Below are 71419 nucleotides of genomic sequence, written 5' to 3'. Positions count from 1 at the left end.
ACCGTTCTTTTTTTGTGTTTTTCTACTTGCTTATCTTTCATGGAGAAGTGTGAAAGTCAATTCAGTGGTGAGGATAGGTTTAAAAATCCCTACAATAAAACCACATAGTTTGAAAACAAAAAACCATCCTGCAGTTTCCAAATCGCTCCTTATAGTTACTGCTTTAATTTTGTTGTTCCCTCGCCAGCGACAGAACAGGAAGGGGCTGTAGAGCTGTAGCTGTTGTTTGTAGGAAGCCTGCATGTGTTGTGTTGTTTAGAACGCCTTGCATCAGAGCTGCTGATCTCAGAGCTGAAAGACTGAATCAGTCAGCAGCCTTCCCTCTGGAGCTCCTCCCTTCACTGGAGCCAGGGAGGCAGCCCCAGCTGCCTGCTCTCCCAGCCAGGGCTCCCCAGCCAGGGCTAACACAGCCAGGCCTCCCCTCAGCCAGGCCCCACGGCACTGCTCCACACCCCTCCTGGAGCTGGGGACAGGTTCTGGGCCTGGAACTCTTCCTCACATCGCAGCCAGGACAGCAGCCCGCCAGCCCCCTCAGCCAGGCCCCATTGTGGTGCTCCACTGCCCAGTAATTGATGCCTTGGACTTGGGATATATTTAATCACCATAACAAGGAGTTGGTAGGAATAAATGTCCTTGTAAAGGCTCGTTCTCTGTGAAGCTCTCTGAATGAGCTGGATCACAGCTTATGGGCTGGGGTGGAGTAGGGTGGAGTTGTGTATGTGCAGTCCACCTACCTCCCCTGCTCCCCTTGCCCAGCCACCCCCACCCCTCCTTCCTGCCTCCCTCCATCCACACCCCTAGCACTACCTCCCCTGCCCAGCCACTCCTCCCTCCCTCCTTCCACCCCTCTCACCCCCATCCCCACCCTTAACACATCCGACTGCAGGCCAACAAATTTCATTACAACAGCCTTAAACTGCCCAGTTTTAGAGGCTTCTAATTATTCCTCTCTTAGATGTGGTTGTGTCGAGAAAGGCTGTAAATCAACAGAAGTGGGAGACGCCAGGCCTGGAGCTGTGAGAAAACTGGAAACAAATGATCTACCCCTCCTCTCCTCCCTCCCTTCCTCCATGCTATTGCTCCCTCCATCCATCCATCTATCCTTCAGCCTACCCCCTCATCTTCCAGCGACATGCAGGAACTAGAGGACAGAGCGATGGGGGGAAAGTGAGGGGGGTGGCTGTTGTCCAACTGAACACCTCAAAGCGTTATATGAGACCAGCAGCCAGAGACACCGGAGTACAGTGACCCTGGCCAACACTATATATACACACTCCATTGTCGCATTCCAAATGGCACCCTATTGCCTATTTAGTGCACTACATAGAGCTCTGTTCAAAAGTAGTGCACTGTGTAGGTAATGGGGAGCCATTTGGGATACATCCTATATCACATAACTAGGTCACTCAGGACATGGAACGATAGCAGATTGGGCAGATTTGTATGAAATGATAGCATGTTTATTAAGAGGAAATAAAACCAACGTGATATGTATGACTGTGGACAGATGGGACCGGACGGTAGCCTGGATATATGAGCTGGTCTTAGGAAACACAGTCAGTCGTATTGAAAAGACTTTGTCCTCTGACTCCTCGTATCCTCTGCTGTAGTGTCTAGTACTGAACAGACAAGATAGAGCCCCATTGACCACAGAGCTGAGCCCCACTGGTACAGGTGTAATAGGAGTTGTGCCTTTCGGCCTGTAGGTGTGATGGGTTGTCTGTGGCCTCATTAGGGTCCCATAGTGTGAGCGTCCGCTGGTCAGGTGTTGCGCTGAGGGCCGAGTTAGGGGAGTGACACGCCCAGCAGACAGAAGTGCTAGCTGTGGTACCTGGAATCTGCCTGTCCTGTCTCTGTCTGCTGCTCCCTCCACAGACTGGCCTGCCTGTAATCAGCCTCTTTAATGGTTCCAGCCAGTAATTGCTCTGTATAGCCCCAAGATAGCAATCAAAGGGCTCAGAGATGCTGAATTCCACGCTCTCTCTCTCTTTTTGTTTTTTTTCCGCTGATTTGTGTTTGGGGCACTGTAACAAAAGCATCTTGGCATCTGTTTCTTAGTGTTTGAGAGGGGGGAGATCAATTCAAATTGAACTAATGGCAAAATTGATATCTCTTTGAAGAGTGGGCCCAGTCCCCGCTTCCCCCGCCTCTGTCTTGTGTGCAGTTTTCCCTGTCCTCTGCTCTCTTATCTTTCAACAATTACAAGACCTAGTCTAATGGCCCTTTTAAGTTGCCTGCCAGCTGTATTTGCAAAAAAAATGTCTTCATCTTCCTAAGACAAATAAAGCTGAGGTGAGCGAGGATCATTCTAATGCTGTGTCATGAAGTCATGGCTGCATAGGACATCACGCTGTCAAGTAGTGAGATGAGCTATGGCTGTGCCCTCCAGTCAGTTTGGGCCTACAGGTACACGTACACTATGTGTCATTTGTTATGCTCCAGGGACGTGTGTGTCACAGTCACTTGTTTAGTGGAGAGGGAGGGCGGCTACGAACGAAGGGGGGCTATGATCAGTACAGCGATGTAGCAGGGTGAGATCATCAGTTAACACAGTGACAAGAGAAGGAGGAATGAGGAGACACCTGCAGCTCAGCAGATGTTCAATCCATTATCACTAGCTTGCTCCTCTCCCCCAGCCCCATCCTCCACCCCTCATCCCCAGCCCCCACCAGTCCCAGTACCCATGTAGGCCTAGCCTGTCAGGTGGGTGGGGGTAACTGATGCACATTGCCTGAAGGAGGCATCAGCCACCAAAATACACCTGCTTCTTATCTCCCACCTATCCTGTATCTAAGTACTGACAATGACCCTACAACTCAACACAGAGTACATTACCAGTCCTTACCTGTTAATGACATCAGATGCCTTCTACGGTGTCCAGGTCAAAGAGGGAGAGAGTAAACATGGTGTCCTTTCCAACTGTGAAAGGGTGAGAGCCTAACCTGCTTAGAGATCTACCTTGCATGATCCAATGCAAGGAGGTCAAATCTCATCGTTGGTTAGCACGCACAGCGATGGATACTAATATGTATGAGAAACTGAGAAAGAGAGAGGGAGAGAGAGGGGGAGAGAGGGGGAGATAAAGAGAGATAAGACAGGCAGCAGATACCAGAGAAAATAATGAAGAAGTCAAGGGGAAGAGGGTATCAGTACCACAGCTCAGCTGAGAGAGAGAGAACGAGAGAGAGAAGGGAAAGAGAGAGAGAGTGTTGGAGCGGGTGAAAGAAAGTAGCGCTGGCCAAGTGTTTGAAGTGTATCACTGTAGGCCAAACATCTGAAGAAGACAAGATTGCAAACATGTCACAGTATCGCCTGCTTGCACTTAACAGCAGATGTTAGGTCTCTCTAGGCTGGGTAATGGCTCCATACTCAGGTTGGCCTGACCTGATGAATGAATAATGTACTGCACAAAAAACTGAAACTGTAACAAGCTCATAACGCCGATCACAAATCCTTCACTCTTTTCCTCTTTCACCTTCCCTCCCTTCTCACCCCCACTCCTCCTCTTCTCCGCCACTTCCCTGGTTGCAGAATGCCCAGCCACGCTTCCCGTTTAGTGTGTAATTACTTTGAAGGCGACGGATGCCCATACATTCTCCACACGTAACAGCACCGGGGCGATTTAACTCCTAATTTATGGGCAAGGGGTTCAAAGTTTTAATAATATTTGGCTAGTATCATGGTAGGCCCTGTCTGCTCTGCCGTGATGGATGGAGGAAGGATCAAGCCATTGTGATTCTGAGCATGACGAGGTATTGGCACCAAACAAGTTTATACCCCCACAACACAGTCCTTTATAGGGCTGGCCGTGGCTGTTCCGAGGCTGGACAGGGCGTGGGAGAGGAGCCGGAGTGGGGGTTCATGAATTATATATATGACTCTCTGAGTGATTGGGCCTGGGCCTGGCCATACAGACAGAGACAAGAGACAAGGGAGAGAAAGGCTAGCTAGCTGACACGCTGCTGTCCTCTCCTGCTCCACTTTCATGCTCATGTTTATGTACATTAATGATGCTCATGTTTATGTACCCACAGCTGGGTCAAGTTGGCTAGATGTCCTTTGGGTGGTGAACCATTCTTGATACACACTGGAAGCTGTTGAAGCTGTTGTGTCTGTTGTGAACTGCTGTTGCAGTTCTTGACACAAACCTGTGCACCTGGCACCTACTACCATACCCCATAGAAAGGCAATTCAATATTTTGTCTTGCCTATTCAACCTCTGAATTGCACAAACACAATCCATGTCTCAATTGTCTCAAGGCTTAAAAATCCTTCTTTAACCTTTCTCCTCCCTTTCATTGATTTAACAGGTGACATCAATAAGGGATCATAGCTTTCACCTGGATTCATCTGGTCAGTCTTTGTCATGGAAATAGCAGGTATTCTTAATGTTTCCTACGCTCAGTGTATATGATATATTGCCAACACTTTTTTAGATTGATCATATTTGTTTCGTTACAATATAGTAATTGGAGGAATCTCCCTGCTTGTGCTTTGATTTCTGTCTTGTTTTTAATTCCTCTAGTCTATAGCACCACTGGCAGGTCTGGAATGAGTGCCAGTACATTTTTGTAATACACAGAATTAAACATTGCCATTCTGTTTTAATGAACCACTTGTTGGAAGGGCATTGATTCTGAGGACATTAAGCCAGTGGAGCCACACATAAGATAACAGAACATTCTTTAATCTAGCTCTGTCCCAGTTCACACTTGACCAGATGGAGATGTTGTTTTTTATCTTTGTAAAGAGAAAAAAAATCTCTTTAAAAATTAATACATTATTTACACCCACCCTGACTTACTGGCCTGGCATGTTAAATCAAGTCCACAGCAGGCTCTTTGCTGAGTCCGTCTTAATGACTTCTAAAGCATATGCTTTTTAAATCTTTTTTTTTTGCCTGCTTCTGCTGGTGCAGCTCTGGGCTTTTTCCCTTTATTAAACCATACACACATGCACACACACATGGAACAGCCTGAATGACTGTATTACACTGTGTCATTTCCACAGAGGCCAGTGATTAGAGGGGAGCAGGTCCTCCACTGGCCTGATTAGATCTGGGAAAGGAGACCGAGTGACCCCCCCGGGAATGAGAGGAGAGGTGGAAGGAGGTAGCAGAAGAGGGAAGAGAGGGGGCCTGACCCAAGGTAGTCTACAGAGCAGCTGCTTTCATTGTCAACATCCCCCAGATAACATCAGCAGGAGAGGCCGGCAGGTAACTGTTTTACATGGTGTCATCTGGGGTGGGCCACACTGGGCTGGCCGGTTACCACCTGAGATTTATGAAAATGGGGAGTGATAAAAGAACAATGGTCCCTGGGCCAGGCAGGGAATAGGTGTCTAATTCAATGAGCTGTCTTTATCCATGGCTCCATACCAACAAATAGATGGATCTCTAAGATGAATGCTCCTGCCACTTTGCCATCAATTAGCAAACAAGCCCAATTGTTTGATTGTCTCTGAGGGAAGAAAAATAAAATGCATTTGATACGGGACAATCAGAGGAGCAGGTGAGCAGAGAGATAAGTTTCCAGGTCATTGTTCAGGCGACAAGAGGGAGGAAGGGACAGGTCGGACTCTGGGTGAATTCAATCAATTGATGCTGTTTCAAATGATGCTGTTGTGCGATTATGCTGTCCCCTGTGTCATAGGAGATAGTCAGTGTTCAAATGGATGTTCCTTGCCAACATGCTCAGTGTATGTGATTGTTTAATAAAAAGTCTGATTTCTGCTGTTTATACAATATAATAAATTCATGTACATATTTGTACATTATATTTACATTTAGAATTAATCAAAATTCTATATCAAATCTGTACATTTCTACTGCAAATGGAGAAAACTAAAGCCAATGGCATATTGTGTGGATACATTTTCTCCACTCAATAACAGCAGTGATCCTTACAGATGTTCCATCAGTCAGACATGCATGGCAAGCGTATGTTTTCGTGTTAAGAGGATATGTTTAATTCAACCAGAGAATAATTATTGAAAATACTTGGCTGCAATCCTAATCTGTGGGTCCAATCTGAGCATGAGCCTTAGTGAGATTAAATCTATCCCCACATTTTCCATCCATCCATCTGCTTCAAGACATCACCCAAGAAATACACATTTTCTTTAGTAGGGAGAAAACAACAGAATTAGGGCCCTGGCCGCGGTATTAGCACGAGTGTTTACCAAATCAGCGTGGATCAGAAAGAAAGCCCCCACCCTGGCACAGGAGCATGGTTACACAAAAGGACAGAACAACACTACATTCCTAAAGTTCCTTGACCCAGACGCCTCCTCCCTTCACCTTCCCACCCCCGCCACCCCCATTTCCATTACCCGAGCCTATGACTTTATATGCAATCAGCTTGTATATTGCTTGGATGCATTCTAAAAACCACAGCAACAAATTTGGGTCTCAAATTGACAGAGGAATTAATCAAAGGGATGATAAAAGGGGTGACATCATCAGACGTAGCCTTGATCCAGCTGGAAAGCCTTCCTTCGTTCGTCGGTCGGGGACATAGGAGATGGATCCCCTCCTTGCCTGGGTTTTTTCGTACCGTTGTTAGTTTTTTTACGAGGCAGGAATGGAATGGCAGGTGCCCCTCTGGACCCCTTTGTCTCTTGGCATCTTGTGGCAGTGGTCCTCATCAGGGGAAAGAGATGTTTTGAGAGCTTACATTAGAGGCTTCCGACACCATGCCTGGGTTCAAATAGTATTTGTTTTGTTTCAAATACTTAAAATGTTTGATTCATTCTGTCTGGAGTGCCAAGTAGTCAGGGTTTGCATCTTTGTGGCTATTCCATTGGTCTCATTGCTCAGATAATGTATTCTACATTTCAAATAGAATTTGAATCCAGCTCTAGTGGCAGACAGCTGCATTAAAGACATCTTGTGGATGAGGTTGGTCACGTCAGGAGATTCATTAAATTCTGTGCGTCTGGCCCGTTTCCAGCCTCCAGCCTGCCACCACTTAGCCTCTGACTGAAGATGCAGGTCACCTGTAATAAACACTAAAGATGGGACTGGGAGGAGTGTGGGGGCAGTCGGGGAGAGTGGTCTACTCTAGGGCCAAGGCGGAGGTTGGAGGGAGGGAGAGTCACGAGAGACTTTGAGAAGTCCATTTAGAAGGGCATCAGTGGAGTGATACTTCTTTGTTTGGTGTTTATTTATTCATGGTAAAACCGTTGTTTTTTATTTGCTGTTAGATGCCACAAATCATATTTCTCAGTTTCCTCAAAGTGTATTTCTAACTTCCCTAAAATAGTATTTCTTATTTTCCACAAAGTATATGTATATCTTAGTTTCCTAAAATCATATTTATTTGTTTCATCAAAGTATGTTTCAAAATGTGTTATGAATAATTAAGATTACATATTTATATAATAACTCTTTTAGCTTTTTTCATATTTTAGACACCACCATTGTCCATCCTATAGTACACTTCAGTAGGAAGTACAGTATCTCTCAAGCCAGTCAGTTCATATGAGCCTGTCTTCTCCCCAGACATGTTCATGTATTCTGTTCTGATAGGTCCTGACAGGAGGCTACTCTTACATCACCCAGACACAGCCTGCATGGCGGGGAACATGTCCGCCCATGGCATTTGGGGATTTGATGATTTAGTTACACATGTTCACATATGTCTGGGGGAATTAAGACACTTTACTGCCATTTGGGCCGATGTCTTATTTAACCTCATGGTATTTACGACTTAACTCTGTCTGTCTGCAGCTCAGTGTTGCTGCTTCACACTTTGGCTTATTTCATTTCTCACTTTGCGTTTCGCAGCAGCACATCCCAATAAATCACCAAATGGCTCCTCTCTCTGCCCAACAACTCACTTTCAGTCCTGCTTGTTTTAGCCCTCTCGCTTTTAATGAGCATGACCAATTGGATATGTGCTATTGGAAACTGCATAGCTCCTCCAGTACAGCGAGCCATTGTGCATTAGAGTAGCAGGGGACCAGGAAAGGGATGGCTGCATGGGCTGTCTCCGGATTTCTAGTTTTTAGTACGTGTGACGTTCTGTAAATATGGTTCATGTGGCTCCCTATCAGCATGTGGCGTTATATCTAGCCCTATGTCATGTGTACTCTATGTTCTTTACTGTGTATGTGATTATATGTGCATAAGGTGTCAGTGTGTATGTGTGCTTACACAGCCAAGTGAATGTAGAATACGTTTTATGTTACAGTTCACCAGGGAGGAAGTATCCTATACAGTCTCGTTACATCACCCATGAAGGTTATTGCAATCAGACACACCACCAGCAGGAAATGGCATAAGAACTGTCATTCATTTCAGTGGAATATTATGTTTGTTATTCTCTCTGGTTTTTGAAATGTTGAGGATGAACATGTAATATTGATGTGAAATGTGTTGGGGCTACCCTCTGGCTTAATAGTGAACTTGCCAAGCTATTTCTGTTAGTGCCGAAGAGCATTTTCAGTATCTGAGATAGGCATCAGGAATAGAAAGCTACTGTATTTTTGAGGTGACAAAAATGTCACTGAGTAAAGAAATGTTTTCCTTTGTTTGAGACAGTTGTGTTTGACCTGTATTAAGGTTTGTGGTGAAATGTGAAAATGAAGCAGGGGTTTAGCTCTACGTTTAGACAAAGACTTTTCAAGAATGTTTAAAATTTCATGCATGAAGTGTTGCATTTTATTTGATGTGAGCATAATTCAAGCTTGCTCCAGATGCATATTTTTGTCTCTTTGAAGATGAAAGAAGAGCTGTAAATCTGAGGACAATAACACAACAGATAAAATGCTGCTATCACTATCAATATGTTCAGTCAACAATACCCAAGCCCTTATAGATAACCACATTATCCACATCTCAAGAAGATCTTTAAGTGATTCTTTATTAAGGAGTCTTTAGTAACTTGAAGTACTACTGCTGTGTTTCTCTACAGCTTCTCTAACTTGGTCTGTGACTCTACTGAGGGGATGTTTCTGGTGACCTGGCCTAGTTCAACTGTTTCTATATTCATCCAGAGACCATTTTATCCATCAGCTCCTTTAAACACTCCCTCTCTGTGGGAGATTGTGGCCCAATTATCCGGCTGAATCTCACTGCAGGTATCCAAATGTCAGCCATCCCCTGTGTTATTTCTTTGTGCTACTGTATCTGCATTGTGGATGCAGTAATTAGTACCTGTGGGACGTTGTCTGTGTGATCAGAGGGCTCAGGGTAAGCATGGCCTCCATTACGGCTCTGCAGTTGCAGCGTTCAGGCTTGGATCTTCTGTGCGACTGTGAGAGAGGCCTTGCATTCACCTCGCATGGATCAAACATGGAGGTGTCATCGGTGCACAGGTATGGAGGCAGGGGCAGGTGATGCATTAGGGAGGGTCTCAGTGTTCTCACAACCTGGAAATAGAGACTGCTCTAAATGTACATTCACACGCCTTGGTACAGAATAGAGAATTAGCTGATAGTTTTAAAACTTTTTTAATGAAATTACTGTGATGCCACTTGTAAATAATTTGACTATGTTAGTGTAGGATGTATAGAGGAAGGTTTTACTTAATTTTAGTCTTTTTTAATTTTTGTAAATTAGCACATTCAGTTCAGTATCTTTTTCATCACCAGTCTCACAATGCATGATTTTGATAGATCCCATGCCACACAGCGTGTCTTATGCTCATCTTGGTTCTGTAAATTATGTAGGGAAGACTAATAAACCACAAAAAAGGGAATCGACTGATGAGGCCTCTCAGTTCAATGTCCCCTGTTTAATATAAGAGCTGTTCTATGCTAAAGCACTCTCTGCTCGTTTTTCCTCTCTCCTCTTTGTCACTTAAAGAATGCTTGGCGTCTGTGGATTAATTAAGGCCCAAACATTAAATATTGATTGATGCATTATCAGTGGCTCGCAGTCGGCTCCTCTCAGATTGATTTCCGACGTGATTTATTGTCATATTTGCAGAGTCATTTCACTTGATAACAAAGAGAAATTGCCTTGCAACCTCAGTTACCCCCCTCCGCCTCCACCACCCCCCACTACCATTAGCCTCCACATTCACAGTCTCTGGCTCCCTAACACATTCTCTGGTCTCTCTCTGTATAGCTCTTTCTCTCTCTCCCCTGACTGTCTTTTGCTCTTTCTCTTTATTTCCCTTTCTCTCCCTCTTTCTCTCACTTTCGCTCCATCTTTTTTGTCAACCTTTTGTCAATCTCCTACCACTTCGCGGCTGAGCCGTTGTTGCTCCTAGATGCTTCCACTTCCCCATATCAGCACTTACAGTTGATCGGGGCAGCTCTAGCAGGGCAGAAATTTGACGAACTGACTTCTTGTAAAGTTGGCATCCTATGACCATGCCACATTGAATGACACTGAGTTCTTCAGTAAGGCCATTTTACTGCCAATGTTTGTCTATGGAGATTGCATGGCTGTGTGCTGGATTATACACCTGTCAGCAGCGGGTGTGGCTGAAATAACCAAATCAACTAATTTGAAGGTGCATCCACATACTTTTTATTATATAGTGTATGTCCGCACACTAGCCCTTCTGATAGCATTATCTACTGAGCAATGATTGACAAGTGTTAACCATGATACAATACAATGTAGCAGCCAAACCATTTAACGCTTTCTCTCCCCAGAGAGCTGGAAGTCCGGGATCTGGCTCCAGGGACCATAGTTTCAGCGTGAGTATGTTATAACACAATCCTCTTGACTTTTGATGTAATATTAATATGCCACACAGTATTTATGATTTGTGCCTTCCCCATGTCAGCTGTGAACTACATTATTTTGCAGAGGAGGAGTCTGATTTATGAGCTTATGAGCCCCATGTATTCACATGATCATTTATACGGCTGATATTTACTGCCAGCTCTCTAGCTGAGGGCCTGATTTCTCTTTACACAGATTTCATTTGATACAGAACTGTGCTTCCCCGACGTTTACACGTGTCAACTTTTGATCCTTCTTTATTTTTCCCAAATTGACAAATCTGAGGTGATCCTCTGATCTTGTTAAGTATGTACTACTATACTACATGTATGTCATTTCAGAATAATTGATTGGATTTATATAGCACTATTCTATCAACTGAGGTACTCAAAGAGCTTTACAGTAGTAGGGGGAAACGTACCTCATTCACCACTGTATGTTCACATATTGTGTTTGTGTTTACGCCTTTCATCATTCAATTAAAGAATGAATCTTCTCAACACAATTTGACAAATAAACAGAATGCTCCCACGATAACGGTTAAGCACATTACTGTATGTAGGCACATTTCACCATGAGAGGTTTTCAAATAAAAAAATGGGTTTACTTCATGTGAAGTTAGAAACCATTCACTGTCAATCCAATTATCCTGTCTGTTATGTTGGTATAATCCAAATGCTATTTCTGTACCTGCATTATGTAAGGCATTAGGATGCCTTCCTTAATTTGCTAATTCATTGTTATTCGGTTGATTTGTACCTTGTCCTAAACAGAAAAATGCATTGTTTACATAAGTTTAGGCCTACCATTGATATTTTTAGAGAGTCTACTCTAATCAACTTATTATTTGGGGTGGAGGGTTGGACAAATTGAATTTTCCTGATGGCAATTGAAGGGTGTGAGTAACACCAGTGTTGAGGTGTGGGAGTATGAAGTGTAACAAGCTCCTAGTCTCCAACCTAGTACACCCTAACAAACCCTGGTCCCAACGGTCCCAACCTAGTACACCCTAACAAACCCTGGTCCCAACCTAGTACACCCTAACAAACCCTGGTCCCAACCTAGTACACCCTAACAAACCCTGGTCCCAACCTAGTACACCCTAACAAACCCTGGTCCCAACCTAGTACACCATAACAAACCCTGGTCCCAACCTAGTACACCCTAACAAACCCTGGTCCCAACCTAGTACACCCTAACAAACCCTGGTCCCAACCTAGTACACCCTAACAAACCCTGGTCCCAACCTAGTACACCCTAACAAACCCTGGTCCCAACCTAGTACACCCTAACAAACCCTGGTCCCAACCTAGTACACCCTAACAAACCCTGGTCCCAACCTAGTACACCATAACAAACCCTGGTCCCAACCTAGTACACCCTAACAAACCCTGGTCCCAACCTAGTACACCCTAACAAACCCTGGTCCCAACCTAGTACACCATAACAAACCCTGGTCCCAACCTAGTACACCCTAACAAACCCTGGTCCCAACCTAGTACACCCTAACAAACCCTGGTCCCAACCTAGTACACCCTAACAAACCCTGGTCCCAAACTGTTTCCTGTACTCCTTCTGTATCTCCTTCTATTTCAGTCTATTTTGAATAGATCAACCAATTGAGGCCAGATTTTGTTTTCACCAAGTGATGCAGCATCTATTTGGTACGCTTGGTGATTAATTCATTAAGAATTAATTAAGATACGTGTAGCTTTTCCTTTCGTATTTGACGTCCATGATCAGTGATAACTGGAAGGAAATTATACAATTAACCCTAATTAAGTCACAGTAATATTCATGTAACTACCTAAAGATTAGACATGAGACATGTTCATGTACATTATTGTACAAGCTCTTTGTAATGTCTGGAAACAGCTAATTAAGACGACATTTGCTAATTGTTCATTTGTATTATTCAGATCGGCCTGTCGTGATACATCAAAGTGCTATAATTCATCATGCAGTCCTCCGTTCATCTCTGTCAGAAGAGCAGCGTGTCTCACTGTGGATGAAAATTAAATGTGCGTATTTCACATCAATCACCCTGTAGGGGGATAGTGATGACACAGGGGATAGTCATGTTCACTTGGTTTACAGCAGAAGTAGAGCTGTTTGGTGCCAGTGGCTCAGTCTGCACTGTGGCCTTTATTAGCACTGGGCTGAATGTCAGACTCAGGAGTGTAAAGCTCTGTATAAAACCCTCTGATTCAACGGGTGGATCTCAGTACACTTTCATGGATTCTGGCATCATCTCTTTTCCCTCCTCTCCTACAAATAGGTGAAGGTTTTGGATAAAGTTGGATAAGCTTTCAAGATATTTATTTCAGACCGTCTGCCATATAGAAACGGTCCTCTACTACTTCCCCTGTTATCTAGTCCCGGGCTATTCTCTCCTCTATACCTCAGTAAAGAGGGTTCGATACACTTCCAGTCCAGTCTGTTCCCTGGCCCTGCCTGTATTGGATTCTGCCCCTACCTATTGTCTTATTGATCACAAATGAAACAGTGAACTGATCAATACAGTCTTAATGCGAGTTTGTTGTTCAATCACTTGCCATTTAAATCACCCGCATCACCCCCAATGAGCCATCTGTTTTCTGTCATACATTGCACATGTTCCAACAATTTGCTTTGTAATTTTGGGGAGGAGGCTGCTAGTCCCAGCTATCATCATAAATACCTAACCTCACTATGACTGTTGTTCAGTGCCATGTGTTATCTACACCTATAAGAATTCACTGTTTTGTCCCTTTACTACCTTTTACACAATGTTGAAGAATAGTATTTTTATTTCGCCACCAATACTTATGGAGGCTATTCTTACACCTTAAATGAGGTTTCATGAATGTCACAAATGAAGCCAAAGTGCAGCCCCATTGATTGTGCAGGTAATTAAGATGTAAATGTGACTGTGGGCTGGATGGTGGCTGGTGAGGGAGACAGTGTGGAGCTAGCCATCACACCTGCGATAATAGCAGTGTGCTGTTAACATCACCAGGGGTCTGACTGCCACACGGTCTGCTGCATTATCAATGTTTGGAGTGGAGTGATGCGCTTGACTCTTAAATATAGGGCCTGTACTTAATACATGGTGTGTGTTTTTTACCGTGGTGGGATGGAGGGAGTGTAAGGCTGCAAGGTTAAGATAGTACCTTGATAGTCAGTCGGTTCTCAGCTGAGCCACCTGGTTGAATTAAAGGCTACATTATAAAATCGAATTAAATACAATTGTAGTGTTATGTTGCTTTCCATGTTAGCTATGCTTAGTTAAATGATCATTTGAAATGGTACTATTTATTATTTAACATTCTTAAATTATTCTATGAAATATGAATTTGCTTATGATAATTAGCATAAATGTACGCATCCACCCCCAATTTTCGACTGCAGAAAGCAAACTTGAGAGTGTGACTAGTCAGGAGATGGAGGCCTGTGTGCGTGCGTGCGTGCGTGTGTGTGTGTGTCCGCGCATGTGCCCTCTACCCTCTGGCAGTGATGTCTAGTAGGTACTCTCACGTTCCCGGTTTAGCTCCAGTGCCAGGCTGGATGCTGTGAATGACGGGGCCAGGGGGATCCGAGGGGGGCCAGGGGGATCCGAGGGGATGCCAGGCTGGCACGTCCTGGGAGATGTTTGTCAGGAGATGTCCCTCCCTCCAGCATGTTTACACTCACAGGGCTGTTACTGGGCTGGCTGGGGGGAAGCTAAACTGTGAGAGCAGCCGTCTTGTGAAAGCCAGGGCTCTTTCTGTGAATATTAACGAGAGAGTAGAGTAGAGAAAAGCAGAACTATCTGGACAAAACAAAGCTGGGTTTTGAGTTTTAGTGGGATAATAGCCCAGACTCTTTCACAGCAGAACCCAGGGCACTCTGGGAGAGAGGGGAGAGACACTGAATGGGAGAGGAAGTCATAAAAAAAAGCAAACTTCTTTGAAAAGAGACCTGTGTGAGTGTACTTGTGTGCATGTGCGTATGTCGTTGTTGTTGTAAGAGAACGTTTTCGGTTTTCAGACATTAGAGTGAGACAGAATTAACGGAGCTAGCTATGACATCATAAAAGGGGAGGGTGAATCACCCTGGTCATGAAAAGGTAAGGAGATCCACGCTATGCTCTTTGCCAGACACTGAGGGGAATCGAAAGCAACACAGACAGACAAGACAGCCAGGCCAAAAAGCTGGGAGGTGACTCAGATTAGAGGGCAGAGAGAGAGAGTCTGCAGACTGCAGCTCTGCTCTGTCTGACACACTGCCTGAGTAGGGCTGAGGAGAGAGAGAGAGAGAGAACGAGAGAGGCAGAAAAAGTTGGGGGAGAGAGAGAGACACTGGGAGAGAGTGAGGAAGAGAGATGGAGAGAGAGAGAGTGGGTGAGAGAGATGGCACTGCTGTAGCGTCACTGAATAAACTCACACATCCCTCTAGGTAGTGAGTGTGGTAGTCATTGGGAAAGAGAGGGAGCTCTCTGAAGTCCCACATCCGACTGTGCTTCAGCTAGTGGGCTAAATGAGTAGGACACATTAACCCCTGGCCATCGTCTCCTTCTCTCACAGTGCCAAATACAGTAATACTGTAGACACGATGAGGAATGAAATGCTCAATTCTAATCATAACACATTTTCCTGAATGCGCTTGTCAGAGATGATCTGCCAGCAAGGTTGGGGTCAGTTCCATTTCAGTTGTAATTTTTTGTTTATTTAATGAATTGACTGAATTGAAATGGAATTGACCCCAACCTTGTCTGCTAGTTGTTATTGCTCTGCAGACATTTCCTTAGTGTAGTCTACACTCAGTGCTTTACGGTGTGGTCCCTATGAAATAAAATAACAGACAGCTTTACAAAGAAGGACCTCTACTACTCCTCACTTTACTTTTCCAGACAGTGACACATTTCAACCACCATAACCTCAGTTCAGTATAATGTGTGTTTGTGCTTGTTTTAAAGAACAATTAAAATGGAAAGGCGTTCAAAATAAGGCATTATTTTCTTTATGGGGCAGAGGGAGAAACATGAATGATGTAGAGAACATCTTGAAATACTCATCTGATATATCTCACGCCACTTTGGCCCAGCATGGAGATAGCATGGCAACTGTTGTCCACCCAAGTAAATTGGAATCATTATGCCAACCACGAGGAAGAACACTCTGAACCTGAAATACTGTAATACTTTAATACTGTTAAACGTTATTACAATGGCCAACAAATTACAGTGCAGCTATAAGATGACACCATTTGAACTAGAATAAGAACACAATTGAAGACAGGGCAAAATTATGTGACGGGAGATTTGCAGATCTCTTTGTTGCTATTGTTTTGTGATGTACTTACGGTAATGTTAAAGCCTCATACCTCATAGGACCCTCAAACCTCATAACTCCTCAAGGTGTCTAGAGTAAATATACTGAAGGCAGCTATCTGTCACAGATATACGGTAGTCCCCGGGTATACCACTACACCAGCTCTACTTCCCCAGGAGTGCCAGGCGGGGAGGGGGGGGGGGGGGGGGGGGGGGGGGTCTGGTACACCCGACCTCCCCTCCCATCCCTCTCCTTTGGCTCCAGGCAAGTCAGGGACAAGCGTGAGATCAATAGCCCCTGTTTGCCCGCAGCAACTCCATTTCTCAGCCGGGACACTGATGCTAACTATCAATAGCAATAAGGGTCTGTCTGAGACAGAGTTAAAGCGCTGGCCAACCAGCATGGCTGTCTGACGGTGGCTGATAAACATCTTGTGACCAGGACTGCTACAAATAAACCACTTGATATGTTTGAACTTTTCAGGGTTATTTATTGCGAGGACGTATGGTTTTTGTGGTGTTCACTGACTTGCTTGCTCTCCCTCCATTTTGTTACCTGCATGCATGGCCTTTTGTGGGGTAGTAAATTACACTGCCTGTTTGGTTGGTTCACCCGAAGAAACGTCATGTTTAATGTTTGCGAGTGTATGTGGTGTTGTAGGGATCATTTCAAGTGTAATTTAGATTTTTTCTTCCAGGGTCTTAAAAATACATAAACACTCAGCTTTTTTGGTGATGTCTGTGATTTCTTCAAGATGTTTAAAGTGTTTTGTGCTCCTCTAACTCCCATGTCTGAAGGGATGTGTGTCAGTGTAATTCTGACTCCAGTGAAACATTTAACAAACTAAGCATCTCTGTTTCCAAATATAATTTGTCAAAGTCATATGAAAGCAGAATCTGTTTTAAAAGAATATGAAGGATTCCAGAATTAGAATCTTGGTGGTATTCAGAGTGCCAAGGTGTTTATCATTATTCCAACTCAAGCGAGTGGGTTTCATCAAATACAATCAAGTGAATTTGTATCATAACTATGGAGAGTATTTGATGATTGCATCTCTGGGAATGACTGTTTATCTATTGAGAAAACACTCTGGGTCTCTTGGGGTTTGGTTGAACTAATGAGAAACAGACATTGAGGTCCAGTGTATGGATTTTACACAAATACTTTTAAAAATCAAATATCTACTATCCTAAATGTATTTATCACATAAGATTGTTAAATAGAGCAAAACCCACTTATCAAGTGTTGAGCACACAAATACCACTTCCTGCAAAATAACACACAACACCCTGTGTGTGCAATAATACTCTAAATCTTACTTCAATCAAAAGAGGTAAATAATTCCATTCAAATAGCCTTATACATATGTGTTATTAAACCTGACCTGGGATTTGAGCATGTATGAACAATTTTACAAACCCCAACCCACAGTGTCCTGTTTGTTGGTGCTGAAAGGAGCTCTCACTCCCCCACTAACATCCTGAAGCCTGTATGTATACTCTAGCTAAGTGTCTTATGGCCGTAAATACAAGATCACCTGTTGGCTCTCTGCTCTCACACCTCACTCCTTCTGATTGGTAGTAAGCCTTTAGGTCAGATACTTATTAATCTACCCACAGCTCTCAGCACTAGTACCTGGACAACAGCTAACCTGACAACACACACACACAAAATGGAGAAACAGAGTGCTGGAGAGTGATGACCTCTGGCACCACTGTGATACTTGTGAATGTTTGCTTGTTTTTCTAAAACAAGCCAGACCTGAAAGGAGAGGCTGTAACTCCAACTAAGATCATGTAAATACAAACAAGTTCCTATTGATATGGAGTAATGCCCCAGGAAGTTGTGGAGGGCAACAATGGGGAGACACAATCTGTGGGACAAGTGTAGCAGGGCTGCTAGAGGACAATAGAAGAGGTCTGATCTCTTAATTAATGGACATCATTCTCTGCAGCATGAGGCAGGTACTGAATTTTAATGCAGACAATTTTTCAAAGGTTTCCTTGCAAAATGGCACATTGTGTTGTGTTATTTAGAGTTTTAAACACGGGAGAATTCGACAGAAAATATGATTGTATTTTTATTTTTAAGTGGGTTGTCAGTTCTCTTGCTGTTATTGCTGATGGAAACTTGATACATCACAAAAAGAAAGATGATTGACAGGATGTTAACTTACTTATGAATAAATGTTGTCAGATTATTATTTTGTCAAAATAATTTTAACAGCTAAGGACATAATATAATATGTAATATCCACAGTTATGTTATCTTGGGGTTTTTGTATCGAATAGTTATAGTTGTATAATACTCTAAACCTTTAGAAGTAACATAGGCCTACTTTTAATTCTAGCAAGTTAGCACATGGAAAATAAATGACTATGGCTTTGTGTAGCAGGCTGGTCTCTGCATGAAATCCCTTTAATCAAGACTTTAATCCGCATTAAGGACGGCAGTGTCATGAATGAGGCCATGCTCTACTTGTCCAGTATTCATCTTGATCATGATTATTGTGAAATGCTTGCGTTTGAAATTAAAACACTGACTAATTGATTATATCGTGTTTAGAAGTAGGCCTACCATGGCGTGCATGTCATGTAAAGCACAGAAACTCAACTGAAATGTAAACATTATAGTAAAGCAATATTCATGCTTTCAGCTGAGTATTGTCTTGTCCCATGTCAGTTGATGATGTGTTATTTGCTCGTTTATCTCCTATTGAAAGCCTCTTTATCCTCATGAGGCGCACAAGTACCTCCGAATAAATACCGGATCTTAAAATGGTCCGGTGTTCTTCAACTGTTCGCATGTAAATTAGGCCGATACAACGTAGGCCTACTGGGTAAGTAAATGCCTTGAGGAGTGTAATGGGCGGTAGCCTATACCCGGAAGACGACAGAGCGTTATCCGTTTTTTACAGATTGAAAACCCTCATAAATGTATCCGTGAAACAACTTGTCTAGTTTCTTTACATTAATTAAATAATTTCGAGCTGTTTAGAGCTTCTATTATTCTGTCTTAGCCTCCAGCCCACTAATGCATCTGACCTAGTTCAAAGTGTGATCCAACTAGTTGTAATTCTTTGGGCATCGTGTTTAGAAACCGACAGAACTGTGTGTGAATACTACATGTTGAATGCGCTGAATGTGGTGTTACACAAAAGCCCTCTATTACAGAGAGCGCGCGCGGGGGGGGGGGGATATTCGCAAGAGACTGATCTATGGGATCCACCAGCAACACAGGTCTCGGGGTGCGGTGGAAATGCCCATTTTGCTTATGATATTCAATTATGCGGTCAAACGCTCTGTGTTTTCTGAGCAATGATCAATTATCGGATGTCAGTGATAATAGTGAATGATGGTCCCACGCACCCCCCACTCTTATATGCTGCGTATCGATTGCGCGTGACAGAGAGAGTGAGCGCGCACTGAGTATGTGTGCGCAAAATACAGCGTCAGTCACTTTTCCTGCATTGCAAAAATATTCTCCCAAACTCAAGAGAATACATACTTTTTTCTTGAGTCAAACAACTAACATTTTATTTTTAATTGTCTCAATCTTAATGTATAGGTTATGTCTTACTCTAGTAGTACCCGCTTTATGAATATGATATAATTGTTAATAATTTTGTCATATTTTCATTATAAGCGAGAGATGTCCACCTAAACATTTGTTTCCGGTGCTGCCAATTAATTGCCCCTCTCAATGTGGGTGGGAGTGAGTTTCGGACTGCTTTTATTTAACCCATACCCCCATCCCTCGCTTTCATTCTTCCACTTATTTCAATTCAGACCCCAAAATTCTTGTTGATTGTGTCATTCACCCCGTGATTGTTAACACAGTATAGTCCGACCGTCTGGGGTGAATCTCATTTAAAATGTCTCTCGCTCGGCTGGGCTGCAAATCACCCTGTTTACAATCTCACACCAACACTCACATCAATTAACTGCCCATTGATTTTTCAGCCCGGGACATTACAATATTGCAGACCTATTTTCTTGCGCCTCTTAGTTTTATCGCCGATATAATTTTCAGCAAAGTTTCTTGCCCATTGGTATCAATACGAGTAGGTCTATTATTACCCTGTATGACATATAGGTATGTAATTGTATTCCAGTTTCCTTATCATCTCTGTATGAATAGGCTTTATTTTTGTTGCATTATTTTATTCCTTGTTGTCTTATTTCTACCTTTTGAGATATTGAGGGATTGTAAACATAAAACTTTATTCTATAGACTATACTGTAAATGGCACTTCCAATATGAAAATATATAAAACAATATTTCAATTTTATAAAAATGTGAAAAATATATATTACTTATTGATATCCTGTATTGATATTCTGTATTGTCCGCCAAACAAAAGTAGCTATCACCAATATTTTTTCCCTGTCCCTTCCTCGGCCATTAATAAGTAAATAGGACTCGTCCTAAAAGATAGCTGAAACAAGAGAGGACTAGATCCATCTAGCCTGCAGCAGCTCTTTAAATATTCAGTGAAAAATAATGGCATCCAAGACATCACCTATAGTAACATTATTATCTTCATTTCTCAAAATCAGCCCGACTGATAGCTTCGTTTTATCTTTTCCACACAATAAATCTACTAGACACAGAGCCGCTCCTATGGGAACTCCTGCTCTCTTCAAACATTCCCAGGGATGACTCCAGGAGTCATCACGAATAGTGTATCATTTTAGAACTATGATTCTTAGAATTTTTATATTATTATTTGTATTATTATTATAATACAATTACTAACGTACATACAGTAGGTTATACAATGGAGTTAACTTTTGGCTTCACATATTCAAAACAATGTGTTACAATTAAATTATATTAATCAACACTTATTAGTTCTCTATGTTGAAAAAGTATACAATTATCGTTGTGTTTGGAGCAAAGATCAACGTCTATTCAGTGTAATTCCTCTATAGTTTTACATTTCTACTATTCTACTATTATTATTCTCTTTAAATCCACTTATTGAATAGCAACTGCTTTTGTCTTGCATTACAACTGCACAATAAGGCTCTCATTTTTGTTACAGAACTGATGAAAATATAAACTTGACGTACAGTAAAAGAAACATACATAGGCTACCGGTGACATGCTGGGCTACTGTAGGCTACAATTTGGACACGACGCTGATTGTAGCGAGTTTCGCTAAACAATCCAATCAACGTATGAAATGAAAACAACTCAATGCTTCAATGACGCGCAAGTTTGTGAAATGTATGCATGATGTGCTGAAGTAGCCTATGTATAGTAAACATCTATAAACAACACAAACATGTTCATGCCTTCGAAACAGAATCATACACTATTTACTGTTCCCTCTACTGGTCAGTCACTCGCTCACGCTCTCACACACACACACACACTCGCTCGCGAACCATGCGTATGAGAGAGAGCGAGAGAGAGGAGAGAGAGAGATTGCACCTCCAACGGCTTATGATAGAGTAGCCCAGTGACCAATCACATCATAGATGGGCTGGGCTCCACATTTCTCAGTCCTACATGGGCCCTTAAAGTTTGTTTGTTCGCGGAATGCGGTGTGTGATGAAAACGTGTTACTAACCCCGTTCGGCGATAATCAAATGAATCTGATTGGGATATTCGATACATATCTTTGACTTCCAAGACACCTACAGTGCCATTACGCACGAGACTCCTATAGTCGATCTACATTTTTCTTGATGCCTTGAGGCACCACTAACCAACGATTAGGTATCGGTGTTTCAACATACAAGATCTGAATTACAGCGACCTCAATGCAAATCTGAAAGGAGGATATGCACAGCAACAGCGACCAGAGTTGTGGAAAGTATTTGTATGTGAGATCACGGAGGTTTCGCCGTGAGCGTCTCGTCAGTTCAAATCGACCTAACTCTGCTGGGTTTGATCGCTGCTTGGTCAATAGGAAAGATACCGTTCCGCGCATGGACTGAAAACTGACATTCCACTAGTAGCCAAGATAAGCTTTACGTAGCTACCAGCTGGTTGCTAAGAAGGGTTAAACTGTATCTAAAGGGAGTTGGAAAACCCAGCCTTTTCTTCCACACGGATCAACTCATTGGGTGGGAGCTGAGAGAGAGACAAGAGTCCCCAGCAAATCAGGACCTAATTGATTAAAGAGACTTAATTTGAATAGGGGGCTGGCGAGGTGCCAATAGCCTTTCAAGGAACCCCCGAATGATTAATCGCAAAGCATTATTGATAATCATAACAGTACACATGCGCGGTGGATGGACTCGATTTTCGTAATTTTGAGCAGATTTTTTAGTAATTTTTTATTCTTTCTTGGCTGATGTGTGAGCCAGCATGTCGCGGAGGAAACAAGCAAAGCCGCAACATTTCCAATCGGACCCTCAGCTGGCTTTATCCGAACACAATGGTAAGTTCTGGCAATGGATCGCTCTTATCCACGCTACTATCTTTTAGTATCCGCTTTTCAGATGTTTTTGTCTTTTTAGGATTGTTTCTTTTTGGATAGGAACTCTTCCCCCTTTTCTAAGTTAGACAATTTTTTTATGAATCCATGCAATTTACTGTCTCAAAATCATTTTATCATAACTAGACACATTTGCTATGTGTATAGGCTGTCTACTTTATGATCAAACTATGGCCCGTGCCTTTTCTATATATCGCTCTAAGACACAGTCAAATACTTTTATTCTTGAAAATATCATATTATTGCGTTTTGTTGTTCATTAAACTTTGTTACAATATATAACGTATATAACGTTTAAAAGTGCATGCGTTATAGTCTTGTTATTAGGCTGCTTAGCCTACTTTTATCTCGACATAGGCTTCTATGTAGCATACACTTTTAGAATTCACTTTTTAGAACACTTTGTGTGGTAGGCTACAAAGATTGATTTTTAATCAACATTTTTGTCTTACACACTTTGAAGCAACTTTCCTATATTGCTGCTGCAACCAAAGTTGCTGCAGCGAAAGGCTCGTTTAAGTTTCTGCTTTTGTAGTCGACTTAGTTTCACTCCAATCGTTGCCTAACTGTACTCTATGCACGGACAAGTACTTGTGCTTCAAAATAACCAGCATTTTCTTAAATGTTTTCCCTCTATTTTGGGTTTAGGCCTATATAGAATATAAATAATAATTTGCGTACTCGCCTAAAGTTTCTACTGTTTCTCACTGTCCCGTACATAGGCTAGTCTACAAAGTCGGTATTTCTCTGCCAAGCCTTGGCTGGATTCAAATCAAATGATAAGAAAATATAAACATTATTTGCTTTACAATGAATAGCTTATCGATTTTCCGTTTGTGGACATGTTGTGGTCTTAATGGCGGATGGTAATCATTCGTTTACAAATGATATGACTTTTAAACCACTATCTCAATGTGGTGCACGATGCAACAGAACACTGAAGCTATAATGGCCTTATAGTTATTATGTATATCATTATTTAATGTTAATACATTATAATAGTTTTAGGCTTAGCCGCATGCACACTTTTTGTTTACTTCCCACATTTCCCTTGTGTATATTCCTTATTCCTTAACCATAATTTTCAAGATATTTCAAAGGTGAAATGTTAGTATAGATGACATACTGCTTCCGATTCTCTCTCTTTCGCACCCCCTCCCCCTTCTCTCTCTCGCTCTCTCACAAACACACAAACACACACACACACAGAGAGAGAAAGAGAGAGAAATAAATAGTGAGGGACAGAGGCCTGTTCTTTTACGAGATAAACAAGTTAACGTATCCCTAAAATTTTCTAAAATATGTAAAGGATTTATGTTAATTTACTTTAACAAAAGCTCAGCACCAAATTACCTCATATCATGAAAATTAGCTAGTATTAAGAAATATGTCAAGTTGTGGTTGAGACCATCAGAAAGATGGCGACAGTGGTTGAATTCATTTTATTATGCAACTACCTTGGTTGCTTTTGGAACGCTTTGTCACCCTTGCGAGTTTCCACGGAGTGACCAACTGACCATCTCTTTTAAGTCCACCCAACAGTTACGTTTCCTCTTATGATGATAAATTTGATAAAATTATGTTTTCCAAAGAGACTTACAACAAGCTGGGCTTTAATTTTCTATTGCTAAAGATGTGCTTTAGACCTGCTGTGAAAACCAGGTTATGGAAGTATTTTTTATAGGCCTACAACACCCATAGCCATAACTTTCACCCTATAGTGTTTGTAAGGTAGTTTGATGCGGCAAAGTTTAAGTTTCACTATCTTAAAAATATCAAGCAATTTCAAGATTATTAAAGTTTGTATATTCTATATTGCCTCAAACGTACAATTTACTGAAATAATTATTTTCAAAATGGTTGAACGGTCATAGTGAAACGACGGTAGTTTCGATCTAACATTTTAGAATTGTGGATGTATTTTAAAAGTCTCACATGTTTAATGTTGCGTTTTCTCTATTCATTAGTTTAACTGAAAGTTAGATTAGGCTCTGTCTTTTTGCAGACTATATTGTCATTGCACTGGTATTTTCAAAGGAAACTATAAACTCCTGTCTCTGATACAGATTACATTTCACATTTACGTTTTAGTCATTTAGCAGACTCTCTTATCCAGAGCGACTTACAGTAGTGAATGCATACATTTCATACATATTTTCTCTGTACTGGTCCCCCGTGGGAATCGAACCCACAACCCTGGCGTTGCAAACACCATGCTCTACCAACTGAGCCACACGGGACTTGTTTGTAGTTACTGCTCTATCGTAACCCATATTACACTAGTATTACTATTATTAGTATTAATATCTGTTTATTAGAAGTGTTTGCCATGACATAGCCTACAGAAAGGAAACTCTAGAGGCTCTTTAATTGACCCTATATGGCTGTTTTTACCATACATATTGTCTATGCATTTTCCTTCTGAGGAGTAGTATGGAAATATATTTTTCTCGAGACAGTCAATTTAGTTTGACTTATTTTTCCTATATAACTAATCATGCTTTAAGCTCTTTCTGTGTGTGTACAGCTATGTTGTTTGCAGTATACTTTACAAAATGCTTCCTGGAAATAAAGCTCTGTTTCACCCAACTAAAACCTTGCATAAGAAGCATTTGCTGCTACCTAAGGTTGCATGATTTGGTTGGAACTAAGGATCAATGCAAAACATAGTCTATACCTAGAATCATACTTGTTTTTCCTTGGCTGCTGCATTTTCCCTAAAATGTAATAAAGTAGTGAATAGTAACTTTAGTCATTCTCTGTCAGCAGACTGCTGCCTACTGAGTTTCACAATACATAACCCAAATGCATCATGCATTAAACAAGCTGAAAATGCAATACCTGTAATTATGGGTTAGGGACATGGAATACTTGCATTTCTGGTAATGGGTTGATAATTCTAGAATGAGTGCTCATGACTGAGAGATCTCCTGTTTGTGTGGAACTGGAAAGTCCTCATGAGTCTCTGTATGCAAAATAAAAAGAGGGAGGCTAACATTCCCAATTTTAAGGAGACGCTGAGGGCATTTTTCAGCTGGATAGTTAGTGTATGAGGCTGAGAGTCAAGGCTGTCTGTCTGTCTGTCTCTCATCTCGTCTCTCCAAGAGAGAGAGTTCTCGGGTGGGATGTTCAGCTGTTTTAACCTTTGCCAGCATCCCCCTGTGTCTCCCTGTGTGAAGTTGATGAGAGTTCAGGTCGCAGTGTGTTCTCTGTACCTCGTCATTGACCCCGCTGATCAGAGCCACAGGGGCCTAGCAGGGACTCTGTCCTCTATTTGTGATGGGGGGGGTCTTATCAATGTGACCGCCATCCACTTCCACTCCTGCAAGTGTAGCCCCCCCAGAGGGAGATCGGCAGGGCGGTCCCTGGCCCTTCGCACTGTTGTACCCCGCAAACAACAGGGATTCAGTTACTTGTCATTTTGCCAATGTTTATATAGTGGAAGGCTGAGATGTATCCCGGCTGAAGGACTTGCTTGCTTTTCTCCCTTCTCCTCCCCTTTAAGCTTTAATCATGTCACCAGGGCAGAGCTGCTAAGGCTGGGGCTTGTCCATCCGGGAAACGGCAGCTATAGTGGAACCCCATCTAGTGTTCACTGGGATGTTTCCAGTGAGGCCAGCAGTGTGAGGGCTGGAGAAGAGGTGGGTTAGCTCAGGCAGGCATCAGACATCAGGCATCAGACATCCTACTGAATTCACAAGTGTCAAGAGGTTTGAAGCCAGCGTCCCTACAAAGTAACGTAGGAACTCTCAAAAAGCTACTCTGTCATATTTTCTACTAATCCACATTTCTATATCACTTATTATTTACTCTCTTCTGTCCTTTGTATCAGAGGCTCTCTGTTTTGGCATGTGTCTCTTCTGCCTCCCTGAAGGCCTGTGCTCTGGTGACTCCTTGTAGCATGGTGATGATGTTGAGATTTAGCTGTTTTAGGACAACGTTTTTATACAGAGTAACGCATTATTTCGATTCAGAGATAATCGTCAAGCTATTTTTTAAACATTGACTAATTTATGCACTGTTGCTGAAGACATTTGGGTGTTGTGTGTATTGTGGCTGTTCTCATTTAGGCTGCGCATTTGTTGGCGTTATTTTCATAGTATTTGTTTTTTTTTATTCATAAAGACATTAGATTAACAAAATATTCAATACCATCTCTTTTTAAGTGCACGTCTACTTATGTAAACAGACATGATTACATGTCAGTACATGATTATAGATTTACTTTCAAATACTCCATGCTTCTGAGATGTTTTACCTTTTTAATAGTCAAGGTGGTGGTATGTAAATAGCTTCTTGTGAAAGAGCACATTTGAGATGGAATAATTTGATTGTTTTAATTGGACCACTATTTGCTTTACAATCACTGAGTATTTACGAAGGAATGGGGTGGGGTGGGGTGGGGTGAGGTGTGCTGGGTGTTGAGAGTAACACACTTTGAGATTTAGAAAGTGAATTTACCCCTTGGTTGGTCAAATCCTAGCCTGTTACAAGTACGTTATTATTAGGGACATATATATATTTTGTGGTTTCAGTGAATGTTATGAGAAGTTGATAACAGAGTTACATTTGGGCAGATGCTCTTTGTTTTATTTTTCTCTGTGGTTTTGGATATAGTTATTTTGGTCGCTAACATGATAATGTTTAGATAGAATCCACAATGTGATACAATCCACAATGTCCAGTTTCCATTCACTCAAGGAATGAGAGATTGTTACATTGAAAGATAGTTATTACTGACTGCCTAACTAAATAAGTTATCCACAGGTCTCTGAAGAAACTTGAGCTAGTCACTTGTTCTTAGTGTTTTCCTACAGATTACATTGGACAGTTTAAACAAACCTTTGGATGTATGGAATCTTAGATCCTTTTTACATTTTTTATTAATGATATGTGGAAATAGTAGCTTGCGGCTTCAACATGTGTGTCATCACTACACTCCAGTGCACTTTAATCTAGTAAGAGAATAAGAATTACCACTATGAACTTGTTTACATTTTTGCTTTGATAGTGCACTTTTGTACGTTTGTAAAAGTTTGTTCCTGTAACCTCTAGGTAACTTTTTTAAGTTCTTGAAGGGCGGTTCAAGCGCTTTCATTTTTTTGTTGACTTTGGATAGTTTTCTCACATTTTTGTTTAGCTACATTAGTGTTTTCTACAGCAGTGTATTCAGGACATTGTGTAAGTTGATGTATTTCCTCTTACATAAAATCCACTTTCATTTGTTCACATGGTCAACCAATACCAAACAAAGCTACTCTTCCTTCCCACGAGGTAAATCAAACACATTTTTCATTACTGACGCTTTCAGGGGAGGCTGCATGGTTGATATTAAAAAGTTACCATTAATGTTGGAGCGAGTCTTCTCTGTTTGCATGGTTAGAGTGGTGTGAGTCTGGGTTTTACTGTCATGGCAACTTTGCGTTATCTGATGTCCCAGAGCAGAGAAACATTGAGGGAGATAATCCCTGAATTAAACAGGATCTGCTTTGAGTTGGCCAAGATGAGCAGGCCAGGCCAGGCCAGGCCGTGCCGACGAGCCCGCCGCTCCCATGCTGTGTGAACAATGGGAAGCCATCCTGTCTCAGTGGGGCAGGGCCGCACTCATCTCTCTCTCTCTCTCTCTCTCTCTCTCTCTCTCTCTCTCTCTTTCTTGCTCTCTCTCTGCGTTTCATTTTCAAATTAACCCTCCTCCCTTTCCACCCGTGATGAAAATGTAGATCGCCGGGGCCCACAATGAAAGGGATTCATAGAGAATTGCAATTTGTAAATCAACTTGTATGTTAAACAGTGAGATTTGGGTTTGACAAAAAGAAGATAGAACGAGGAAAGTCTGGAGCACAGCAGTGGCACAGGGGTGTTGTCTCGCCTTTTGTTCTTTTCACACTGACCCCTGTGTTTGTTGAATGGAAATTGCATAACCAAGACCAGTTTCTATGCACATTTAAAAGACAATTATTCATTTTGCGTATTCTTATTGGCTGGTATTGAATTGCCTGTTGCTTAAACTGGTGTGGCCAGTTGCTTGGTTTTGGGCAGCAAGCCGTTCATTCTAATGACAGCAACTCCACTCATAGTTCTTGACTCATTTTCTTGAGCCATTTGTTGTTATGTTTTTATTTTATTTTTCCATAAAAAGTATATATATATATAGCGCTGTGATACTTACACATTTACATCACTACAAATTAACAGTTTTTTATACAAAGTTTTATACGTTATGTTTTACTCTTCATTTTATATTAGGTACTATAATGTGTTTTATTTATTTTATGTTATGTAATTTATTAAATATACATAACATATTTATAAAAAGATGTGTTATGTAAACATTACAGATATTTTAGTAATAACAAAATGTATTATTCTTAGTGATATCAGTACAATAATGGCATATATCATTTTGCACTGTCTTTGTTGAGTGTCCAAGTGGCTAGAGAGAACAATCTGGAATCCAAAGGCTCTGTTTTTTGTGGCTGTCAGATTCCGATTGCAGCCTGACTGGATACAAATTAGCTTAGTGACAGGGATAACCTGTCCAAGATGCCTGTAGTCGAGTTGAAAATGAGCAAAGTTGACAGCAAATTGAAAGTCTAATAAGTCCTTCAAATGGTTGATTTGCGCTCAGTGGACATGTAGACATTGAGGAGTATGAAATATTGGAAATCAATGCTTTTCTATGAAATGTCATTAAGCCCCAATGTCCTCACTTCATAGTATTTTATATGTTGATGGATTATCAATAGAAATGATTACTTAAAAGATGGTTGGATTGATGAAACCAGATGTACATCTTCAAAGATCACTTATTATTGATTTCCATTCTTTTCTTATCCTGTTTCTCAGAGCCACCACATTAAAAGGGGTCTTTTTCACTCTTTTTTTTGTTTATTGTTGCTTTTTTGATGTTTGTTTTTTGTGAACGTATCAAGCGGATAAGTGTAAAACTGATTCATTTAAGATGATGAACAACAAAATAATTTGAATAGATAAAGATGCTTCTTCAGCTGCAAAACATTTCTAATCACTAATCCTCTGTTTCCCCCTCCTGTGTTTTTCAGGGGACACAGAAGAGCCCTGCTCGGAGGAAGACCCCCCCTGCAAGGGGTCAGACGCCCATGTCTGTAGCAGATGTTGTGCTGAGTTCTTTGAACTATCAGATCTTGAACAACACCAGAAGAATTGCACTAAGAATCAATTAGTTCTGATAGTGAATGAGAATCCTGCCTCCCCTTCCGGAACCTTCTCGCCTGGCTCCCCTCCACATAATCCTGATGAGCAGATGAATGACACGGTTAATAACACTGATCAAGCGGAGTGCAGTGACCTTTTGGAGCATAACGCTCTCGACAAAGAAGAATCCATGGACGTCGACGTTTCTGGAATCAACGTTCATCCTGGTCACGACAATGATGGAGGCAGCAGCCACATGGAGGGAGGCAGTAACATCAACACGAACACAGGCGAGGGAAATGGCCACAGCTCCAGCAGGAACAGCTCCGGACCAGCACCGGGCACCTCGACCGTCTCTGCCCCTCAGCTACCTCCGCTTGGCAACCTGACTGACCTGGGGAGCATCTCTATGATCAACAGCAACGTCATCATTGAAAACCTGCAGAGCACCAAAGTGGCTGTGGCCCAGTTCACCCAGGAGACGCAGCGCTCCTCTGGGTCCGGGTCCGGGGGCCCCAGGGTGGCAGTGCCGGCCCTGATGGAGCAACTCCTGGGCCTGCAGCAGCAACAGATCCACCAGCTGCAACTCATTGAACAGATCCGTCACCAGATCCTGCTACTGGCCTCCCAGTCCCCTGAAATGCAGGTGCCCCCCAGCATCTCCACACCAGGAGGCTCGTTGGGGCCGTCAGCCAACCCACTGACCACGCTCAGCTCACATCTCTCACAGCAGCTGGCTGCAGCTGCGGGCTTAGCACAGAGCCTGGCCAGCCAGTCTGCCAGCATCAGCAGCCTGAAGCAGCTGGCTGAAAGGGTGCAGCTACCTCAGAGCAACAACCCCAGCAGCGGTGAATCATCTCAGAGCATCAGCTCACTGGGGTCGTCCACAGTCAACAACGCCCAGTCGTCCTCTGACAAGAGGCCAATACATGCGATCAGCAGCAACCTCCACTCTCAGCTCAGTAACCCATCACACACTAAGTCATCCATGCCAGCCTTTGGGATAGGTAGCCTGCTGAACCCTGTAACTAATCCACATCTACCTCAGCCCCCATCTGGAAACCACCTATTTTCTAGCTCCCTGCCCAGTATTGGCACCACAGTGGAGGACCTCAACTCTCTGGCTGCGCTGGCCCAGAGGAAAGGCAAGCCACCGAACGTAACTTCATTTGAACCCAAGAGCAGCTCAGAGGAGGCGTTCTTCAAGCATAAGTGCAGATTTTGTGCCAAGGTGTTCGGGAGTGACAGTGCCTTGCAGATCCACCTGCGATCTCACACAGGTGAGAGGCCATACAAGTGTAACATCTGTGGCAATCGCTTCTCCACCCGCGGTAATTTGAAGGTCCACTTCCAGCGTCATAAAGAGAAGTATCCACATGTTCAGATGAACCCATACCCTGTCCCCGAGCATTTAGACAATATTCCAACGAGCACCGGCATTCCATATGGTATGTCAATGCCTCCAGAGAAGCCTGTGACCAGCTGGCTGGACAGCAAGCCTGTTCTCTCCACTCTGACCTCGTCAGTGGGCATGCTGCTCCCACCAACCATGCCCAGCCTGCCACCATTCATTAAAAAAGAGGATAATTCGGTAGCCATAACCAGCCCCTCCATTTCTACAAAGACTGACTCCGGTCGTGACGCTGCTGAGCCATCAATGAAAAGCAACGACGGGTTGTCTGAAGAAGCTGCGGCCCTGCCTACGTCAAATGGGAAAACTGAAGAGGGCAGTCACTCGTCGAGCTTCATGGCGAGTGTGAGCTCTGAGTCTGAGCGCAACACAGAATACACAACCTCCAACAGCCCACCTATGATGACCAACCCTCTCATGCCCCTCATGTCTGAGCAGTTCAAGGCTAAGTTCCCGTTCGGGGGCCTCTTGGACCCGCTCCAGGGGTCGGAGACCTCCAAGCTGCAGCAGCTGGTGGAGAACATCGACAGGAAGTTGACGGACCCCAATGAGTGTGTCATCTGCCACCGTGTGCTCAGCTGTCAAAGCGCTCTGAAAATGCACTACCGTACTCACACTGGAGAGAGGCCCTTCAAGTGTAAAGTGTGTGGCAGAGCCTTCACCACCAAAGGGAACCTGAAGACCCACTACACCGTCCACCGGGCCATGCCTCCACTCAGGGTCCATCACTCCTGCCCCATCTGCCAGAAGAAGTTCACCAATGCGGTGGTCCTGCAGCAGCACATCCGCATGCACATGGGAGGGCAGATCTCAAACACCCCACTGCCAGACAGCTACCCTGAGTCCATGGGCTCCGACACAGGCTCCTTCGATGAGAGGAACTTCGATGAGAACTTCGATGACCTGGACAACTTCTCTGATGATGATATGGAGGGGATGGAGGGAGTGGAAGGGATGGAAGACGGCCCTGACAGCAGCGTCCCAGACACCCCTAAGTCAGCTGACGCCTCCCAAGACAGCCTGTGCAATTCCCCCTCTCAACCTGAGATGGTCGTCCAGGACGGGCAGGAGAAAATTCATCATGCCCATCACAATGCCTACCACAATACCCACCATGATATTGACTATAGAAACCACCATGACAATCAGCATCACAGCCACCATGACAATCAGCATCACAGCCAACATAACCCCCACCAGAGGCTGGTAGAGGAGCTGCAGGCCAGCAGAATGAAGGCCATGGGGAACGGAGGTTCAATGGAAGGGGACTGCCTCACTAATGACTCCTCATCCCTGGGTGGGGACATCGAGAGCCCGAGTCCCGGGAGTCCAGCGGTATCAGAATCTACCTCTTCCATGCAGCCCCCATCCCCCACCAATGGGCACCCCCAACATCAACGTAAATCCCCCAGCTTGGAGGAGAGGCAAGAGAGACAGGAGAGGCACCAGAGGGCTATGTCCCTGGATCACATCAGTGCCAGCCTCATGCAGCATCACCCTTCTAGCATTGGGGCCCTGGACCTGACATCCTGCAACCCATCTAAAGACCCACTGGGTATGCTCTTCCCATTCCGTGAGCGCGGCACGTTCAAGAACACGGCCTGTGACATCTGTGGGAAAACGTTTGCATGTCAGAGTGCCTTGGACATCCACTACCGAAGCCATACCAAAGAGAGACCGTTCATTTGCACAGCCTGTAACCGGGGCTTCTCGACCAAGGGCAACCTGAAGCAGCACATGCTCACCCACCAGATGAGGGACTTGCCCTCGCAGCTCTTCGAACCCTCTAACACCAGCCTCTCCTCCAGTCCGACCCCCTCCCTCCTCTCTGTGAACTCCCTGTCCTCCATGATCAAATCAGAGGTCAACGGCTTCCTCCACGGCCTCCACCACCATCAGGACCACCACAGGGACCACCACAGGGACCACCACAGGGACCACCACAGGGACCACCACAGGGACCACCAGGACCGAGATCACCATAAGGACATGTCCAGCAACGTACCCCACGGCCTGGTGACCACCTCGGCCTCTACATCCCCAGTGCTCTCGGCCTCTGCCCCTCCACGCCGGACACCCAAGCAGCACTACTGCAACACTTGTGGGAAGACCTTCTCCTCCTCCAGCGCTCTGCAGATACACGAGAGGACCCACACTGGGGAGAAGCCCTTCGCCTGCCACATCTGTGGTCGGGCTTTCACCACCAAAGGAAATCTCAAGGTAATTGTAAGATTATAAACATTATGATTGCAATGGTTAAAATACACACATATTCAAAATCTCAGGGCAATATATGTATATTTAAAAACATTAATGGAATTGGAAAATGTCCACATATTTATTCATGAATATCTTTAGGAGGAGTATAAAAATCACCAGAATTTTGGTCCATAACTTTGAGCAACAAATTGAAGTGTGTTATGTCAGTGCCATTCGGAGGCAGTAATGTTCTATAATTGATGAAAGAACCAGCTCAGCGGAAAGGTTGAATCACCCCATTAATATGATTATTGGGTAGAAACCTGAGAATGTGATCAGCAGAGCACAGCTGGGAATGGTTCAGTTAACAGCATTAACTACAGTTACCAGAGGCAACCAGAGGAAACCATCCTCAGTTTTCCAGAGTTTACCCCTTGAAAATCCCAGAGTTTCCCTTTGATCAGTAGGAAAAGGCCCCTAAAAGATAAACAGGAAATGAAGGGCCAAATGTGATCACACCACTCAACTGTGAGAAATCAAGGGGGCGAAACGTAGAGAGGCGTAATATTTAGGAAGCACTGTCAAATGTATAACCAGATTTCAATTACCGGGTAATCAGCACTAGTTATAGTTTACACCATTGTTGATATAAAAAAACAATACTGTTATTATTTGTAGCAAGATTTCACATTTTTCTGATGCTATGATTTTGTAGTGTGTTTTTATTAATATAATGTATACTTTCTAGCAAGTGATATTTTAAAATGTGTTATCTAGAGCACACATCTAACAATGTATTTTAAAATATCACTTGCTATAAATTATACATTATTTGAATAAAAACACACTCTAGACAACACAATCAGTTGTGTATCTGACACCTCCATGTTTCTACATTGATTAAAAAAAAAACATAATTATCTGTAACACTCATCCTTCCAGAATCAAAAGAGGAGGAAAAATACATTGTCCTCGTTGGGAAAGGGCATAGCAGGGGTAAACGTCAGATGTAATACTGGCCAGGGCAATGAGAGTGGGCACTGCAATTTTAACCAAAGCACAAGGGTCTCCCTCATGAGATGTTTGAATGAAGGTTTCAGATTAAATGCAGTATTTCATCCTAGCCATAATAAAATGGTTACACCATGCCCACGTCCCCACGCCATTCACAGCTCACTGCACCAATCCTCCTGCTGCACCCAGGGTGCTGAACTATTTTAATGCTAACTTGCTGTTTTATTATTTTAGTTTTTTCCACTGCATCATCTGTTACTATGTGCCTTTGTCGTGGCCAAGTTTTAAATATTTCAAATTTGCGTCCTCTCTCTCTCTCTCTCTCTCTCCCTCTCTCTGTATCTCTGTTTCTCTCTCCAGGTTCATATGGGCACACACATGTGGAACAGCGCCCCTGCCAGACGCGGCCGCCGGCTCTCTGTAGACGGCTCTATGGCCTTCCTGGGCACCAACCCTGTCAAGTTCCCAGAGATCTTCCAGAAGGACATGGCGTCTAGGGTGGGCAACGGAGACCCGGCTAGCTTCTGGAACCAGTACGCTGCAGCCTTCTCCAACGGCCTGGCCATGAAGACCAACGAGATCTCTGTCATCCAGAACGGAGGCCTGCCGTCTCTGTCGGGGAGCATGGGGAACGGGTGCAGCTCGCCCGTGGGCGGCCTCACAGGCAACCTGGAGAAGCTGCACAGTACAGAATCCAATGCCGCTCTGGCTGGCCTGGAGAAAATGGCCAACGCCGAGAACGGGACCCACTTCCGATTCACACGCTTCATGGAGGACAACAAAGAGATTGCCACCAACTAGAGACTTTTTCCCTCTCATATGTACACAGACACACACACACACACACACACACACACACACACACACACACACACACACACACACACACACACACACACACACACACACACACACACACACACACACACACACACACACACACACACACACACACACACACACACACACACATAGTGAGAGAAAAGAGAAAGAGAACAAGACAAAGACAAAGAATGACTTGGCTTTGGCTTGCCTTTGAAACTTTACCAACATGAGTGTGAAGAGAACTTGCCTTTTTGTACAATGTACAACATGCTATAGTTTTAAGGAGCTTATTTATTAGTGATTATAACCTTGCTCGGAAACAAGTGGAAGCATTAACAGTTAGTTTTTTTCTGTTCTACAGCCAGAATGGGTATGAGCTGAAAGTGAGCTTTTGAAACTTTAGCATATCTTTACCTTGGCATTAAGTTATTTTTGGTCTGTAGTATATAGATATAACACAACTGTTGATGTTCATGTGATGCATTAGATCTGTAATAAGTGAAACAGAATGGCTGTAAATAATGTACACTGATCTACTCTAGATGGTCTAACAGATGTGTATTAACGTTCCCCCATGAAAAGAATCATTGAGACTTCAGGCAAGGGACTATGATTACGCTGTAGTCCTTTCCTTATCAACCGCTGTTGATCTTCTATTTAAGGAAAAAGAAAGCATTGGAGCATTTCAAGTGTTTATTTAGAGTTACAGTAGGCCTGACCTGTTTTGTTCCTTAATGTTATTCTATGTATTGTACTTTTTTTCTTTCTTCCATAGTTCAATTTTTTTCTTCTTGATATTTTTTGTTTTGTTGCTTTTTGGTGTAAAGTTTAACACAAAACAGTTGTGTTGTTAGAGGAGATGATGAATTCGGAGAGGTCCGCTTCCGGGTTTGAACTGAGAAGAGAGCCAATCATGTGGGTGGGATTCTCCTATAGGTCATCTGCTGGATTTCCACATTGCTGCTATGTCCTCAGCATCCTCATTGGCATCAAGTGCAACATATGTGTTGACGTCTATGTAAATAATGTGAGACGTGGGAACTAGAAATTCCATCACAACAAAATGTACATATAAAGCTCGTAAGACAAAGTCCATCTTGGCTAGGGGACAAATGATAGTGTTTTTATAAATATAAATATATATTAGGTTTGACAACCTTTGGACTGTTACATGCACTTTCTTGGAAAGTTGGAAGATCTTTATGGGTCCAGTTTCTCTACACTTTAATACCTACTAACAACTAAGATACTGTCATTCTTTACTCTATTATTCAAATACATCCGTTTTCCAAAAGAAAATTATGAGTGTTTGTGTCTCTTCATTCTCTTTAGTTTTTTTTCTCCATTTTGTATGCTTTATGATTGGAGATAATGGGGGGTTGGAATAATTGGAGGGTTTTCACTTTTGAAATGTGGTCTTTTCATGTTATTTGAAGGAACAGATTTTTTTTGTGGATTGAACTTTTAAATTTGAGTTTAAATAGGCATACATGCACTTATTAAATAATACTGTATCTTGGATCTATAACACTGGTCAATGGTCAATTAATTTATCTCCCCTCTCATTTTCGTCTGGCACTTGTTGTGAAGTAGCCTATTCTTTCTAAAGTAATTTAAAAGTGATTTGCATGATTGTGTCAAACAATCTGAGTTCGGATGTAGACGTAATCAATGAGGACACCTGGGTTGTGTTGATCGGTCATAAAAAATTATGCGATAGCAGAAGTCACATTTCTTAGTTCATCATTCCTGCTGTTGTCAGTCCTTTGAATCTTTAATTAAAGAATCGACCGGTCCGAAACCCCCTGTCTTTCAAAGGCTTGATGTGATGGATTTAGAAGACTCATCGTCACTGTCTAGGCCGGGGTAACTCTACTCTCTCTGTCACTCATTTTACATTTTAATCCATGTTTCACCAGTGTGAAATTAGATACGAAGTGAATGGGAAGAATTGGGATGTCCGGGCTGTATGCCTATGCAAATTGCAGACCACATTTCGTTCGAAATGAAAAAGAATTCATCATTATATTCTTGATGATGGCCAGAATAGGCCTGATAAATGACATCAAAGTGAACAACATTCTAAAACTGTCGCTAAATTGGCCAATTTAGCCTACAATGTGTCATGACGCATAGTATTTTAATATTTGATGATAGAAAATATTAACTTTTGTTTTGAGCTAGTGTGCTAAAACAGGCTGCATTGTTAATTTCTGTGTAACGCTTCACAAAACTAGAGCAGGGGACATATCGCCAGAAAGACCACGTGGACAGTTGATGGAACGGTGGATGACATTGGAGGCATATTTTCCCCTTTTGCTTTTCAACAGCTGCATTTAATTTAACACACCATTGCACATCCTGCAATACAGGACCTGTTCATTTGAGATCCGCATCCTCTCTCCCTCGCCGCTCTCTCTCCCCCTCCTCTTCGGGATTTTATAGCTGGCTAAATTCCCCAATATTTACATGATCTCGATGCTAAATGATCCTTGCAGAGAGCCCGGTGCGGGACCGACGATGAGATCCCCGCCCCCCGTCCCTTTTTTCCCTTTGACAGTCACATCTGGTCCCCTGACAGAGCGTTGTTTTTACAGTGCATCAATTTCCGGATTATTTTATTACAGAGTCGGAATACCTGACTCCGTCCTCTGTTTATTGACTCAAAATAATACAAATGTGCTCTGATCTCGGTGCTCCGTGATTTGGTTAGTGAAAAGAAAACAAGGAAAATTAAGTGCAGGATAATATCGGATGTTTTTGTCTTTTAAATGTGGCAGTTATTGATATAGCAGTTTATGATTATAGTTTGACTATTGATACTTGATATGCCCATTTAATCAGTCGTCGATTTAGCTCCATACACTTTGATGTAGAATGGAAGTTATTTAATATTTAGTTTGTAACCTTAAGTGGGCCTGTAAAACTATGCAGGAAAAAAGTTTTTCTTTAGATTTATTAACACGAATTTGATAATATATTTTATACTATAACTATAGTTGGTTCAATCTCCACCCAGAAGTACCATATTAAAAAAATTACAATAGTCATTATAATAAACTATAATGAACTAATAATAATAATAGCAATAATAATAATGGTAAAATTGCCACAACAAAGATAAATGTTTTTTTTGTTTAATTAGTTTATTTCAACCATATTAAATCATTCATAATTCTTCATTAAAAATAATAGATACAATTTTCAAATGCATGTAATAGGGATGGATAATATGGTTTTTATTTTAAGAGCTGGAATTACTTCAATTCAATCAAACTTTGAACTGGTGGAGCTTCAAACACGAGTTAAATGCCTATATACAATGTGTGGCTATAGTTCACTATATCACTGTTGTGCATGTAGCGGTAATGAAGTGTTTGATGTGATACAGTGTGCTTGTTTTCACTCAGTCTCAAGGTGGATAAACGACTCTGATTGCAGTAGGGTATAGTCTATGTCCTTGATGACAGTCCAAAGCTCTGAAATGCTGCAATGCACCAAGGGAAATGTGTTGAAAATGTTTTTTTGAATTTGAGGAATATCTCCTTTTAATGTATGTATCATTTTAATTCAGCTATTTAAAGAAAGATCAAATCTTCAGAGAGGCTTGAGAGCCCAGATACTAGGGAGCAAACCATCAATGATTGCTAATTACATAATCATAAAAAAGAACCCAGCCTTAACTCGAGAGCCTGGACAGGGATTTAGGAGAATGAAAAATGGTGGGATAAGCATATGGAGCAGCTCCCCTTGTGTAATCAAAGGAGAGAAAAAGGATGCAATGAGGAAAAATATTGAAATAGTCACATGCTTTTAGTTGTGTAACAAACCCTCAGTGAGTGGTCCTAGTGATGTGTGGTGGAGGAGGGGCTTTTTCCCCAGGCGTGCAGCAGGCAACAGCCCTACTAGGTTTGGTTAAGTATTGATTGAGCTGTGCAGCATTACAGAAACACTTGAATCTCAGGTGGCAGGAATGTGTAGAATTGATCTCTTCCACTGTGCCTCCCAGTAGTGGCTTTCTGCTTCACAACACAGCACCACAGGAAGACTGGGGTGAAACATGGTGAAACACAATCTCTACAGGCTGAGTGGGGCTGCCCCTAGTCTGCCCATGTGGCTCTCTGACAGACAGGCTTTTGGAGTGTGTCTCCATGCCACTGTCCAGTGTGTTAGAATAAGATGAATACACACTTTAATTCACACTCAAGCACATGTGCATCTTCCATAACGTTCTTATGGAAGATGTAGATCTGTCTCGTTTCCACCACTACGGGTATTGATGTTTGTTTTGCAGCCTTTATAACATGCTGTTTTAGTGTTGTTGTCTAATGGACCTAACTGGTTTAAGGTGGTAATGTCTGAAGGGGAGGATGGGACACATTAGCAAAGTAACTTTATTGTCCCTTTAGTTTTAGTGTCTCTACAGTAAAGTCTGTGCTCTACAATTAGCAAATGTATAACTTGTCATTTGCAATTTTTTTTGGTTTTTGCAATTTCAGTTATGAAAGAATAAACAGCAAGGGAGCAAACACTTCTTTAATTCTATAATCAATCAGATATATTTTATGGACTTGAACTCATGCAGTGTACCTTCCATACAGTCCCTAGCCCAACCTCCCAGTGAAATCTGGATTATGCTCCACAGACCTGTGTACTGCAAAGCCCCCCTTCTTCACTGTCCCGTCCTGGGCTGTCAGGCCTGCCGAGTCGATACAAACTGTAGCCTGGGGCCTGGTGGTGTGGAGAGCCTGGTATGGTGGGGACCCGGGACTCCCCACTGAGTCTCTGGCCTGGCTCTGGGTGATCTAAGACCTGCTGAGAACAATGGTGGCCACGCTGAGCCACGCTCCACGGCCCCAAGACACACGACCACAGAGCCACACCTGCATCGCAGCCTACACCTGTCAATCAATACCAGCCAGGTGACAGGCCTGCAGCTAAGGGGCTCTAAAAGGAGCTTCCTAGAGTGATTCTCAAGTGAGTGTCAAGTTTCAGGTCTTTTTTATCATATGTAATATACACTTAAAAAATTCATTGTAAATCATACTCATCATTGAGTGAACAGATTAGTGAATAAAAAAAAAAGTCATATTCTCTATGACTATCAGCTCATTAGAGCATGCTATCACATCTCTTCTATTGTCCACTTCAGCTCCAGTATGTCTCCCCCTCTCTTCTCCTCTTCAGCTCCAGTATGTCTCCCCCTCTCTTCTCCTCTTCAGCTCCAGTATGTCTCCCCCTCTCTTCTCCTCTTCAGCTCCAGTATGTCTCCCCCTCTCTTCTCCTCTTCAGCTCCAGTATGTCTCCCCCTCTCTTCTCCTCTTCAGCTCCAGTATGTCTCCTCCTCTCTTCTCCTCTTCAGCTCCAGTATGTCTCCCCCTCTCTTCTCCTCTTCAGCTCCAGTATGTCTCCTCCTCTCTTCTCCTCTTCAGCTCCAGTATGTCTCCCCCTCTCTTCTCCTCTTCAGCTCCAGTATGTCTCCCCCTCTCTTCTCCTCTTCAGCTCCAGTATGTCTCCCCCTCTCTTCTCCTCTTCAGCTCCAGTATGTCTCCCCCTCTCTTCTCCTCTTCAGCTCCAGTATGTCTCCCCCTCTCTTCTCCTCTTCAGCTCCAGTATGTCTCCTCCTCTCTTCTCCTCTTCAGCTCCAGTATGTCTCCTTCTCTCTTCTCCTCCAGTATGTCTCCCCCTCTCTTCTCCTCTTCAGCTCCAGTATGTCTCCCCCTCTCTTCTCCTCTTCAGCTCCAGTATGTCTCCTCCGTCTTCTCCTCTTCAGTTCCAGTATGTCTCCTCCTCTCTTCTCCTCTTCAGCTCCAGTATGTCTCCCCCTCTCTTCTCCTCTTCAGCTCCAGTATGTCTCCCCCTCTCTTCTCCTCTTCAGCTCCAGTATGTCTCCTTCTCTCTTCTCCTCCAGTATGTCTCCCCCTCTCTTCTCCTCTTCAGCTCCAGTATGTCTCCCCCTCTCTTCTCCTCTTCAGCTCCAGTATGTCTCCTCCGTCTTCTCCTCTTCAGTTCCAGTATGTCTCCTCCTCTCTTCTCCTCTTCAGCTCCAGTATGTCTCCCCCTCTCTTCTCCTCTTCAGCTCCAGTATGTCTCCCCCTCTCTTCTCCTCTTCAGCTCCAGTATGTCTCCTCCTCTCTTCTCCTCTTCAGCTCCAGTATGTCTCCTCCTCTCTTCTCCTCTTCAGCTCCAGTATGTCTCCTCCTCTCTTCTCCTCTTCAGCTCCAGTATGTCTCCCCCTCTCTTCTCCTCTTCAGCTCCAGTATGTCTCCCCCTCTCTTCTCCTCTTCAGCTCCAGTATGTCTCCTCCTCTCTTCTCCTCTTCAGCTCCAGTATGTCTCCTCCTCTCTTCTCCTCTTCAGCTCCAGTATGTCTCCCCCTCTCTTCTCCTCTTCAGCTCCAGTATGTCTCTCCCTCTCTTCTCCTCTTCAGCTCCAGTATGTCTCCCCCTCTCTTCTCCTCTTCAGCTCCAGTATGTCTCCCCCTCTCTTCTCCTCTTCAGCTCCAGTATATCTCCCCCTCTCTTCTCCTCTTCAGCTCCAGTATGTCTCCCCCTCTCTTCTCCTCTTCAGCTCCAGTATGTCTCCCCCTCTCTTCTCCTCTTCAGCTCCAGTATGTCTCCTCCTCTCTTCTCCTCTTCAGCTCCAGTATGTCTCCTTCTCTCTTCAGCTCCAGTATGTCTCCTCCTCTCTTCTCCTCTTCAGCTCCAGTATGTCTCCTCCTCTCTTCTCCTCTTCAGCTCCAGTATGTCTCCTCCTCTCTTCTCCTCTTCAGCTCCAGTATGTCTCTCCCTCTCTTCTCCTCTTCAGCTCCAGTATGTCTCCCCCTCTCTTCTCCTCTTCAGCTCCAGTATGTCTCCCCCTCTCTTCTCCTCTTCAGCACCAGTATGTCTCCCCCTCTCTTCTCCTCTTCAGCTCCAGTATGTCTCCCCCTCTCTTCTCCTCTTCAGCTCCAGTATGTCTCCCCCTCTCTTCTCCTCTTCAGCTCCAGTATGTCTCCCCCTCTCTTCTCCTCTTCAGCTCCAGTATGTCTCCCCCTCTCTTCTCCTCTTCAGCTCCAGTATGTCTCCTCCTCTCTTCTCCTCTTCAGCTCCAGTATGTCTCCTCCTCTCTTCTCCTCTTCAGCTCCAGTATGTCTCTCCCTCTCTTCTCCTCTTCAGCTCCAGTATGTCTCCCCCTCTCTTCTCCTCTTCAGCTCCAGTATGTCTCCCCCTCTCTTCTCCTCTTCAGCTCCAGTATATCTCCCCCTCTCTTCTCCTCTTCAGCTCCAGTATGTCTCCCCCTCTCTTCTCCTCTTCAGCTCCAGTATGTCTCCTCCTCTCTTCTCCTCTTCAGCTCCAGTATGTCTCCTCCTCTCTTCTCCTCTTCAGCTCCAGTATGTCTCCTCCTCTCTTCTCCTCTTCAGCTCCAGTATGTCTCTCCCTCTCTTCTCCTCTTCAGCTCCAGTATGTCTCCCCCTCTCTTCTCCTCTTCAGCTCCAGTATGTCTCCCCCTCTCTTCTCCTCTTCAGCTCCAGTATGTCTCTCCCTCTCTTCTCCTCTTCAGCTCCAGTATGTCTCCCCCTCTCTTCTCCTCTTCAGCTCCAGTATGTCTCCCCCTCTCTTCTCCTCTTCAGCTCCAGTATATCTCCCCCTCTCTTCTCCTCTTCAGCTCCAGTATGTCTCCCCCTCTCTTCTCCTCTTCAGCTCCAGTATGTCTCCTCCTCTCTTCTCCTCTTCAGCTCCAGTATGTCTCCTCCTCTCTTCTCCTCTTCAGCTCCAGTATGGCTCCTCCTCTCTTCTCCTCTTCAGCTCCAGTATGTCCCCCCCTCTCTTCTCCTCTTCAGCTCCAGTATGTCTCCCCCTCTCTTCTCCTCTTCAGCTCCAGTATGTCTCCTCCTCTCTTCTCCTCTTCAGCTCCAGTATGTCTCCCCCTCTCTTCTCCTCTTCAGCTCCAGTATGTCTCCCCCTCTCTTCTCCTCTTCAGCTCCAGTATGTCTCCCCCTCTCTTCTCCTCTTCAGCTCCAGTATGTCTCCTCCTCTCTTCTCCTCTTCAGCTCCAGTATGTCTCCTTCTCTCTTCTCCTCTTCAGCTCCAGTATGTCTCCCCCTCTCTTCTCCTCTTCAGCTCCAGTATGTCTCCCCCTCTCTTCTCCTCTTCAGCTCCAGTATGTCTCCCCCTCTCTTCTCCTCTTCAGCTCCAGTATGTCTCCCCCTCTCTTCTCCTCTTCAGCTCCAGTATGTCTCCCCCTCTCTTCTCCTCTTCAGCTCCAGTATGTCTCCCCCTCTCTTCTCCTCTTCAGCTCCAGTATGTCTCCCCCTCTCTTCTCCTCTTCAGCTCCAGTATGTCTCCCCCTCTCTTCTCCTCTTCAGCTCCAGTATGTCTCCTCCTCTCTTCTCCTCTTCAGCTCCAGTATGTCTCCTCCTCTCTTCTCCTCTTCAGCTCCAGTATGTCTCTCCCTCTCTTCTCCTCTTCAGCTCCAGTATGTCTCCTCCTCTCTTCTCCTCTTCAGCTCCAGTATGTCTCCCCCTCTCTTCTCCTCTTCAGCTCCAGTATGTCTCCCCCTCTCTTCTCCTCTTCAGCTCCAGTATGTCTCCCCCTCTCTTCTCCTCTTCAGCTCCAGTATGTCTCCCCCTCTCTTCTCCTCTTCAGCTCCAGTATGTCTCCCCCTCTCTTCTCCTCTTCAGCTCCAGTATGTCTCCCCCTCTCTTCTCCTCTTCAGCTCCAGTATGTCTCCCCCTCTCTTCTCCTCTTCAGCTCCAGTATGTCTCCCCCTCTCTTCTCCTCTTCAGCTCCAGTATGTCTCCTCCTCTCTTCTCCTCTTCAGCTCCAGTATGTCTCCTCCTCTCTTCTCCTCTTCAGCTCCAGTATGTCTCTCCCTCTCTTCTCCTCTTCAGCTCCAGTATGTCTCCCCCTCTCTTCTCCTCTTCAGCTCCAGTATGTCTCCCCCTCTCTTCTCCTCTTCAGCTCCAGTATGTCTCCCCCTCTCTTCTCCTCTTCAGCTCCAGTATGTCTCCCCCTCTCTTCTCCTCTTCAGCTCCAGTATGTCTCCTCCTCTCTTCTCCTCTTCAGCTCCAGTATGTCTCCTCCTCTCTTCTCCTCTTCAGCTCCAGTATGTCTCCTCCTCTCTTCTCCTCTTCAGCTCCAGTATGTCTCTCCCTCTCTTCTCCTCTTCAGCTCCAGTATGTCTCCCCCTCTCTTCTCCTCTTCAGCTCCAGTATGTCTCCCCCTCTCTTCTCCTCTTCAGCTCCAGTATGTCTCTCCCTCTCTTCTCCTCTTCAGCTCCAGTATGTCTCCCTCTCTCTTCTCCTCTTCAGCTCCAGTATGTCTCCCCCTCTCTTCTCCTCTTCAGCTCCAGTATGTCTCCCCCTCTCTTCTCCTCTTCAGCTCCAGTATGTCTCCTCCTCTCTTCTCCTCTTCAGCTCCAGTATGTCTCCCCCTCTCTTCTCCTCTTCAGCTCCAGTATGTCTCCCCCTCTCTTCTCCTCTTCAGCTCCAGTATGTCTCCCCCTCTCTTCTCCTCTTCAGCTCCAGTATGTCTCCTCCTCTCTTCTCCTCTTCAGCTCCAGTATGTCTCCTTCTCTCTTCTCCTCTTCAGCTCCAGTATGTCTCCCCCTCTCTTCTCCTCTTCAGCTCCAGTATGTCTCCCCCTCTCTTCTCCTCTTCAGCTCCAGTATGTCTCCCCCTCTCTTCTCCTCTTCAGCTCCAGTATGTCTCCCCCTCTCTTCTCCTCTTCAGCTCCAGTATGTCTCCCCCTCTCTTCTCCTCTTCAGCTCCAGTATGTCTCCCCCTCTCTTCTCCTCTTCAGCTCCAGTATGTCTCCCCCTCTCTTCTCCTCTTCAGCTCCAGTATGTCTCCCCCTCTCTTCTCCTCTTCAGCTCCAGTATGTCTCCTCCTCTCTTCTCCTCTTCAGCTCCAGTATGTCTCCCCCTCTCTTCTCCTCTTCAGCTCCAGTATGTCTCCCCCTCTCTTCTCCTCTTCAGCTCCAGTATGTCTCCCCCTCTCTTCTCCTCTTCAGCTCCAGTATGTCTCCCCCTCTCTTCTCCTCTTCAGCTCCAGTATGTCTCCCCCTCTCTTCTCCTCTTCAGCTCCAGTATGTCTCCTCCTCTCTTCTCCTCTTCAGCTCCAGTATGTCTCCTCCTCTCTTCTCCTCTTCAGCTCCAGTATGTCTCTCCCTCTCTTCTCCTCTTCAGCTCCAGTATGTCTCCCCCTCTCTTCTCCTCTTCAGCTCCAGTATGTCTCCCCCTCTCTTCTCCTCTTCAGCTCCAGTATATCTCCCCCTCTCTTCTCCTCTTCAGCTCCAGTATGTCTCCCCCTCTCTTCTCCTCTTCAGCTCCAGTATGTCTCCTCCTCTCTTCTCCTCTTCAGCTCCAGTATGTCTCCTCCTCTCTTCTCCTCTTCAGCTCCAGTATGTCTCCTCCTCTCTTCTCCTCTTCAGCTCCAGTATGTCTCTCCCTCTCTTCTCCTCTTCAGCTCCAGTATGTCTCCCCCTCTCTTCTCCTCTTCAGCTCCAGTATGTCTCCCCCTCTCTTCTCCTCTTCAGCTCCAGTATGTCTCCCCCTCTCTTCTCCTCTTCAGCTCCAGTATGTCTCCCCCTCTCTTCTCCTCTTCAGCTCCAGTATGTCTCCTCCTCTCTTCTCCTCTTCAGCTCCAGTATGTCTCCTCCTCTCTTCTCCTATTCAGCTCCAGTATGTCTCCCCCTCTCTTCTCCTCTTCAGCTCCAGTATGTCTCCCCTCTCTTCTCCTCTTCAGCTCCAGTATGTCTCCTCCTCTCTTCTCCTCTTCAGCTCCAGTATGTCTCCCCCTCTCTTCTCCTCTTCAGCTCCAGTATGTCTCCCCCTCTCTTCTCCTCTTCAGCTCCAGTATGTCTCCCTCTCTCTTCTCCTCCAGTATGTCTCCCCCCCTCCTCTTCAGCTCCAGTATGTCTCCCCCTCTCTTCTCCTCTTCAGCTCCAGTATGTCTCCTCCTCTCTTCTCCTCTTCAGCTCCAGTATGTCTCCCCCTCTCTTCTCCTCTTCAGCTCCAGTATGTCTCCCCCTCTCTTCTCCTCTTCAGCTCCAGTATGTCTCCCCCTCTCTTCTCCTCTTCAGCTCCAGTATGTCTCCCCCTCTCTTCTCCTCTTCAGCTCCAGTATGTCTCCCCCTCTCTTCTCCTCTTCAGCTCCAGTATGTCTCCCCCTCTCTTCTCCTCTTCAGCTCCAGTATGTCTCCCCCTCTCTTCTCCTCTTCAGCTCCAGTATGTCTCCCCCTCTCTTCTCCTCTTCAGCTCCAGTATGTCTCCCCCTCTCTTCTCCTCTTCAGCTCCAGTATGTCTCCCCCTCTCTTCTCCTCTTCAGCTCCAGTATGTCTCCCCTCTCTTCTCCTCTTCAGCTCCAGTATGTCTCCCCCTCTCTTCTCCTCTTCAGCTCCAGTATGTCTCCCCCTCTCTTCTCCTCTTCAGCTCCAGTATGTCTCCTCCTCTCTTCTCCTCTTCAGCTCCAGTATGTCTCCCCCTCTCTTCTCCTCTTCAGCTCCAGTATGTCTCCTCCTCTCTTCTCCTCTTCAGCTCCAGTATGTCTCCTCCTCTCTTCTCCTCTTCAGCTCCAGTATGTCTCCCCCTCTCTTCTCCTCTTCAGCTCCAGTATGTCTCCCCCTCTCTTCTCCTCTTCAGCTCCAGTATGTCTCCTCCTCTCTTCTCCTCTTCAGCTCCAGTATGTCTCCCCCTCTCTTCTCCTCTTCAGCTCCAGTATGTCTCCCCCTCTCTTCTCCTCTTCAGCTCCAGTATGTCTCCCCCTCTCTTCTCCTCTTCAGCTCCAGTATGTCTCCCCCTCTCTTCTCCTCTTCAGCTCCAGTATGTCTCCCCCTCTCTTCTCCTCTTCAGCTCCAGTATGTCTCCTCCTCTCTTCTCCTCTTCAGCTCCAGTATGTCTCCTCTCTCTCTTCTCCTCCAGTATGTCTCCCCCTCTCTTCTCCTCTTCAGCTCCAGTATGTCTCCCCTCTCTTCTCCTCTTCAGCTCCAGTATGTCTCCCCCTCTCTTCTCCTCTTCAGCTCCAGTATGTCTCCCCTCTCTTCTCCTCTTCAGCTCCAGTATGTCTCCCCCTCTCTTCTCCTCTTCAGCTCCAGTATGTCTCCCCCTCTCTTCTCCTCTTCAGCTCCAGTATGTCTCCCCCTCTCTTCTCCTCTTCAGCTCCAGTATGTCTCCCCCTCTCTTCTCCTCTTCAGCTCCAGTATGTCTCCCCCTCTCTTCTCCTCTTCAGCTCCAGTATGTCTCCTCCTCTCTTCTCCTCTTCAGCTCCAGTATGTCTCCTCCTCTCTTCTCCTCTTCAGCTCCAGTATGTCTCCCCCTCTCTTCTCCTCTTCAGCTCCAGTATGTCTCCCCCTCTCTTCTCCTCTTCAGCTCCAGTATGTCTCCCCCTCTCTTCTCCTCTTCAGCTCCAGTATGTCTCTCCCTCTCTTCTCCTCTTCAGCTCCAGTATGTCTCCCCCTCTCTTCTCCTCTTCAGCTCCAGTATGTCTCCCCCTCTCTTCTCCTCTTCAGCTCCAGTATGTCTCCCCCTCTCTTCTCCTCTTCAGCTCCAGTATGTCTCCCCCTCTCTTCTCCTCTTCAGCTCCAGTATGTCTCCTCCTCTCTTCTCCTCTTCAGCTCCAGTATGTCTCCTCCTCTCTTCTCCTCTTCAGCTCCAGTATGTCTCCTCCTCTCTTCTCCTCTTCAGCTCCAGTATGTCTCCCCCTCTCTTCTCCTCTTCAGCTCCAGTATGTCTCCCCCTCTCTTCTCCTCTTCAGCTCCAGTATGTCTCCTCCTCTCTTCTCCTCTTCAGCTCCAGTATGTCTCCCCCTCTCTTCTCCTCTTCAGCTCCAGTATGTCTCCCCCTCTCTTCTCCTCTTCAGCTCCAGTATGTCTCCCCCTCTCTTCTCCTCTTCAGCTCCAGTATGTCTCCTCCTCTCTTCTCCTCTTCAGCTCCAGTATGTCTCCTCCTCTCTTCTCCTCTTCAGCTCCAGTATGTCTCCTCCTCTCTTCTCCTCTTCAGCTCCAGTATGTCTCTCCCTCTCTTCTCCTCTTCAGCTCCAGTATGTCTCCCCCTCTCTTCTCCTCTTCAGCTCCAGTATGTCTCCCCCTCTCTTCTCCTCTTCAGCTCCAGTATATCTCCCCCTCTCTTCTCCTCTTCAGCTCCAGTATGTCTCCCCCTCTCTTCTCCTCTTCAGCTCCAGTATGTCTCCTCCTCTCTTCTCCTCTTCAGCTCCAGTATGTCTCCTCCTCTCTTCTCCTATTCAGCTCCAGTATGTCTCCCCCTCTCTTCTCCTCTTCAGCTCCAGTATATCTCCCCCTCTCCTCTCCTCTTCAGCTCCAGTATGTCTCCCCCTCTCTTCTCCTCTTCAGCTCCAGTATGTCTCCTCCTCTCTTCTCCTCTTCAGCTCCAGTATGTCTCCCCCTCTCTTCTCCTCTTCAGCTCCAGTATGTCTCCTCCTCTCTTCTCCTCTTCAGCTCCAGTATGTCTCCTTCTCTCTTCTCCTCTTCAGCTCCAGTATGTCTCCCCCTCTCTTCTCCTCTTCAGCTCCAGTATGTCTCCCCCTCTCTTCTCCTCTTCAGCTCCAGTATGTCTCCCCCTCTCTTCTCCTCTTCAGCTCCAGTATGTCTCCCCCTCCCTTCTCCTCTTCAGCTCCAGTATGTCTCTCCCTCTCTTCTCCTCTTCAGCTCCAGTATGTCTCCCCCTCTCTTCTCCTCTTCAGCTCCAGTATGTCTCCCCCTCTCTTCTCCTCTTCAGCTCCAGTATGTCTCCCCCTCTCTTCTCCTCTTCAGCTCCAGTATGTCTCCCCCTCTCTTCTCCTCTTCAGCTCCAGTATGTCTCCCCCTCTCTTCTCAACTTCAGCTCCAGTATGTCTCCCCCTCTCTTCTCCTCTTCAGCTCCAATATGTCTCCCCCTCTCTTCTCCGTTTCAGCTCCAGTATGTCTCCCCCTCTCTTCTCCTCTTCAGCTCCAGTATGTCTCCTCCTCTCTTCTCCTCTTCAGCTCCAGTATGTCTCCCCCTCTCTTCTCCTCTTCAGCTCCAGTATGTCACCTCCTCTCTTCTCCTCTTCAGCTCCAGTATGTCTCCTCCTCTCTTCTCCTCTTCAGCTCCAGTATGTCTCCTCCTCTCTTCTTCTCTTCAGCTCCAGTATGTCTCCCCCTCTCTTCTCCTCTTCAGCTCCAGTATGTCTCCTCCTCTCTTCTCCTCTTCAGCTCCAGTATGTCTCCCCCTCTCTTCTCCTCTTCAGCTCCAGTATGTCTCCCCCTCTCTTCTCCTCTTCAGCTCCAGTATGTCTCCCCCTCTCTTCTCCTCTTCAGCTCCAGTATGTCTCCCCCTCTCTTCTCCTCTTCAGCTCCAATATGTCTCCTCCTCTCTTCTCCTCTTCATCTCCAGCATGTCTCCCCCTCTCTTCTCCTCTTCAGCTCCAGTATGTCTCCTCCTCTCTTCTCCTCTTCAGCTCCAGTATGTCTCCCGCTCTCTTCTCCTCTTCAGCTCCAGTATGTCTCCTCCTCTCTTCTCCTCTTCAGCTCCAGTATGTCTCCTCCTCTCTTCTCCTCTTCAGCTCCAGTATGTCTCCCCCTCTCTTCTCCTCTTCAGCTCCAGTATGTCTCCCCCTCTCTTCTCCTCTTCAGCTCCAGTATGTCTCCCCCTCTCTTCTCCTCTTCAGCTCCAGTATGTCTCCTCCTCTCTTCTCCTCTTCAGCTCCAGTATGTCTCCTCCTCTCTTCTCCTCTTCAGCTCCAGTATGTTCCTCTCTCTTCTCCTCCAGTATGTCTCCCCTCTCTTCTCCTCTTCAGCTCCAGTATGTCTCCCTCTCTTCTCCTCTTCAGCTCCAGTATTCTCCCCCTCTCTTCTCCTCTTCAGCTCCAGTATGTCTCCTCCTCTCTTCTCCTCTTCAGCTCCAGTATGTCTCCCCTCTCTTCTCCTCTTCAGCTCCAGTATGTCTCCTTCTCTCTTCGCCCAGATGTCTCCCGCTCCTCTTCAGCTCCAGTATGTCTCCCCTCTCTTCTCCTCTTCAGCTCCAGTATGTCTCCCCCTCTCTTCTCCTCTTCAGCTCCAGTATGTCTCCCCCTCTCTTCTCCTCTTCAGCTCCAGTATGTCTCCCCCTCTCTTCTCCTCTTCAGCTCCAGTATGTCTCCTCCTCTCTTCTCCTCTTCAGCTCCAGTATGTCTCCTCCTCTCTTCTCCTCTTCAGCTCCAGTATGTCTCTCCCTCTCTTCTCCTCTTCAGCTCCAGTATGTCTCCCCCTCTCTTCTCCTCTTCAGCTCCAGTATGTCTCCCCCTCTCTTCTCCTCTTCAGCTCCAGTATATCTCCCCCTCTCTTCTCCTCTTCAGCTCCAGTATGTCTCCCCCTCTCTTCTCCTCTTCAGCTCCAGTATGTCTCCTCCTCTCTTCTCCTCTTCAGCTCCAGTATGTCTCCTCCTCTCTTCTCCTCTTCAGCTCCAGTATGTCTCCTCCTCTCTTCTCCTCTTCAGCTCCAGTATGTCTCTCCCTCTCTTCTCCTCTTCAGCTCCAGTATGTCTCCCCCTCTCTTCTCCTCTTCAGCTCCAGTATGTCTCCCCCTCTCTTCTCCTCTTCAGCTCCAGTATGTCTCCCCCTCTCTTCTCCTCTTCAGCTCCAGTATGTCTCCTCCTCTCTTCTCCTCTTCAGCTCCAGTATGTCTCCTCCTCTCTTCTCCTCTTCAGCTCCAGTATGTCTCCTCCTCTCTTCTCCTCTTCAGCTCCAGTATGTCTCCTCCTCTCTTCTCCTCTTCAGCTCCAGTATGTCTCCCCTCTCTTCTCCTCTTCAGCTCCAGTATGTCTCCCCCTCTCTTCTCCTCTTCAGCTCCAGTATGTCTCCCCCTCTCTTCTCCTCTTCAGCTCCAGTATGTCTCCCCCTCTCTTCTCCACTTCAGCTCCAGTATGTCTCCCCCTCTCTTCTCCTCTTCAGCTCCAGTATGTCTCCTCCTCTCTTCTCCTCTTCATCTCCAGCATGTCTCCCCCTCTCTTCTCCTCTTCAGCTCCAGCATGTCTCCTCCTCTCTTCTCCTCTTCAGCTCCAGTATGTCTCCCGCTCTCTTCTCCTCTTCAGCTCCAGTATGTCTCCTCCTCTCTTCTCCTCTTCAGCTCCAGTATGTCTCCTCCTCTCTTCTCCTCTTCAGCTCCAGTATGTCTACCCCTCTCTTCTCCTCTTCAGCTCCAGTATATCTCTCCCTCTCTTCTCCTCTTCAGCTCCAGTATGTCTCCCCCTCTCTTCTCCTCTTCAGCTCCAGTATGTCTCCTCCTCTCTTCTCCTCTTCAGCTCCAGTATGTCTCCTCCTCTCTTCTCCTCTTCAGCTCCAGTATGTCTCCTCCTCTCTTCTCCTCTTCAGCTCCAGTATGTCTCCTCCTCTCTTCTCCTCTTCAGCTCCAGTATGTCTCCTTCTCTCTTCTCCTCTTCAGCTCCAGTATGTCTCCCCCTCTCTTCTCCTCTTCAGCTCCAGTATGTCTCCTCCTCTCTTCTCCTCTTCAGCTCCAGTATGTCTCCTTCTCTCTTCTCCTCCAGTATGTCTCCCCCTCTCTTCTCCTTTTCAGCTCCAGTATGTTTCCCCCTCTCTTCTCCTCTTCAGCTCCAGTATGTCTCCCCCTCTCTTCTCCTCTTCAGCTCCAGTATGTCTCCTCCTCTCTTCTCCTCTTCAGCTCCAGTATGTCTCCTTCTCTCTTCTCCTCCAGTATGTCTCCCCCTCTCTTCTCCTCTTCAGCTCCAGTATGTCTCCCCCTCTCTTCTCCTCTTCAGCTCCAGTATGTCTCCTCCTCTCTTCTCCTCTTCAGCTCCAGTATGTCTCCTCCTCTCTTCTCCTCTTCAGCTCCAGTATGTCTCTCCCTCTCTTCTCCTCTTCAGCTCCAGTATGTCTCCCCCTCTCTTCTCCTCTTCAGCTCCAGTATGTCTCCCCCTCTCTTCTCCTCTTCAGCTCCAGTATGTCTCCCCCTCTCTTCTCCTCTTCAGCTCCAGTATGTCTCCCCCTCTCTTCTCCTCTTCAGCTCCAGTATGTCTCCTCCTCTCTTCTCCTCTTCAGCTCCAGTATGTCTCCTCCTCTCTTCTCCTCTTCAGCTCCAGTATGTCTCCTCCTCTCTTCTCCTCTTCAGCTCCAGTATGTCTCCCCCTCTCTTCTCCTCTTCAGCTCCAGTATGTCTCCCCCTCTCTTCTCCTCTTCAGCTCCAGTATGTCTCCTCCTCTCTTCTCCTCTTCAGCTCCAGTATGTCTCCCCCTCTCTTCTCCTCTTCAGCTCCAGTATGTCTCCTCCTCTCTTCTCCTCTTCAGCTCCAGTATGTCTCCTCCTCTCTTCTCCTCTTCAGCTCCAGTATGTCTCCTCCTCTCTTCTCCTCTTCAGCTCCAGTATGTCTCCCCCTCTCTTCTCCTCTTCAGCTCCAGTATGTCTCCCCCTCTCTTCTCCTCTTCAGCTCCAGTATGTCTCCCCCTCTCTTCTCCTCTTCAGCTCCAGTATGTCTCCCCCTCTCTTCTCCTCTTCAGCTCCAGTATGTCTCCCCCTCTCTTCTCCTCTTCAGCTCCAGTATGTCTCCCCCTCTCTTCTCCTCTTCAGCTCCAGTATGTCTCCTCCTCTCTTCTCCTCTTCAGCTCCAGTATGTCTCCCCCTCTCTTCTCCTCTTCAGCTCCAGTATGTCTCCTCCTCTCTTCTCCTCTTCAGCTCCAGTATGTCTCCCGCTCTCTTCTCCTCTTCAGCTCCAGTATGTCTCCTCCTCTCTTCTCCTCTTCAGCTCCAGTATGTCTCCTCCTCTCTTCTCCTCTTCAGCTCCAGTATGTCTACCCCTCTCTTCTCCTCTTCAGCTCCAGTATATCTCTCCCTCTCTTCTCCTCTTCAGCTCCAGTATGTCTCCCCCTCTCTTCTCCTCTTCAGCTCCAGTATGTCTCCTCCTCTCTTCTCCTCTTCAGCTCCAGTATGTCTCCTCCTCTCTTCTCCTCTTCAGCTCCAGTATGTCTCCTCCTCTCTTCTCCTCTTCAGCTCCAGTATGTCTCCTCCTCTCTTCTCCTCTTCAGCTCCAGTATGTCTCCTCCTCTCTTCTCCTCTTCAGCTCCAGTATGTCTCCCCCTCTCTTCTCCTCTTCAGCTCCAGTATGTCTCCTCCTCTCTTCTCCTCTTCAGCTCCAGTATGTCTCCCCCTCTCTTCTCCTCTTCAGCTCCAGTATGTCTCCCCCTCTCTTCTCCTCTTCAGCTCCAGTATGTCTCCCCCTCTCTTCTCCTCTTCAGCTCCAGTATGTCTCCCCCTCTCTTCTCCTCTTCAGCTCCAGTATGTCTCCTCCTCTCTTCTCCTCTTCAGCTCCAGTATGTCTCCTTCTCTCTTCTCCTCCAGTATGTCTCCCCCTCTCTTCTCCTCTTCAGCTCCAGTATGTCTCCCCTCTCTTCTCCTCTTCAGCTCCAGCATGTCTCCCCCTCTCTTCTCCTCTTCAGCTCCAGTATGTCTCCCCTCTCTTCTCCTCTTCAGCTCCAGTATGTCTCCCCCTCTCTTCTCCTCTTCAGCTCCAGTATGTCTCCCCCTCTCTTCTCCTCTTCAGCTCCAGTATGTCTCCCCCTCTCTTCTCCTCTTCAGCTCCAGTATGTCTCCTCCTCTCTTCTCCTCTTCAGCTCCAGTATGTCTCCTCCTCTCTTCTCCTCTTCAGCTCCAGTATGTCTCTCCCTCTCTTCTCCTCTTCAGCTCCAGTATGTCTCCCCCTCTCTTCTCCTCTTCAGCTCCAGTATGTCTCCCCCTCTCTTCTCCTCTTCAGCTCCAGTATATCTCCCCCTCTCTTCTCCTCTTCAGCTCCAGTATGTCTCCCCCTCTCTTCTCCTCTTCAGCTCCAGTATGTCTCCTCCTCTCTTCTCCTCTTCAGCTCCAGTATGTCTCCTCCTCTCTTCTCCTCTTCAGCTCCAGTATGTCTCCTCCTCTCTTCTCCTCTTCAGCTCCAGTATGTCTCTCCCTCTCTTCTCCTCTTCAGCTCCAGTATGTCTCCCCCTCTCTTCTCCTCTTCAGCTCCAGTATGTCTCCCCCTCTCTTCTCCTCTTCAGCTCCAGTATATCTCCCCCTCTCTTCTCCTCTTCAGCTCCAGTATGTCTCCCCCTCTCTTCTCCTCTTCAGCTCCAGTATGTCTCCTCCTCTCTTCTCCTCTTCAGCTCCAGTATGTCTCCTCCTCTCTTCTCCTCTTCAGCTCCAGTATGTCTCCTCCTCTCTTCTCCTCTTCAGCTCCAGTATGTCTCCTCCTCTCTTCTCCTCTTCAGCTCCAGTATGTCTCCTTCTCTCTTCTCCTCTTCAGCTCCAGTATGTCTCCCCCTCTCTTCTCCTCTTCAGCTCCAGTATGTCTCCTCCTCTCTTCTCCTCTTCAGCTCCAGTATGTCTCCTTCTCTCTTCTCCTCTTCAGCTCCAGTATGTCTCCCCCTCTCTTCTCCTCTTCAGCTCCAGTATGTCTCCTCCTCTCTTCTCCTCTTCAGCTCCAGTATGTCTCCTTCTCTCTTCTCCTCCAGTATGTCTCCCCCTCTCTTCTCCTTCTTCAGCTCCAGTATGTCTTCCTCCCTCTCTTCTCCTCTTCAGCTCCAGTATGTCTCCCCCTCTCTTCTCCTCTTCAGCTCCAGTATGTCTCCTCCTCTCTTCTCCTCTTCAGCTCCAGTATGTCTCCTCCTCTCTTCTCCTCTTCAGCTCCAGTATGTCTCTCCCTCTCTTCTCCTCTTCAGCTCCAGTATGTCTCCCCCTCTCTTCTCCTCTTCAGCTCCAGTATGTCTCCTCCTCTCTTCTCCTCTTCAGCTCCAGTATGTCTCCCCCTCTCTTCTCCTCTTCAGCTCCAGTATGTCTCCTCCTCTCTTCTCCTCTTCAGCTCCAGTATGTCTCCTCCTCTCTTCTCCTCTTCAGCTCCAGTATGTCTCCTCCTCTCTTCTCCTCTTCAGCTCCAGTATGTCTCCCCCTCTCTTCTCCTCTTCAGCTCCAGTATGTCTCCCCCTCTCTTCTCCTCTTCAGCTCCAGTATGTCTCCCCCTCTCTTCTCCTCTTCAGCTCCAGTATGTCTCCCCCTCTCTTCTCCTCTTCAGCTCCAGTATGTCTCCCCCTCTCTTCTCCTCTTCAGCTCCAGTATGTCTCCCCCTCTCTTCTCCTCTTCAGCTCCAGTATGTCTCCTCCTCTCTTCTCCTCTTCAGCTCCAGTATGTCTCCCCCTCTCTTCTCCTCTTCAGCTCCAGTATGTCTCCTCCTCTCTTCTCCTCTTCAGCTCCAGTATGTCTCCCGCTCTCTTCTCCTCTTCAGCTCCAGTATGTCTCCTCCTCTCTTCTCCTCTTCAGCTCCAGTATGTCTCCTCCTCTCTTCTCCTCTTCAGCTCCAGTATGTCTACCCCTCTCTTCTCCTCTTCAGCTCCAGTATGTCTCTCCCTCTCTTCTCCTCTTCAGCTCCAGTATGTCTCCCCCTCTCTTCTCCTCTTCAGCTCCAGTATGTCTCCTCCTCTCTTCTCCTCTTCAGCTCCAGTATGTCTCCTCCTCTCTTCTCCTCTTCAGCTCCAGTATGTCTCCTCCTCTCTTCTCCTCTTCAGCTCCAGTATGTCTCCTCCTCTCTTCTCCTCTTCAGCTCCAGTATGTCTCCTTCTCTCTTCTCCTCTTCAGCTCCAGTATGTCTCCCCCTCTCTTCTCCTCTTCAGCTCCAGTATGTCTCCTCCTCTCTTCTCCTCTTCAGCTCCAGTATGTCTCCTTCTCTCTTCTCCTCCAGTATGTCTCCCCCTCTCTTCTCCTTTTCAGCTCCAGTATGTTTCCCCCTCTCTTCTCCTCTTCAGCTCCAGTATGTCTCCCCCTCACTTCTCCTCTTCAGCTCCAGTATGTCTCCTCCTCTCTTCTCCTCTTCAGCTCCAGTATGTCTCCTTCTCTCTTCTCCTCCAGTATGTCTCCCCCTCTCTTCTCCTCTTCAGCTCCAGTATGTCTCCCCTCTCTTCTCCTCTTCAGCTCCAGCATGTCTCCCCCTCTCTTCTCCTCTTCAGCTCCAGTATGTCTCCCCTCTCTTCTCCTCTTCAGCTCCAGTATGTCTCCCCCTCTCTTCTCCTCTTCAGCTCCAGTATGTCTCCCCCTCTCTTCTCCTCTTCAGCTCCAGTATGTCTCCCCCTCTCTTCTCCTCTTCAGCTCCAGTATGTCTCCTCCTCTCTTCTCCTCTTCAGCTCCAGTATGTCTCCTCCTCTCTTCTCCTCTTCAGCTCCAGTATGTCTCTCCCTCTCTTCTCCTCTTCAGCTCCAGTATGTCTCCCCCTCTCTTCTCCTCTTCAGCTCCAGTATGTCTCCCCCTCTCTTCTCCTCTTCAGCTCCAGTATATCTCCCCCTCTCTTCTCCTCTTCAGCTCCAGTATGTCTCCCCCTCTCTTCTCCTCTTCAGCTCCAGTATGTCTCCTACTCTCTTCTCCTCTTCAGCTCCAGTATGTCTCCTCCTCTCTTCTCCTCTTCAGCTCCAGTATGTCTCCTCCTCTCTTCTCCTCTTCAGCTCCAGTATGTCTCTCCCTCTCTTCTCCTCTTCAGCTCCAGTATGTCTCCCCCTCTCTTCTCCTCTTCAGCTCCAGTATGTCTCCCCCTCTCTTCTCCTCTTCAGCTCCAGTATATCTCCCCCTCTCTTCTCCTCTTCAGCTCCAGTATGTCTCCCCCTCTCTTCTCCTCTTCAGCTCCAGTATGTCTCCTCCTCTCTTCTCCTCTTCAGCTCCAGTATGTCTCCTCCTCTCTTCTCCTCTTCAGCTCCAGTATGTCTCCTCCTCTCTTCTCCTCTTCAGCTCCAGTATGTCTCCTCCTCTCTTCTCCTCTTCAGCTCCAGTATGTCTCCTTCTCTCTTCTCCTCTTCAGCTCCAGTATGTCTCCCCCTCTCTTCTCCTCTTCAGCTCCAGTATGTCTCCTCCTCTCTTCTCCTCTTCAGCTCCAGTATGTCTCCTTCTCTCTTCTCCTCTTCAGCTCCAGTATGTCTCCCCCTCTCTTCTCCTCTTCAGCTCCAGTATGTCTCCTCCTCTCTTCTCCTCTTCAGCTCCAGTATGTCTCCTTCTCTCTTCTCCTCCAGTATGTCTCCCCCTCTCTTCTCCTTTTCAGCTCCAGTATGTTTCCCCCTCTCTTCTCCTCTTCAGCTCCAGTATGTCTCCCCCTCTCTTCTCCTCTTCAGCTCCAGTATGTCTCCTCCTCTCTTCTCCTCTTCAGCTCCAGTATGTCTCCTTCTCTCTTCTCCTCCAGTATGTCTCCCCCTCTCTTCTCCTCTTCAGCTCCAGTATGTCTCCCCTCTCTTCTCCTCTTCAGCTCCAGTATGTCTCCCCCTCTCTTCTCCTCTTCAGCTCCAGTATGTCTCTCCCTCTCTTCTCCTCTTCAGCTCCAGTATGTCTCCCCCTCTCTTCTCCTCTTCAGCTCCAGTATGTCTCCCCCTCTCTTCTCCTCTTCAGCTCCAGTATGTCTCCCCCTCTCTTCTCCTCTTCAGCTCCAGTATGTCTCCTCCTCTCTTCTCCTCTTCAGCTCCAGTATGTCTCCTCCTCTCTTCTCCTCTTCAGCTCCAGTATGTCTCTCCCTCTCTTCTCCTCTTCAGCTCCAGTATGTCTCCCCCTCTCTTCTCCTCTTCAGCTCCAGTATGTCTCCCCCTCTCTTCTCCTCTTCAGCTCCAGTATATCTCCCCCTCTCTTCTCCTCTTCAGCTCCAGTATGTCTCCCCCTCTCTTCTCCTCTTCAGCTCCAGTATGTCTCCTCCTCTCTTCTCCTCTTCAGCTCCAGTATGTCTCCTCCTCTCTTCTCCTCTTCAGCTCCAGTATGTCTCTCCCTCTCTTCTCCTCTTCAGCTCCAGTATGTCTCCCCCTCTCTTCTCCTCTTCAGCTCCAGTATGTCTCCCCCTCTCTTCTCCTCTTCAGCTCCAGTATATCTCCCCCTCTCTTCTCCTCTTCAGCTCCAGTATGTCTCCCCCTCTCTTCTCCTCTTCAGCTCCAGTATGTCTCCTCCTCTCTTCTCCTCTTCAGCTCCAGTATGTCTCCTCCTCTCTTCTCCTCTTCAGCTCCAGTATGTCTCCTCCTCTCTTCTCCTCTTCAGCTCCAGTATGTCTCCTCCTCTCTTCTCCTCTTCAGCTCCAGTATGTCTCCTTCTCTCTTCTCCTCTTCAGCTCCAGTATGTCTCCCCCTCTCTTCTCCTCTTCAGCTCCAGTATGTCTCCCCCTCTCTTCTCCTCTTCAGCTCCAGTATGTCTCCCCCTCTCTTCTCCTCTTCAGCTCCAGTATGTCTCCCCCTCTCTTCTCCTCTTCAGCTCCAGTATGTCTCTCCCTCTCTTCTCCTCTTCAGCTCCAGTATGTCTCCCCCTCTCTTCTCCTCTTCAGCTCCAGTATGTCTCCCCCTCTCTTCTCCTCTTCAGCTCCAGTATGTCTCCCCCTCTCTTCTCCTCTTCAGCTCCAGTATGTCTCCCCCTCTCTTCTCCTCTTCAGCTCCAGTATGTCTCCCCCTCTCTTCTCCACTTCAGCTCCAGTATGTCTCCCCTTCTCTTCTCCTCTTCAGCTCCAATATGTCTCCTCCTCTCTTCTCCTCTTCAGCTCCAGTATGTCTCCCCCTCTCTTCTCCTCTTCAGCTCCAGTATGTCTCCCCCTCTCTTCTCCTCTTCAGCTCCAGTATGTCTCCCCCTCTCTTCTCCTCTTCAGCTCCAGTATGTCTCCCCCTCTCTTCTCCTCTTCAGCTCCAGTATGTCTCCCCCTCTCTTCTCCTCTTCAGCTCCAATATGTCTCCTCCTCTCTTCTCCTCTTCAGCTCCAGTATGTCTCCCCCTCTCTTCTCCTCTTCAGCTCCAGTATGTCTCCTCCTCTCTTCTCCTCTTCAGCTCCAGTATGTCTCCCCCTCTCTTCTCCTCTTCAGCTCCAGTATGTCTCCTCCTCTCTTCTCCTCTTCAGCTCCAGTATGTCTCCTCCTCTCTTCTTCTCTTCAGCTCCAGTATGTCTCCTCCTCTCTTCTCCTCTTCAGCTCCAGTATGTCTCCTCCTCTCTTCTCTTCTTCAGCTCCAGTATGTCTCCCCCTCTCTTCTCCTCGTCAGCTCCAGTATGTCTCCTCCTCTCTTCTCCTCTTCAGCTCCAGTATGTCTCCCCCTCTCTTCTCCTCTTCAGCTCCAGTATGTCTCCTCCTCTCTTCTCCTCTTCAGCTCCAGTATGTCTCCTCCTCTCTTCTTCTCTTCAGCTCCAGTATGTCTCCTCCTCTCTTCTCCTCTTCAGCTCCAGTATGTCTCCTCCTCTCTTCTCTTCTTCAGCTCCAGTATGTCTCCCCCTCTCTTCTCCTCTGATGGTTCTCATGGATTTGGTTTCCTGTGGAAAAAACAGTGACAGTCTACAGCGTGTACACAGCTGGTTGGGAGACAAGACTTCCAGATAGTGAGTACAAACATTAAGCAGGATTTCTTTGCCCTGTGTTACACTCACAGTTATCACAGAAGAGCAATAAAAGTCTTCCAAGGAAATATCCACTATCCACCCAGTTCTAACACTTCTCATTTACCCTTCATGTTTGTTCTACATTTAAGTAATCCTCTTTGGTCTCATGTAGTTGTAAAAGATAGTATTTGCATGGTTTATTTTAATGGTAGAGCGATTCTGGGAACTATCCAAACGTGAAGGTCATTTAGCTTGCAGTTCATCCGCTCTCTTTCCTTTTGTGTGGTGAGAAAGAGAGATTGCATTTCATGACCTATTGTGTCCGGGGAGTCCCCAGACAAACAGGTGGGAGCTCTAATGTGGGGTCCTCTTGGGGAGGGCAGGAAGACTGGGTTAGTCAGACCAGACTGGAGGAGAGGAGGGACTGGGAGGCTCTTTGGGTATTCTTTAATAAGCCACTCATGCATAGCACAGCCACCACAATGCTCTGTTTCCCCATCGTCCATCCAAAAGGATCCTTCAGGGATGCTAATGGCTGTAATGTACAGTAAGGGCTTGTCTTACCCACAAGGCCTCTGTTGTCTCTCTCCCTCCTGTTTATCATCACCAGTGAAATTGCAGGGCCGTTTTAGGAGGGGTTTATTGCAAAGAGAGACATTTAACTTCTTTGTGATGCTAATTCTTAAAAATGTGCTGCCTGGGTTTGTGTCTTTCAAGCCAGGTAGTTTTATAAGGCTGGGATATTTGAGGAGAAACAACCTGCTTTTATTTATAAGGTGAAAACGGTATTCAGGCTTTCTTTATGATCTCTCCAATCTGCGTTTTTAATTTAATGTACGTTTGCTTCCATTTTAAGATAAGTCACATGTACGTTTGTTTTATACAGTAGAACGGAGACAGATCATCTTTCTTTTCTTTAAGAGACTAGCTCTTTGAGATTAAGTAGGCTGATTGTGTCCCTTTCACCGTCAGAATTACGGTTGGTAACCCTAGCCACCACTGTCTGCTAGAGGGCTTAGACACACACAGGCTCGTTGACACTCTCTGTTAATGTCATCTCACAGATTACATTTCCTCATCACCATCTAACTTTAAATCTCACAACTCTCGACATACATTTTCACTTTCCTGTTTTTCACAGTGCCAAAGCATGCCAGCAAGGCAGTGGTTCGATGTATCAAAGCTATGGTTTCAAAACAGAGATAACGATTTGGAAATGATAAAATATTATGGTTGATTTCGATGTTCGCGCGGAAGACTTCAGTCACTTGTCAGGTGTGTTTGATACCATTGACACTTGACCAAGATACTTGAGTTTATTGAATGTGTCATTTTCTGCCTGGAAGTGAAGAGGGTACCTGTGCAGTGGTAAGCCCCTACAAGCACATCACACGGTGACAGCTGATGTGCTAGTACAACCCTGAAGCTATTGAAGTTTGGTCAAAACAGACCATGCTTGTTCTAAGGTTCTGTGTTGTCCTCCTGTATGTACACTGAACAAAGATATAAACACAAATGTGAAGTGTCGGTCCCATGTTTCATGAGCTGAAATAAAATATCCCAGAAATGTTCCATACGCACAAAAAGCTTATTTCTCTCAGGTTTTGTGCACAAATTTGTTTACATCCCTGTTAGTAAGCATTTCTCCTTTGCCAAGATAATACATCCACCTGACAGGTGTGGCATATCAAGAAGCTGATAAAACAGCATGATCGTTACACAGGTGCACCTTGTGCTGGGGCAATAAAAGGCCACTCTAAAATTTGCAGTTTTGCCACACAACACAATGCCACAGGCTGGTAGCCTAGCGATTAAGAGTGTTGGCCAGTAACTGAAAGGTTGCTGGTTTGAATCCCTGAGCTTACTAGGTGAAAAACCTGTCGATGTGCCCTTGAAAAAGGCACTTAACCTAGTTTCTCTGGATAAGAGCATCTGCTAACTGACTAAAATGTACTTCCTCAGTGAAAAGTGTAACTGAGTATTGGAAAATATGTATTTGGTCTGTATGGCCAGGTTAGTCCATAACACCTGTGATGAGCTGGAAATATCCCACATCATGTTGGTTAATGTTTGGACAATCAGAGAAGGGACTAAAATAGTCCTGTTTATTTTTAGTGTAGGGAGATGTTTGTATTTTGATAGTGTAGGGAGATGTTTGTATTGTAATAATGTAGAGAGATGTTTGTATTGTAATATTGTAGAGAGATGTTTGTATTGTAATAATGTAGAGAGATGTTTGTATTGTAATATTGTTGGTGAGATGTTTGTATTGTAATAGTGTAGAGAGATGTTTGTATTGTAATATTGTAGAGAGATGTTTGTATTGTAATAATGTAGAGAAATGTTTGTATTGTAATATTGTAGAGAGATGTTTGTATTGTAATATTGTAGAGAGATGTTTGTATTGTAATATTGTAGAGAGATGTTTGTATTGTAATAGTGTAGAGAGATGTTTGTACTGTAATAGTATATTTCGGCTGGGTCATGATGATACACCAGCATACACTATGGCATGATGAGACTACACCTCATACACTACGGCATGATGAGACTACACCTTATACACTATGGCATGATGGGACTACACCTCATACACTATGGCATGATGAGACTACACCTTATACACTATGGCATGATGAGACTACACCTTATACACTATGGCATGATAAGACTACACCTCATACACTATGGCATGATGGGACTACACCTCATACACTTTGGAATGATGAGACTACACCACATACTGTATGGCATGATGAGACTACACCTCATACACTATGGCATGATGGGACTACACCTCATACACTATGGCATGATGAGACTACACCTCATACACTATGGCATGATGAGACTACACCTCATACACTATGGCATGATGAGACTACACCTTATACACTATGGCATGATGAGACTACACCTCATACACTATGGCATGATGGGACTACACCTCATACACTATGGCATGATGAGACTACACCTCATGCAGTAAGGCATGATGAGACTACACCTCATACACTATGGCATGATGAGACTACACCTCATACACTATGGCATGATGAGACTACACCTCATACACTATGGCATGATGAGACTACACCTCATACACTATGGCATGATGAGACTACACCTCATGCAGTATTGAATGATCAGACAGTTTTCAGCAATAAGGACTCTCTGAAGCCTTGGTCTGTTTACTAAATAATGGCCCATATAAAAACACCAGATTAAATTGACTGACCCTCATATACTTAATTATTGTAGCTACTTGACCAAATAACATTTTTCAGGATGCTTTATGTCACAGGCCATAAATATTCCTTTAATCGCTGTTAGTTATTGCTCTACTTTGTTACTGCTGAGGACGCTTGGATGGCCGGTCTCCAGTGGTCAGTTTAGCCCCGGGGCAGGGCGGCAGGCAGGGGGAATGAGATGTTAAATGGTTCCGCAAACAATTTGATTATGCCGTTTAATTCCTGTCATATAGATCTCCTTGGATGGCATGCTTGCTGATGCACTAATTTCTCTTCTGAGTCTCTCTCTCTCTCTCTCTCTCTCTCTCTCTCTCTCTCTCTTTCTGTGTACAGCAGTATAGTGCTGAGTCTGACCCGCTGACCGCACCACGCCATACACCAGCCACTGGAATATAGCTGTTTCTCTGTAGACCTGTAGACTCCAGATCAATAGTGACTCCTTCCTCAGAGTTTATGAACCACAGCCCACGTCTGTGTTCCCACTGTCTCCACTGTCCAGCCCCAAATCTCTGCTATACCCACTGTTCACTGCATTCAGTGCCCAGCCCCAGAGCTTCCCTGCCCAGCCCCAGAGCTTCACAGCACAGCCCCGGAGCTTCACTGCACAGCCCCGGAGCTTCACTGCACAGCCCCGGAGCTTCACTGCACAGCCCCGGAGCTTCACTGCCCAGCCCCGGAGCTTCACAGCACAGCCCCGGAGCTTCACTGCACAGCCCCGGAGCTTCACTGCCCAGCCCCGGAGCTTCACTGCCCAGCCCCGGAGCTTCACTGCACAGCCCCGGAGCTTCACTGCACAGCCCCGGAGCTTCACTGCACAGTCCCGGAGCTTCACTGCACAGCCCCGGAGCTTCACTGCCCAGCCCCAGAGCTTCACTGCCCAGCCCCGGCGCTTCACTGCACAGCCCCGGAGCTTCACTGCCCAGCCCCGGAGCTTCACTGCCCAGCCCCGGAGCTTCACTGCCCAGTCCCGGAGCTTCACTGCCCAGCTCCAGAGTCTAGGAGTAGCTCCTGGAGCCCTGCTACACCCACTGTCCACTGCCCAGCCCTGGACCTCTAGCCTGGCCCCAGATCTGTTTGTGCTGCACAGCCAACCTCCTATTATGCCAAGCAGGATCTAGGATCCCACAGGTTCCCACTGGGTCTAGTTTTTAGACAAAGGCTGGTGAGACCTCTGACTGGTTGCAGTGTAGACACACTGGTATAGGCTAGGCCTCAGTCCCTCCCTGTGTTGAGTTTAAATGTAGCATGGAGAGTTGGGGGTTAACCATTAACATGAAGACAGACTGTCCTTTAGTTTACAGACAGACTGAAAAATGAGGAATGAACACAGAGCTCTCAGGCAGTCACAGTTGCCTAGTTCCCAAAATTAACATTTCAATTCAAAACCAATAATAACGCATTGTGTGTTAGCTGAATGAACTCTAACAGCAAGGGGAAGGCGATACCTCCTGTTCGTTCTCTGTAAATGAAACAGCTCCTTCATCCCAACTCCCTCAGTCCATCTAAAAAGGCCACACAGCTAAGAATACCCAGGAATCATCCTCACTAATATCAAGCTCTGTATGGAGAGGGTGTTTCTCCCGCCACTCGGGTTCTGCCAAAGACTGCGCTTTCTTTTAGAAAAGGGAAATATTGTGTTTTCGGTGTAACATTATATTTCTTGTCTTTATCTATTTGGGGCTGTGTTTCGTTTAGTTTTGGTCCCAGCTGCATTACCAATGGACCACATCAGCACTGCTTGGTTGTCATTGGTTACAAGGCAGCTGTAGTGGTTGAGCTAACTACATGATGTGTGTTTCCATTGCTTACTTCTCTGTGGGTAGTTTTATATGAATAGTTTTATGTCATTCCGCCTTTTTATTGACTTTTTAAGACAGGTGGTACTTCACTGATCAACAATTTGCTATTTGAAATGTTAGGTAGCAGCAACCACCCAATTGTCCTGTTTCTCTAGTGTATATGAGTCCGTGTGTTTCACTTCATAGCCTGCTCTCTGATATGCTCAGTGACAGGTGATCCCCGGCACTCACAAGGGTTACAAATGAACACTCGGTGCAGTTTTTTGGTGCAACTTGGCTCCTGAAAATAGGATTTGGAGCCAAACTGTGAGACCCTGCCAAGAACATGTCACAGTAGGCCTTTGCTACATGGCTCTCCTCTACTCCCTTTTACCAGAGAGCAGATTACCTATCTGGGAGGTGAGGGGAAGGAACATGGAGCAATTTCAAGAGAGAGTAGTGGCTATTTCTATTGAGGCAGGGAGGTCAGAGAGGCTGTCTACTGGCTGTCTGCTCAGAGTGATGCTAGAGGTAAGGTGTGTTCATCCTGAGTGAGCGACTCCTCAGATGGCCTTCACTAGACTGTTAAGAGGAGACTTTCCCCAGTGTGTTAAAGTCATGAGGCTGATGTTTCACTTCTTCTCCATGATTCTGCATAGGCCAGGCCATCCATGGCACCAAACAGAGCAGAGACTCACACAGGATACACAGGATGGCCAATTAAAGAGGATATGATGCATGTACACACACACAGACACACATACACACACTGGAACAGCCGGTACATGATAGAGATATAGTTCACCATACTATACTGTGTACAAGGTGGAGTGCTTCATTTAGGGTTGTGTTGTTTATCTAGTAGTAATGACATCACCACTCCCTCCACCACAGAGGTGGGCTGCTCCCTCCACTAATAAGACACTGCTGGGACCGGCCACCCCCTTAGGTTGTCAATGAGTCTGTCTTGATCTGAGGATTAGGCCGTTCCAATTACAGCCTGGTGCCTGGAGGTTTGTCAGGCATCGATGTGGACGCCCGTCCTGTCGATGCATATTCCAGGACCTTGTTGAGTGACAGGCGCCAGCCTGGGTTTTTATGCCAAGATACAGTACTGTGTGTGTGTGTGTGTGTGTGTGTGTGTGTGTGTGTGTGTGTGTGTGTGTGTGTGTGTGTGTGTGTGTGTGTGTGCGTGCCTGCGTGTGTGCGTGCCTGCGTGTGTGTGTGTGTGTGTGTGTGTGTGTGTGTGTGTGTGTGTGTGTGTGTGTGTGTGTGTGTGTGTGTGTGTGTGTGTGTGTGTGTGTGTGTGTGTGTGTGTGCGTGCCTGCGTGTGTGTGTGTGTGTGTGTGTGTGTGTGTGTGTGTGTGTGTGTGTGTGCGTGCCTGCGTGTGTGTGTGTGTGTGTGTGTGAATGCATGTGTGTCTGTGTGCGAGCGTGTATCCAAGACAAGTCTATAATAGTATGTTTACACATTAATTGTGTGTTCGTGCTCATTGGATGTCTCTACTGCATCGTAGTCGACACCCTATCTGTCAGCCCATGCTGTATGGTCTAAACTAGCTGCCCGTGTTCTAGTCTACAGTGTAGAATGTATGCTGTGACTCAGAGTGTAACAGGTTCACCAGCTCAGCCCATAACTTAAATCACCCTCTACTCTCATTGCCTGGGAGGCCAGCAGGGACTTTACACCCACAGAGTGCTGGGTCATGTGACACATGTTAGATACTTAATATACACCACCTGGTGTTATTTACATGCCATTAAATGTGAGATGGGAGCTGCTGGCTCGGCGCTGCAACTGAAACATTGTTACTTTGTACACACATCAGTATGAGGTGTAGAATAAGATATGTGTGTGTCAGGGAGAGACATTTCTGTGTCTTGAAGGAGAGTTAATTAAGGCATTTGTTTTTGTAACCATCTCGCAAACTTCCAATAACTTTTCCTCCATGTACAGTATTTGATAGCAACATGACTGGTATAGGCCTAGGTGGTGTAATGCTATCCGAGGGAGATGTTAGAAGCCTGTAATTAAATATGAATGGTGTTCTGTTCACTGCCCGGCCAGTTTGTTTGATTGAGTGCTGGCCTGAGAGGAAAAAGCTCATCAAATCAGTTTGTTCGTGTCATTCTACACCCCTAACAACAGCCCCTGACAGACAGGGAATCTCGGTGTTCCCTTCTGTTTGAATGGGCGGACAGGAATGAAGGAATCACCTGTATTCAAAGTTAATGGATTTGAAATAACCCAGGAGGCCTGGGATTTAATGAGAGCTGGATTAACAAAATGAAAAAAGGGGGCCCTCCCTCTGCGTCGGCCTGGCTCACATTGCATAACAACATTTTCAAATGACATGGCGGAGCAGATAATTCACTTATTCTGAGTAATTGGGTGCTGACCAGGGTTAATATGTTTGGTGTCATTAAATGGAAATGTTCTGTTGTAAGTGGAACTGTATGATACATGGAGCTGTTTCAATAGATCTGCTCTGAGCTCTGTTTGAGTTCTCTCTCTCTCTCTGCTGCCGGCTAGCTAGCTGGGGTCCTGTTTTATTTGAGGTAACTCAAGCATGAATTCTGCTCTGAGGCAAAAGATCGGGACAGTTATATTCAGTTCTGTTTGGTGCCCGGCTGAATGAAATGACCTTTAAGATAAAGCGAATCTCTTGAACAAGTCAGGTGAAGAAAGGAGAGACAGATGGAGTGAAAGGAACTTTTTAAATACAGCTAGTGTCAGAGGGCTGGTAGCCATGGGTAGTTAAAAGACTGTTGGTCACTGTTAACCCCTCTCTGCCATCATCACAATGTTATAGAGGAGGACCCGGTCCGTGTGGACACTCCTTGTTTTGATACCGAGGGAGATTGACCAGCAGGGAATTACTTCTCTCAATCCCTCATGTTTTCTTTTTCTGTTTAAAAATAAACTGTCAGCGCAAGGTCTTGATGATCCCTTGCTTACTTGCTAAATTATTTTGTGTGGAAAATGGAACTAACAGAGGCGAAGCAGGGTTTTCTGTTTTCTGGAGGCTAGTTAATTAACTTGCTCCTTCAACCTCCATTCAGATGGCAACGTCCTGTAATTAGTTCTTCCCATAAAGCAGAGCTATTTTCTTTGGATGGGTCAACTTGAATTCCTCCTAACTCTACTGGAGGAGAATGCCTTCTTGCCATTGCTTCAGGAGAGGCCTCATAACCTGCATTTTCTCACTGATACACTGTAACACTCTAAAACCTAACCGAATGTGAAAAAAGGAGAACCATTAAAAGCCTGAAGAATGTGGTAATACAGTCAGTTCGGGGAAAAACAAAACAAGAAATCTGGTTGGTTGGTTCGTTACTGGTTGTCTGGTTGTTGTTGTTGTGCCAGTCTGGTGTCTTTGGGCAGTGCCAACCCCAACTTGCCAACACACTGTTTCACTGCCACTAACAAAAGGCTGGCTAACTTTCAGGGACTTTTTTAGAAGTTAATCATGTACCCTAGAGTGGCGCGACACAGAAACACTGGTGTTTCTAAACCTTCCCCTGCAGCTCTGCCCATAATTGGCTCTCCAACTGACTGCCTCTGCTTCCTGTCAGCGTTATATCTGTGTTCACACCAACACCGGCACAACTGCCCAGCATGCGAAGACATTTGTTCCTCTAGAAACATGGCTGCTGGTTTGATCTCTGGACTGTGAAAGCAAAGTGGCCGGTGTCTAACAATAGGAGTTATATGCATGGGGAGGATTTTAGAGTCTGCACTCACATGGGGAGGATTTTAGAGGCTGCGCTCATATAGGGAGGATTATACAGGCTACACTCACATGGGGAGGATTTTAGAGGCTGCGCTCATATAGGGAGGATTATACAGGCTACACTCACATGGGGAGGATTTTAGAGGCTGCACTTGTATAGTGAGGATTATACAGGCTACACTCACATGGGGAGGATTTTAGAGGCTGCACTTGTATAGTGAGGATTATACAGGCTACACTCACATGGGGAGGATTTTAGAGGCTGCACTTGTATAGTGAGGATTATACAGGCTACACTCACATGGGGAGGATTTTAGAGGCTGCACTTGTATAGTGAGGATTATACAGGCTACACTCACATGGGGAGGATTTTAGAGGCTGCACTTGTATAGTGAGGATTATACAGGCTACACTCACATGGGGAGGATTTTAGAGGCTGCACATGTATAGTGAGGATTTTAGAGGCTGCACTCCCTGCCTTGAGTTGGAAGCTGGCTAGAAAACTTACTTCCTGCCTCACTTGCTCTCTGTGTAGAGCTTATTACAATGTCCATGTTACATTTTGATATTTCTGTTTTACTTATCAGATTTAGCATTTCAACTAAAATTGTTTTTAGGTAACAAAATGATATATACCATTTTGAAAAGCATATACTGTAATCTCAATTGCTTTATTCTAAATTGTGAGAAGGGTACATTAACTCAGTGGCATCTTTATTTGTTATGAAGTAGCCGGGGTGTTTGTTAATTTGGTGTAAATGTATATATTTCTCAACAGTATGTCAGCCTAGCTTATTTTTTCACCCGTAAAAGCACACCTTCAATTAAGTGTTTTCAAAGCATTATCAAACACCCCTCAGTGTTGGTAAAGCTATGCTTGGAATGAATAATTACATACAATCTTTTGTTGTGAGCTTGGAAGAACAAGTACACGTTTTCATTTAATGAGCAACTTATCATAATGAACAGATTGGTCGGTGTATGAGAGGGAGGTAAGCAGCGATGTAGAGCGGAAGAGAATGTGATTTTGATATCGACACATGCACAGGGAATCTGACATCAAAATTGGAAATGTACAGACGCTGCTGACACCTCTATGTGTGGAGGGAGGCTCTTCCTGTGCAGCTGCCAAACAACACCTCTGAGTCTCAGCCAGCCAGCCAGCCAGCCAGCCAAGCACCCAGCCAGCCAGCCAAGCAGCCAGCCAGCCAAGCATGCAGCCAGCCAGCCAGCCAGCCAAGCAGCCAGCCAGCAAGCCAGCCAAGCAGGCAGGCAGCACCCATAGAACTCTACAGACTTTCATATCATTATCAGCACCTCTGCCTTGCTAATAATATTGCAGTGGAAATTAGACTTGCATGCATTGGAATTTGTTTTGCTAGTTTTCATTAGAAGAAGTTGTGATGTTAGCTTGTTAGCTCATTTTCAGTGTGCGGGATGTCAAGACACCTATTCTTGGAAAACACAATTTGGCCTGCCAGCTTGGAGTAATGTAATGGAAAAATGCTAAGTACACGCTTTCATTAAGTACAACCAGTTTGAAACATTTGAGTTTGTGGAATTTATTTTCATTTCTCTAGTTTCACTTACTGAAATGAAAAAATGCTCAGGCTTAAAAAAGCCCATTATGAGATTGAAGTTTGACAGGTGATACATTTACCTTTTCTGATTGATGATGAATTACCAATAGCAGGTCTAACAGCTTTGAACATCATATTGTGTGTTTATTGGTCTTTTGAGGCAGACCAAAAGTCTTCTGACAGATATCTAAGCCAGGTACACAGGGAGAATACTCATGTTGCAGCTGCCTCGCCACATGTTTGTAATGGACACCCTTTGTAATGCAGAACCCAACCAGCCCTCTTCACTGTACTGAACATTTCATTTCAATATGACTGAAACGTTTCTCTGACTGTTCTCCCATTCATAGTGAGGTTAGATTTGTTTGTGATTTTTTGTAAACCACACACTGATGAACATCCTGCCTCTAGAACATTTAATTATAACCGTTCTATTTGGTACACTTGCTGTGCTCTCTTTTTAAAGCAATGTTTGTTTTTGGGTGTCCAAATATATTATTGTAACCATGTCATTACTGCAATCAGGCATTTTTCATTTGAAATAACTCTGTATTTAAATGTAGATTTCTTTGTGGATTTAAAATTGAAACTCCTTGTAACCGTTCAAACTGCAGATGAACCTGTAAATTAATAAGCACTACATGGTTTTATGTAAAAAAAAAATTCTGCTTTAAAAAATTCTGCTTTAAATTTCAGGTATAGATTCTAAAACTTTTTATTACAGTAGTTTAAAGTATTTTAAATTCTTGAATATTTATTTGAACGTTTCTAATACAATGGAGAAATTAATACTGTAAATCTATTTGTAATATCATATACTGACATTTAAAGCTTCTTGTAAAGAAATACAAATGTGTGTTATAGTTGTTGATATAAACAAAATTAAATTCATTTATGTTCAAACATTTCAAAATCCAACTCCACTGAATACAGGGAAAGATGTGAATAGCAGAGAGAGAGGGGAGGGGTCCCTAACATTGTCAGGAGAACATGAACAAGCATCTCGATCATAAATAGCAGTGGGCTGATGCTAAATATTGACCATGTGACTGCAGAGTGGGTTTCTGGTGACAGACTGTAGGCTTTTGTTTTGTTCTGTCAGCATGTGGTTGTAACTGAACTGTAAACAATGTTATTATTTACTGCACTATGCTGCTGCTCAAAGCATTCGACCAACCACCCAACTAGCCCCTCCCACCCACCCACCTACCCAGTCACAAGAACAGAGGCTAAGCCAAATTGACACTGCTTTATCTTAAAGGCAGTGAAAACAATATACGGCCAGCTCATCCATAAGTCATGTCTTTTATGCAGCCGGGAGCAGCAGTGTGACTGTGTCCCAGCTCTGGAGCACCGAAAAAGGCTTCTTTATGAATGGCAGCAGAAAGTCTGTGAATGATAACGGTCATTAATATGTCCATTGAGGGTCACCACATTCATGCCACATATCAAATCCCCTGTGAATGAGATCAGTTCCCTCCTGTCAGAGCCCATTACATCCGTCCCACAGCCCCAGAGAGCAGCCCCAGTGAGTAGTCCCAGTGAGTAGCCCCAGAGAGCAGCCCCAGAGAGCAGCCGCAGAGAGCAGCCCCAGAGAGCAGCCCCAGAGAGCAGCCGCAGAGAGCAGCCGCAGAGAGCAGCCGCAGAGAGCAGCCCCAGTGAGCAGCCCCAGTGAGCAGCCCCAGAGAGCAGCCCCAGAGAGCAGCCCCAGAGAGCAGCCCCAGTGAGCAGCCCCAGTGAGCAGCCCCAGAGAGCAGCCCCAGA

The 71419-nt window shown here is 45.6% G+C and overlaps 1 protein-coding gene across 1 annotated transcript; it reads left to right on the top strand.

The window, feature by feature from the left end:
* Positions 1–21468: 21468 nt before the first annotated feature.
* LOC106587587 (sal-like protein 1) lies at positions 21469–36573 on the top strand. Its single transcript, XM_014176113.3, has 3 exons — positions 21469–22366; positions 29485–33227; positions 34581–36573. The coding sequence occupies exons 1-3, from the start codon at positions 22294–22296 to the stop codon at positions 35019–35021; spliced, it is 4257 nt and encodes a 1418-aa protein (XP_014031588.1). The 5' UTR covers positions 21469–22293; the 3' UTR covers positions 35022–36573.
* Positions 36574–71419: the final 34846 nt, after the last annotated feature.

The sequence above is a fragment of the Salmo salar genome, chromosome 26, assembly GCF_965601325.2.
Source record: "Salmo salar chromosome 26, fSalSal1, whole genome shotgun sequence".
In the NCBI taxonomy this organism is placed as follows: domain Eukaryota; kingdom Metazoa; phylum Chordata; class Actinopteri; order Salmoniformes; family Salmonidae; genus Salmo; species Salmo salar.
This window is presented reverse-complemented; position numbering and strand designations above follow the sequence as displayed.

What these genes read in the sequence shown, in the direction of transcription:
- LOC106587587 (XM_014176113.3), top strand. Translation starts at nt 22,294, where the DNA reads ATGTCGCGGAGGAAACAAGCAAAGCCGCAACATTTCCAATCGGACCCT. An exon ending in GGCTTTATCCGAACACAATG is followed by an intron (nt 22,367 to 29,484) that starts GTAAGTTCTGGC and finishes TGTGTTTTTCAG; the next exon opens with GGGACACAGAAGAGCCCTGC. An exon ending in CCACCAAAGGAAATCTCAAG is followed by an intron (nt 33,228 to 34,580) that starts GTAATTGTAAGA and finishes TTCTCTCTCCAG; the next exon opens with GTTCATATGGGCACACACAT.